Source organism: Ctenopharyngodon idella, chromosome 3 (genome assembly GCF_019924925.1).
Source record: "Ctenopharyngodon idella isolate HZGC_01 chromosome 3, HZGC01, whole genome shotgun sequence".
Taxonomy (NCBI): domain Eukaryota; kingdom Metazoa; phylum Chordata; class Actinopteri; order Cypriniformes; family Xenocyprididae; genus Ctenopharyngodon; species Ctenopharyngodon idella.
In genome coordinates, this window is record NC_067222.1 from 45,431,710 (window position 1) to 45,502,867 (window position 71,158).

Sequence of the window (71,158 nt, forward strand, 5' to 3'; positions counted from 1 at the left end):
GAGGTATTGCTTCTGTTCCTCTTTTGTAAGGGTGTACTCACACTAGGCGATCTGAACCGTGCCCGAGCACGTTTGACCCCCAAAGTCTGGTTCGTTTGACTTGTGTGATCGCCCCGTACCGTGGCCGGGCACAGTTTGCTTAACCGTCCATGGCCCGCTTGGAAGAGGTGGGCCAGAGCACGGTTCAGTTGGGCTCAGGCGCGGTACGCATTTAGTTTGCGCGCTAACCACGCCGGAGCACGGGACAGCTACTACTACGTTATCATTGCGACACCAAACATCTTCTATTCTACTTGGAAAGTACACTTTTCAATTAATTTAAATAAAACGAGTATATTTATCACAAACAATCCACGCATATGCGCATTCTGAATTAACGGATTTTCTGAATTTAAGAAGTAGTGAGAGAAGTAGTAATGTCTGATTTGTTAAAGACTCATCAGATCTTTTCAATGAATTTCTTGATTCGTTTACAAAACCAGTTTGAATGACTTATCCAGTTCTTGAGTTCAACTCACTAGCTCAATGACCTGGTCAAAGCAGTTAACAGCTCTTTGGAGGGGAAGAGTATCAGTGAAAAACGGCTTATAATTCAGTCCATTTCTCACACAAAACTGCGGCTTCTGAAAACTCTGAAACATTATTTTTCAGTGGCAGCAAAGGCAATTTTCATGGCATCAAAGCAGATTCAAATAAAAGTAAATAAAAATGAACTAAATTAAGACTTGAAAGATGATACAAGCATAAATAATGTCTTACTCAACAGATAGCACTTTAACAAAGCCTTTACTTTTATTGTAACTGCATTACTGTAAATTAAGCTCTCGCTTTAAGAAATGTGAGGGAGGAGTTGAAATTACGTTTTATTTTTTAGTCAACATCACACCACAAATGCTGTCAATACAGCTTATCTTTATTGAACCTGGAACATTCCTCAAAGAAACTATTCCAGAAGTTAATGTTTTTGCCAGAAGTGGCAAAGCAATCAAGATGTACGCTGTGTTGTCTTTTAATGAGATTTACGAATATATCCAAGGGAAATTTTGGGGTGAAATCCCATGGAGCTACTGTAGAAGATTGATCTCCTGACTAGTCAGAATGCCACGCCACTGTAACTCTTGCATCCATAACATTATATCTAATTCACTACTCACAAACCACAGACCTGAACACTGACTTATGTGTAGACCCATCCAAGCTCTACTGCCGAATTGGAGACGGATCAGTCTCTGTCTCGCAGGGAAAGCACTCAGAGCTTCTCCAAAGAGTCTGGAATGGCTGTTGACACTCCCAGTCTTTAATGTAGGATCAAGAAAAGCTTTAACTCATTACTCTTTTCAACCCACCCCTCCATTCTTGTCTTAACTGCTTTCAAATGTTTAATATTGCTGCCTTCAGAGGTAATTTGTTCCACTAAGATGCACAAGGAGTTACAATGATCATATATGCCACTGAAATGGACAGGGTACAATTTCATACTCACAATAGACACGTATCATGAAGATGTAGAAAATGATCATTGTTTCTTCATAACATCAAACAATCATCATGATCAAGACTGCATGAAATAACTGCTGATGAGTGGTGTGAGTGGAACTGAACAAAAACCTGTAACAGTATCACAAATTTGTTTTTAATTCTGCATAATTAACACTAAGACTTTTAGAATAATCAGTTGTTTGAAATGACTCCGAATGACTCATAAGTAAGCAAAGCTGTTCATGAAAGACAGAACCACCCAAGGTAATTAAACAAAGATGTTTTTGCTATTAAATTGAGTTTTTTTTTTTTTCTTTTCCTTTCTTTCCACAAATGGTAAATAAGCCATATAAGCATGTACTGATGGACCTCTTTAATGATTTCTAACACAAGTATTTTTCATCCGAGTTAAAAGCGGTTTCTTTCTCTGGCATGTCTGGACAAACCTTCTCAAAAAAAATTCTACGTTCACTGGAATAAACCTGGAATGAATGCAAGACAGATAAAATTAGTAAGAATTAATTGTGTACAAAAACGGTGCTTAAAAAAAAGGAACAAATTACAGTTAACACAAAGTATTTATCATTTACCTACTACTAAATATGAATTACCAAGTTTGAAGTGAATTGCAAAGATGGATGATTTTAGAGAAGTTATTTTCATTAAAAAGCACAATAGCATATGAACGCGATTCCCACATTTTAACTAAAGATATCCATGATTTTTGCACTCATGAATATCTAGATTTTCTCAATTTTATAGACGTTGGCAAAAAGCAATTTCTAGATTACAAAATTTTAAAGCTGAACTAGAAAAAAAATAAAAAAAATAAAGTATATTTCACTACAGAAATTAATTTTCCAGACCTGTAAATCACAATTATAAAATAGCCCAGTATTTTTAGGCTTTCCGTGAATGTTGAAACCCCATTTTAAGCAAACAGGCTTGTATCCAACATACAAGCAATATTTTTGCTGTTGCCCTTAACTACAGGATCTAACAAAATCCAACATGTTGATCTTTCCTTGTCCTCTGCTTACCCAACAACAAACCTATGCAAGCAAACCCCTTAACATCACTACTGGAAACTCTCTGGCGGCAGGTTAGACTAACTCCAAGAGTACAATTATCACAGCAAAATGCTTTCTCTCTGCCTTGATGAAAGACCGGGAGCCCCCTTGAGCGACTCGACGTCTTGTTTATTTACCCTCAAAATTACACCCCTCTCTTCCTGTGTCATGTTCTTTGGTTCCAATTTGTTTTGTTATGCTTCCACTAAAACTGAACAACTATGCGTGTGGTCGCAATAATTTTAACAGGCTGACACTCTCTCCACACACACACACTCGCACGCACTCGCACACATTCCGCCCTGTGCCCTCTCACCTCCGTGACACCTTCAACCGCACCACTTGCAGGACAGAGAGGGGAAGGGGGGGGGACTTCAAAGTGGCCGGAGGGGGGTGCTTCTTTTTCCTGCCACTTGTCATCATCTAAGGGTCTTTGCTGCCTCCCTTATTACTTTAATCAATTCCAACTGCTTCAAGAGGCTTTGATGGGGGAGCGGAGTGGAGCATGCTGGAAGCACCTGCCGCTGAGCAGAGCACAGGTGGCCTACAGAGCCATGGGGTGAGACTCAAGACCTCTTTACCAGGAGGCAGTAACAACAGCGCTGTTACCCAGCAGGCCCTCCAACCGGCCAGTCTTCACAGAGCACTGCTGGCTGCACATGGTTAAACCACTAAACAATATGAATGCTTAACGAGAACAGGATCACAAGTAAAATAACTCATTAACAATTACAACAGGTTTTTTTTATTTATTTATTTTTTTTTTATTAAATTAGTCATACATTTAATACATGCACACAGTCTAAATAAGATTGCTACATTTGGAAATATGCAAAGTGAAGTCCAGGATGTTCGTGTTCAGCAGAACTAGGTTACGTTGCCATCTGCTGGCTCCATGGGAAAACTAAAAGTCAAGAAGCTGCAAAGGAAATTTTACATTGAGAGAAATTGATAGTTTTGATATGCATCAAAACACACACAAAATGATACAGTCTGACAGATAAGTATATTTTAAGATTTATTACAAGCACAGGAAACTGCCAAAAAACTGAGTATAGAACTGTAACTTTTTTCAAAATCCAATTTTTAGAAGATCAGTCTAACGCACTGCAAAACAAGTTCTTACCAGTGTTAATTTCGTTGACGAATAATTTGTCATAATTTTCGTCAACATTTTTTCACGGACGAAAACGAGACGATGACTAAATAAAAAGGCGTTTTGAATGACTAAAACTATGACTAAAATCTACTCTAATTTTCGTCATCGAATAAAAACGAAACGAAAATGAAAGAGAGGGACGATTTGGGAAGATATCCAGTCTTGTGTGGAAGATGCGCACATTTGAAGTGTAATGTGCTGATCTAACCGCGGGAAAAGCGGCGCTGTTGCGCGCTCTACAGGCTCGTCCAGCAGCACTTCAGACTGCTTCGCAATTAATGAACAGCGCACATTTATGCCAAGCGACTGCTTATAAGCTAATGTTAATGAATTATGACAATGTTTACTACACGATGTTTATATGGTAGTATGTTTTAGACGGTTGTAAGAAAGCATATTTTATCACCCTCATGAGCAGCCTGCTACAGTGCAGACTGCAGACATTTCAGAATAAGAGTCACGGTGTATTTCGGGATGGTTTATAATTATTTTTTCCTGGTCATTATTGTTATTTTGTTTACACAATAAACTGTATTTAATTTAATTTCTGTTTAATTCAATGTAAACTACTGTATCTTCTGTCACAGGAAGGAAAGACTAAGAACGCATTTGACACATTATTCAATATATTTTACAAATATAAGGGTTATTATAGTTAACTAAACCTAAAACCAAAGAAATCTTCATTACTTGAAATAAACGTTAACTGAAATAAAAAAATAAATGTAAACTTATTTTATTTAATCTAGTTTAAACTTTAGCTTAACCTGAGGTATTAAAATAACAGAAATAAAAACATAAAGACATTTAAAAGCAAAAACTAAAAGACAAACAAAAAAAAAAAAAAAAAAAAAATACAACTTTTAACTAAAATTACAATGAAAGCAGAAAAACTAAAAATCAAATCTAATAAAAATTAAACGAAAACTATAATAGTACCTCAATGACAAGTGTGTCAATCCCTGAAAAGTACTGAATTTTGCTCTTTCGTGTCTTTTTGCACCTTCCCTATTCAACTTACGGAAAAAATGTAACTGGCGCTGCGTTCGTTCCGTAAGTTGAATAGGGAAGGCGTAGGACATACAGCGTAACTTTTTGGAGAATACAGAAATGCGGTTTTGGCGGAAGCACTTAGAAGGCGAACATTTGTTTATATAAAGCATATACATTTAATTTTTTTTCGAAAATGACCGATCGTTTCGCTAGATAAGACCCTTATTCCTCGTCTGGTATCGTGTAAAGCCCTTTGAAGCTGCACTGAAACTGTAATGTTGACCTTCAACCGTTTAGAGACCATTGAAGTCCATTATAAGGAGAATAATCCTGGAATGTTTACGTCAAAAACCTTCATTTCTTTTCGACTGAAGAAAGACATGAACATCTTGGATGACATGGGGGTGAGTAAATTATCAGGAAAAGTTTATTTAAAAGTGGACTAATCCTTTAACACTGGTTCTTACTCAGTATTTTTGTCTTGTTTTCCAGTACAAATATAAATCAAGATACATTTACTAGAGAAGCAAAATTACTTAAGATATTAAGTCTTGTTTTCTAAAAAGAAAAAGAAAAAAAAAAAGAAAAAAAAGAAGAAGGATTTTTTTGCTTAAAGAGAAAAAAAAAATTGCCAATGGAGTAAGAAAAATAATCTTGTTCAATTTTTCTGACCACATTGGCAGATATTTCTGCTTGTTTTAAGCATGTTAAGAAAGAGTGTCTTGTGTTAAGAAAACAAGACAAAAAAAAAAAATAAAAAAAATGTGCAGGGTTTGTTTTGTGATAGTTGTTCGTGAGTGCCTTGTTTGTTCAATAATTCAATACTAATTTATAAATAATGTATTAACTGCTAAAAAATTATTTAGAAAGTCAATCTGAGTTAATGCTAAATTATATGTGCTGGTGGTCCACATTAATTCTTAGCAGAAAGCCAAATAGCACGACCGTAGTTTATAGTCAAAAATAAAAATAATACAAACAAAAAAAGAAAAAAACAACAGACATCTTAAACAAGTAAAAACAGACAAAACTCACCAGTTGTGGCAGAATCTTTTCAAAGTGCTCAATATCAATGGTGTCACAGTCCTCACTGTTGGCCTGTTTAACAGCTCTGCGTGTCGCCTCTGTAGCATACAGATAATCGGCATAAAAATACTGAAATAAAAACTATACTACACAGTACCGTACTATTAAGTACACAATGCCTGTGCAGGTAAAGTTTGCCTTACCTTCAACAAATACTTTCAGCATCTCCGCCACGAGTATGACAGCATCACTGCTGACTGTAGAAGAAAAACTTAATAACTGAACGCTGTACAACCGCCTGATCTGAGCAGCACACCATTTTTTCCTGAGTAACTATAATGTTTCTGTCTTTATCCTACTCCTTACACATATGCAAAGCTGCCTGTCTGGGGCAACACTGTAAAGGTGGTTGACCATATAGAACACTTTAAATGCACCAAAAACCAGTTCAGGAAAAGTGAAATGGAAAGGGAACCAGCAGCAAGTGACCTTAGTGCTTTTGCTGTTCAAATGTAAGGGAAGATTGGATGAATCCATTATACCAAAAACGACTAGTACCAGAAAGATAATAATTAAAAAAAAAAAAAAAAAACTGTACTCTGAACACTACCATAGAGTCAATTTATATAAAAACCTGATTCCATCACAGAATAAAGTAAAAAAAGGTAATTGCGACTTTATACCTCACAATCCTGAGGGGGAAAAGTCAGAATGACAAGTTATAATAAACTCACAATTCTGTCTTGCAGATAAGTTATTTATGTATCTGATGTGAGAGAATCAATTAGATAAATGGTGTACTGAATGGAAAAAAAAAAAAAAAAAAAAAAAGTATTATTTTTTATTTTTTACCTCAGAGCAAAATTTACCACCAGAATTTTAGCTGGGAATACAAAAGGTTTTGTTTTGTTTCATTTTCTTAATATGCAAGTAGAAACTGTACTCCTGGCCACACAGAAAATGAAGCACAAAATTATGATGCGTTTTGACATTATGGCAGGTATTATTAGCCCAATCAAAAGACTGGCTGAATACAAAGCTGCAAATCCTCTCACCTTTTGTTCTGTCCTCCTTAAAAGAGCGTGTCAAAAGTTTGGCAACAGTTTCCTAAAACAGAGAGATGTTAGCCATTATAGGAATCAATGCAACGCCGTGGCATCATGAAAAACCCTAATTATCTAAATACGTTCGACTTGCTATCGTATTATGAGCTGTATGTTAAAAACCCGAAGACGTAAACAATTAAACGTGTTGAAATATACCTTTTTAAACGCGATTTCATTTCCCGCGTTCGCCATTCTTTCACGCTGTCGTCATAAAGGCTTCAGTAACTTCACTGGTGGAATCGGCTTCTTCGTTTGCTGAATGGCATATTGGACAGGGGGCTGCTGCCCTCTAGCGCACTAAAAAAGAACGAAATCACGGTCTATGGCTTTCAAACGTTTATGGAGAAATTGATATTTGATAGAAAATTTCGCATCCTGTCTTTTCTGAAAAAAGTATACATATATTTTAGAGCTTTTTGGTTTAAATATTAGCTTATTTAAAATCAAATGTAGGCCTATTCAACTTTGCAGCATTTGTAATCGTGACGGTTATTTTCACTATATAGATGTTATTCTACGGTGGCCCAGAAGTGCAAAACGAAAATGTAAAAAACAAATATAAGTTAACAAACCACAACACAACGGAAACAAGCCACAATTTCGTATTTTTTATGTATATATGTATGTATGTGTTTATGCATTTATTTACTTATTTATTATTTACTATTGTTTGTTGTTGTTTGTTTGTTTGTTTGTTTTGTTTTTGTTTTTTCTTCCATGAATCAGTATGGTCACTTTACTTCTGTCTGTGGGTTTTGCAAATATTTAAAAGTCCCCATGAAATCAAAATTGAAGTTTTTTGGCTATATGTTAGCCAAGGTTTACCACATATCACCCTGTAGCCCAAGACTGGTTGCCCAATGAAGCTAAGCAGGGTTGAGCCTGGTCAGTGCCTGGATCTGGATGGTAAACTTCCTGGGAATAAATAAATTGCTGCTGGAAGAGGTGTTAGTGAGGCCAGCAGGGGGTGCTCACCCTGTGGTCTGTGTAGGTCATAATGCCCCAGTATAGTGACAGGAGGTCCTGACTCTCTGTGGTCATTAAAAATCCCAGGATGTCCTTCAAAAAAGAGTAAAAGGAGACTTCATCTCCTCTCCACCAATAAGCTGGTGTATGTTGGGCGTTCTGGCACAATATGGCGGCCGTCACATCATCCAGGTGGATGCTGCACATTGGTGGTGGTTGAGGAGATTCCCCCCTTCCATATGTAAAGCACTTTGAGTGCCAAGAAATGTGCAATATAAATGTTACAAATTATTATTTTTATTATTATTATTAGGTTTTCTATAAGCTAGTGTGCTCCAAAACAAAGATACAGTATAAACATTCAAAACTTACAGTCTCTCACCTCCACCAATATGGATCAATGATTTTGATGATATCACTCTGCACTTCAGCTTTTCATCAGATTTTCTGTCCAATCAAATGCTCTCTAGAATCTAAAATCCCGCTGCTTTATTATTATAAATTGTTGCTGAAGCTGTGGCTAAAAATCGGCCACTTGTTCACACTATTTTCTACATCATGAATGGCACATAGTGCACTATATAGGGGATAGGGAACGATTTAGTATAAATATGCTTTCCATTGGGGCAAATGAAGTCAGGTTTCATGTTACTATCACGCGAACTGCTGCAGCGCACACACAGTATGCTCTGGACCAGAGACACGAGAGTACATGTGCGAGTCAGCGCAGACCAGAAAACATTAGATTTGGACCCATTTCATAGGCCTACTTGTAAAATAAGAATATAAGATGTGAGAATGTTAAACATGATTAAAGGGATAGTTCACCCAAAAATGAAAATGATCCCATGATTTACTCATGGGATATGACTTCTATATGACTTTCTTCTTTCAGAAGAACACAATCGTAGTTATACTAAAATATATCCTGGCTCTTCCAAGCTTTATAATGGGAGTGAATGGTACCTTAAATTTTTAAGCCCAAAAAAGCACATCCATCCATCATAGAAGTAATCCACACAGCTCCAGTGGGTTAATAAATGCCTTCTGAAGCAAAGCAATGCATTTTTGTAAGACAAATATCCATATAACTTTATAAACTAGAATCACTAGCTATTTTTCTTACAAAAAAAAAAAATGCTTCACTTCAGAAGGCCTTTATTAATCGTATGGATTACTTTTATGATGGATGGATGTGCTTTTTTGGGCTTCAAAATATTAGTTACAATTCACTCCCATTATAAAGCCTAGAAGAGCCAGGATATTTTTAAATATATCTCAGATTGTGTTTGTCTGAAAGAAGAAAGACATATACACCTAGGATGACTTGAGGGTGAGTAAATTATGGCATAATTTTTTGGCATTATTTTTTTAATAATAGTAACCTAAACAAAATGCTCCCACTGGAAGATTTTAATTGAAAGTCCAAGGTAAGATTAACATTCCCATTTCAAGTAATTTTAATGTTCACAGATTCAGAGGAAATGGCCATACAAATAAAGAACTTTTTCACAGAAGCTGTCATGTCTAGTTTTGGTTTAAAAATACTGAAAAGCCAAGCCTTTTTTTTGTATTTTGCTTATGTTTGGAAAGTTAATAAACTGCACATGGGTTCTATCAACTTGCCATCAGTGGACTCCATTACAGAAGCACTCAGTATTATATATATTATAAATACAGCTCTAAATTGTTATTATTGTTCCCATTAATTATCACATACAAACTCTAATTAAATCTCACTCTGTTGTAAAAGCTGAAAATAACCCTAAAGTCTAAAAAAAAATATATATATATCTTAACAAAAAGACACTAAGAACTGGATAAATTTATTCAACATCTCAGGCATACATAAAAAGCGATCCTTCACATTATAGGGCATTTTATCAACATTAAATCGAACAGGATTTTAATGTAATAATGAAAGTACAAAATGGTACAATTTACATTGAAATACAGAAACATTTAGTCCACACATTTCTTTCAGTAAAATGGTAGGATGAGGTTTAGTGCAAATCACTCCAGCGAATGGTGGTGTCCTTATATTCCACTTCTAGTTCACACACACGTTTGGCTGAAAGGATTGGTCTTGAGGAGTATTTAACTGACATGCTTCATTTAACTGGACAAACAGACAAAAAAAAAAAAAGAAAAAAAGTTGTAACTGGGTTCATGGTTAGTAATTTCACAAATAATTACAATTAAATTGACAGTTCTGCTGCTAGGTTGCTGCCTGATTGACTGATCGCACCAAAAGAATAAACACAAACAGTCCCAAACCCCTCACTTATAACTTTTACAGCTCATGTGATTGGCTCAAACAAAAATCTGTGCTCATGCACATGTGCCCATGAGCAATGATGGCAGCATACAGGCATGTACCAGCCGGGCAACTGTCATTGAGATGAATGAATGTTATTGAATGAATGTTATTGTATTGGGATGCTGGCATGCTGGTGTCCTTACAAGGCCTTCTTAGCTAGCTTAAGGTTTCCCTTTGTCAACCAGGTTAATCAGAAAGACCTTTTTTGGCTGGTGAAGGATATGGCTATGCTTGTCCACAACACCAAACCAGCATCTAAGCAGTTGGCCTCCTTATATTATAGGCCTCCTTGCAACAAACAGTATTTTGACTCACTTTTGGTGTAACAACTTTGTTGATCCATATCTGAAAACCTCCAAGATAGCGTGGCCCATCTGCTTGTGCTGCTTCAGCTTCTTTTGAAGACGAATATCTCACAAAGCCCACACCCTTTGGCCATCCTGACGACCTGTCAATCGTGATCTGTTCATTGAGAAAAGTCTACAAATTACAAGAGCAGCAAATGCTTTTGAACATTACAGTAAATCAAGAGAAGGGTGGCAAAGTATGCTACACACTCTAAAAATGTTGGGTATAAAATAACCCAATTTTGTGCTATTTTGGTAACCCAACACTGGGTCAAAAATGGACAAGCCCAGTGCTAGGTGTCACAGTGTGGCTGTAATGAAGCACACAATGCAGGAGATTTGATGAAAGTAACTGAATTTAATAATATTTCAATGGAGAATATAGGAGAACACAACCATAAAACATAGATGATATTGGACACAGAACTATGGAAACTCAGGGCTTAAACACAAGGGGAGGGCAATCAAAGTGAACAAAATCAGGTGTAAACACTAAAAACCAAGGAAACTAACTATGAACTCAGACAGGCAAAACAGGAACAGAACACAGTCAAATAAAACCAAAACTGAACATACACGTTATACTAGGATGTTTTGACCCAGCTGGTTGGTTTGAATGTTTGACCCAACATACTGAGCATTTTTTTTTTTAACTCAACTAGAAAACTCAGCTAGTTTTAAATATTTGCTGAAGAAAATGTCACAAATAATTTGGTCTGGTTTTGCTAAAGCAACAAGAACCATTCTACTGATTGTCTGTAATTATAAATGAGACCGTAACGTACAGGCAGACTCAGAAACCAGAGAGAGGCAGCTCTAAATGCAGGGTGACTTTAATGATATACACCAATCAGGCATAACATTATGACCACCTTCCTAATATTGTGTTGGTCCCCCTTTTGCCGCCAAAACAGCCCTGACCCGTCGAGACATGGACTCCACTAGACCCCTGAAGGTGTGCTGTGGTATCTGGCACCAAGATGTTAGCAGCAGATCCTTTAAGTCCTGTAAGTTGCGAGGTGGGGCCTCCATGCATCGGACTTGTTTGTTCAGCACATCCCACAGATTGGATTGATATCTGGGGAAGTTGGAGGCCAAGTCAACACCTCAAACTCATTGTTGTGCTCTTCTAACCATTCCTGAACCATTTTTGCTTTGTGGCAGGGCGCATTATCCTGCTGAAAGAGGCCACAGCCACCAGGGAACACCGTTTCATGAAAGGGTGTACATGCAACAATGCTAAAGTAGGTGGTACGTGTCAAAGCAACATCCTCATGGATGGCAGGACCCAAGGGTTCCCAGCAGAACATTGCCCAAAGCATCACACTGCCTCTGCCGGCTTGCCTTCTTCCCATAGTGCATCCTGGTGCCATGTGTTCCCCAGGTAAGCGACGCACACGCACCCGGCCATCCACGTGATGTAAAAGAAAATGTGATTCATCAGACCAGGCCACCTTCTTCCATTGCTCCGTGGTCCAGTTCTGATGCTCAAGTGCCCACTGTTGGTGCTTTCGGCAGTGGACAGGGGTCAACATGGGCACCCTGACTGGTCTGCGGCTATGCAGCCCCATACGCAACAAACTGTGATGCACTGTGTATTCTGACACCTTTCTATCAGAACCAGCATTAACTTCTTGAGCAATCTGAGCTACAGTAGCTCGTCTGTTGAATCGGACCACACGGGCCAGCCTTCGCTCCCCACGTGCATCATTGAGCCTTGGCCGCCCATGACCCTGTCGCCGGTTCACCACTGTTCCTTCCTTGAACTGCTTTTAATAGATACTGACCACTGCAGACCAGGAACACCCGACAAGAGCTGCAGTTTTGAAGATGCACAATTTGGCCCTTGTCAAACTCGCACAAATTCTTACACTTGCCCATTTTTCCTGCTTCTAACACATCAACTTTGAGGACAAAATGTTCACTTGCTGCCTAATATATCCCACCCACTAACAAGTGCCATGATGAAAAGAGATAATCAGTGTTATTCACTTCACCTGTTAGTGGTCATAATGTTATGCCTGATTGGTTTACATAATGATGGTAACTGGTGTTGCCAACTATTTTCAATGGAAATTAGCTAAAGCATGCTCAGAAAGTCTCTAAATGTCGCTAGATGACATAATGCGACATCTGTCGGTGCTTTGCATCTGTTTTCTCTCCTAATCCATGCTCACATACTTATTTTAATACAATATATAGCTGAATGTCCAATAAAGCTGTTCTCATTTACATATTTTCTGTCAGACAACATGATATAGTTACTGACTACATGTTAACCAGCAGTATGAAAAGTTGCTAGATTTGTCACCAGTCACTTTTTTGAAAAAAAAAAGAGAAAAGTTGCTAATATAGCGACAGTCACAAAAACTGGCAACACTTGATAGTAACAAAGTAACACAACAGTAACAACAGAGACAAAACTGACAGTAACTACACATGACAGAACAACAACCAACAATAAACAGAAGAAGCACATATACACAGAAGCCTAATAACTATTATTATAACACAGCTGGACACGACACACTGCTGGGAACGATAAAGACTAATCAGCACAAAAAACTACAAGGGACTACAAACATGGCAACTGAAATCAGGGACACACTACAACATCAAAATACTGAATTTACTTTTAAGCTGGACAATGACACCATTTTCTTCTAAAGCTGCTATACAGCCAAAATGATGTTCCTTCTATGACTGTGAAGCTGCTTTTGAAATAATCTATATAAATAAATGTGACTTGACTAGAAGTTGATTTAGAGTCTGGAGGGCTGTATTTGGCTATTTAACTTATCTGCCCTGTTAAAAGTGCCAAATTATAAGTACTTACATCACATTCTGTAATTGTCCCAAATGTTTGAAAGAAGCTGTGAAGCTCACTATTGGTCACATATGGATTCAGATCTGTAACAACAATCCCATGGTCCTATGAAGAAAGGTAGACAAGATGACATCAATCTATCTGTAAAATGATTGACAGGCAGACAGAGCCTTGAAGTTGTCTTGTACAAATAGAACAAAGAAACGAACCACAATCACATTTGTTTTGCAGCCGACAGAGGCTACAGATAGGTGTGAAATTTTAGGACAGCTAAATCAATGATATACAGCGATATTATCTGAGTGCAATGCACTCTCAAGCTTTGGAAGTTGTTGATGCATTTAGGATTTTTCTGTTATGATATTTTGTGAACTATTTATGCCTAGTTTACTACTGTTGAGTTAATTTTATAATTAACAGACATTCAGATAAGAATTTATTTCAAATTAATGAATTATATTGATATAATTGAGTGTCACACTACATTTTAATGTGGTAAATGTCCTCATAAAGGTAAAAATGGCTCTGAAAATCAATTTAATTTTAACAGTGGTCAGCTTACCCATTCTCCAGAGCTTAGAAATTCCTTATTTTCCTCTGAGAGGCGGATGTATAAACGTTGTGTGGATTCCATTGTTAAACTCTATGTCTGTACAGAATGAGTAGAAACCCAGAATTAACCAATTAATTTAATAATGAAGAAATACAGATGTAAAAATAATGGTAAAAGGCTAAATTATAAGAGGAAAAGAAACTCACACTGCACATATACCCTCCTCAGATGCTTGAATGGCTGTTGATATGTTGGGAGCAAAGTACCAAAGTAGCTCCTTTATAAGGTGGACGTCAGACAAGTTTAAGAAACTCCTCCCACAGAATGCAGTACTTCACAGCATTCTAAGCTCTGGCCAGCAATTCTTCAGAATTCCCCCACTGCATAGCTTTACTAAATATTACCGCATACTGTACATTACAATGTCCTTAAGTATGCCCTCAAGTGTAATGACCTTAGTATATTTCATTTTCATGGAGACTGCTAACAAAAATAATGAGTAATGTTCAGTCAGCTTTTATCACAAAATTGATTCATAACAAATGAAACTAGCACAACTACAGTCTTAAAAATAAAGGTTATTTAATGGCATTGATGGTTCCATAAAGATCATAGTAATAAATAATAATAATAATAATAAAACATAAAAAAAACAAAAAAAACAATGGTTCTTGTAATAACTGTTCACTGAAAGGTACTTTGGGGAACCAAAAATAGTTCTTCTATGGCATTGCTGCAAAAAAATAAAAAATAAAAAAATATGTGTGTGTATAGAAAAATTGTATGCAAACAAAAATACTTCATCATGGAATGCCACATTTGACACAAGTATTTCAGAGAGTTGTTATAAACAAGAAGAGTAATTAAAAAATAATTGTCATTTACAGATATGTTGCAATTATTGATAGACCTTAAACCTCCAAAAGACAGCAGATAGAAAAACTGAAGTCTCATCAACATGTCGCAAGAAACAAATAAATAACTGACTGCGTATTCATAGCCTGTTCCTCTTTGAAACAGTTCTCTAAATATTTAAAATTATCATTAGACCACATTTTCAGCCACACAAAAATATAGATGCCCTTGCAGTGGCATGAAGAACAAACATTTCCATAAGCAAAAATGAACCTTGTGCATTTCAAAATATTTATATATGATTACATGACAGTGGCACTACCAAATATCAGTGTCATTTGACTCCAGAATACAGTGGTAATCTGATTTCCATCTTCTACATAAGATGCACCGGTTTTTCAGGTTTTATGTTTTTTGTGGGGGGTTACCACAATGTATTCTTCCAAAGTCATCTTCTGTGGAATCCAGCCTTCCTGGATAATACAAGTAATCAAGAAGTGACATGGTCAAGGAAACACTCAGCCCTTGTTCACAAGAAGGAAATCAACCACGAGACGATGTTGAAAGCTGTGGAATTTAACTTCATCTGTCAAACATTCTGAATGAACAAGGAAAGTACAAATGAGAATTCTGATTTAAAGGAAAGACTAAAAGCTCACCTCACTGCTGAGCACTCTCCTCATTGAGGGCCTGTATTTTAGCTATGAGGAACTTCTTATCTTCACCCTCCTAAGAAGCCAGATGAGAAGTTAGGAAGAAATCATAAGGCTGTGAAAACCTTTAGTGATTTGAGCCCTAACCCCTAACCTTAAGTATAAAACGATCCGACATTTGTATTAGAGACATAAATGAAACCTCAAAACACCTCATGTGGTTTGTTGAGGAAAGGGGGTGCGTGTGCTACAGCTTTTCTAGATTTAGAATCAAACTAAACACTTTCTTGGTCTTGTTGGAGCCAAGAATCTTAAGACCAGAATCAGCAACCACATAGCAACATCCTGACAACACCCCAGAATCAAGGCAAGCACCACTCACATTTTCTGCAGAAATATAAAAGTTAAAGTGTTATCTTGTTGAATCAACCCTCATTACTGAATAATTCATTTTCTGGGTAAAACAATGTTCCCCTCCAGAAGTATAAAAAGTCAACTGATTTAAAGCGTACCCCCTTGTGATTAAAAGAGAACACTTAATTCTACTGAACTTAAAAATATATTTTTAAAAAAACGTACTTGTAGATAATGATAATGAAATAACATGCCACTTAAATATACTTAACACGCTCAAGTACACTTGTAAAAAGTGCACTTTGTAATACTGTCAAATTAAAAGCTTTACGTCAAAGTACGTTTTAAATCATTATGTTTTTATAATATTTTGTCATGCTTTAAAGAAGTATTCTTATGTACTAAAGCACATGTAAAGTACTTTTAAAAATAATTTTAACTGTACTGTAAATGTAATATATTGCAACTTCATCATTACAAATGTGTAATTACAAATATATGTAAATACATGACATACAATAAATGACATTAAAGTATATTTTAGTTTACCATAAATGCTTCAACAGTACACTTTAACCATATTTCAAAGACAATAGAAGTATTATGAAATTGCATATAAAGATGTCCTATTAGTGGGTCAAAAAAGTAATCTAAAGTTCAGCTAATTGCATTTAATATAAACTTAATTGCAATTAACATGCAGTTAAGTGCCCAAAAACATTACATTCAGTTTGCACTTAAAAGGTTAGTTCACCCAAAAATGAAAACGATCCCATAATTTACTCATGGAACTATACTCACGGACGACCGTTATACCGGAAGCTAGTGATTACAGTTTATAAATGTGGATATTTTTCTTACAAAAATGCATCATTTGCTTCAAAAGGCCTTTATAACCCCCTGGACCCATGTGAATTACTTTTATGATGGATGGATGCACTTTTTTGGGCTTCAAAGTCTAGGGTACCATTCACTCCCATCATAAAGCTTGGAAGAGCCAGGATATTTTTTAATATAACTCTGATTTTGTTTGGCTGAAAGAAGAAAGTCATATACACCTAGGATGGCTTGAGGGTGAGTAAATTATGGGATCATTTTCATTTTTGGGTGAACTAACTTTTTAAGTATATTCGTTTGAAGTATATTATTTCCATAAAATACTCTTAAGCATGCTAAAGTGTACTTTTCCACAAGGGTCATAATACTCACATGGTCTATCTGTTCTTGTAACTTTCCAATTATCATCTTTTGGCCATCCAAAACTTGCATGTGTATGTATATGATGGTTCTGGAAAGAGATGGAGATGACAGTTTAAAAATTTACCCAAATCTGATCCCTACTGCATCCAGGACATCCATGCACAAGGAATACTCACAGGAACAAGCCTACAATAAGGAAGAGGAAAAAAGGGTTGTCCACCAAGTTATCATAAGCCCAGCTGAGCCAGTGCATACTGGGGTTCGACTTCCCCAGATTTTTGATCCATTGCTTGCCTAAGTAGAGCATGTTGCTGTTCCTGAAGGGCCCACAATGTGATGAGGGCTTGATCCTAAGAAAACAGAGGAAGTGAACAAAACACACTGGCACTGTATTGTCTCTTTATTATTGAAATAATGCTTTGTGTTCAGGACATAGAGCATGAATTATGCAAGTGAGTGTGTGCATATGTGGCAGTGGCTATGGAGGGCCATGTGGACAAAACCTGCTGACAAAACCCACTGAAATATTCTTCAAATATCTTTTGTGTTCCACAGAAAAAAAATACAAATATTTTATAACAATATGAGAGCAAGTAAATGATGACAGAATTTTTACTGTTGAGAGAACTTTCCTTTTAAAATCATCAAATGGACTACCAACTTGTGGACATATCGACTTATATTTTGATAGACCTCCTTGGGGTGTACAGAGAAAGATCTGAGGTGTGTATTGATGCTTAATTTGATTTTTCCAGATTCTGTCCTTTCCAGATTTAGAAATGTCCTGAAGAGTGTGAATGTAATATTCTGAAAAGACAAACCTCCACATTGTATATACGACACATGTAAGGGCCCCAATGAAGGAGGGGAAAAACAGGAGGCTGATGAAAAGAAGGCTCATCTGAGTGGCCCTCCAGTGTTTCCTGGGTGCTTGGAAGTTCTTCGTCAAACTTGTCTGGAAAGGGGTTAACACATATACCCTTGATTGACAGTCAATCCTAATACAGTGGTTCCTAAACTTTTTAGAGTGGAGTACCCCTGAGGCATTTAACATCATTCTGTGTACGCGCTCTCCTTTTCCACAATATTTGCCCCCTTAAATTGATTTCCCAGTGCATTTTTACCTTCATAAATAGGTACCTTTATAAAATAAATAGTTTTAAATAACAATTAAAAAATGTTAAATAGAGAAATATGCAATGATGGTGAAAATGAAGTGATACTTTTAAATATAAAACGAAAACCGGCAGTAGGTGGCGGTAAGTCACTGTCTTAATGAATGTGTCATCGAGTCATTCATTTATTCAGTTACGGAAAAAATATTAGGCTAATTTACTAATTTACTAATTCTTTCCCTCAATTTACTAAAACGTGTGCACGATTTACTATTTCGTTCTCTCGATTTACTAAAACTCACGTACCCCCCAGGGGTATGCGTACCCCAGTTTGGGAACCACTGTCCTAATAATATCAATAAAACACCTCTTATATATTATTACACAGTTAAAGTTCTTTTCTACATTGCAGTTCAACCAAAATATGACACTTCTGACATCATGCCATTTCAACCCTGTATTTTTTTTTTTTTTTCCCTAGACCCTCTATTGTTTTCTTCCATGAAACATCAGAGCTGCTCTTTTTCAGTTGGATGGTGAAAGGATCAAGAAAGGTACACTCTCAAAAAAAAAAAAAAAAATCAACCCCTAAATATTAGTATATTAGTACCTTAGAGTAGCCAAAAACAAACTCCTCTCACTGAGGACAATCTATATTCCAGGGTATTTGAATTTAGGAGCAGACATCCTGTCATCCTGGCCTGAGAAATGGAGACTCCACTCAGAGGTAGTGTTGATTTGGCAGAGGTACGACAGAGCAGAAGTGGAACTGTTCACCTCAGCAAAGTTGACCTACTGTCTCCTCTGGTTCGCCCTCATACCACCAGCTCTGTTAGGGCTGGATGCCATAGTACAGATGTGGTCAAGGATGCATCTATACGCATTGCCCCCAATTACTCTGCTCCCAGGAGCTCCAGCGAGGGTTCGCCAGAACAGAGTTCATCTGTTGCTATTGGCTCTGTTTTGGCTGGCCTGAGTCTGGTTTTCAGACCTAGTATTTCTCCTGGAAAGCTCTTTGTGGGAGATTCTGACCAGGTAGGACCTTCTCTCCCAGGCGTGGGGCTCAATTTTCCACCCCCGGTCTGAGATTTGGAAGTTGTGGGTTTGGCCCCTGAAGGTTATCAACTCATAGAGAGGCTCACTTGTTGCGTCCAGTTCTGGTTCTTAGGATTTACGTTGACCGCTCAAGCCAGTGGTGTAAATCTAATCAACTTTTCATCTACAGAGGTTCTGAAGCCAACAAGCACCGTTTATCACACTTGATCAGGGATGCCATTTCTATGGATTTTAAGCCGCATGGCTTGGCTTCGCCTCTGGGCATTAGAGGCAACTCCACTCGGAGTGTGGCTTCTTCAAAGGCACTAGCAAGAGAAACATCTTTGCAGGATGTTTGTGCTGCAGCAAGCTGGTCCTCTCTCCGCACACATTTATTAGGTTTTACAGATTGGACATGGATTCAATCCCAGGTTCTCAAGTCCTTTTGGGTTTTCAAGTCCTTCCTGTACGTATGCATGCTTCACAACCTTGTTGGTCAGGCTTTTTTTAGTATGGCATCGTGGGTATTAACATTCCTATAGCATCAATGTCATGACGCAGCATTGAGTCCCCTTGAAAGGGAACATTTCAGGTTAAGTATGTAACCCGGTTCCCTAAGAAGAGATTGAGATGCTGTGTTGCTGTCAGGGTTCTCTGTTTGTCCTGTCTGTCTTGCCATCGCTCAATGTATCTTTGTGTTGTGCTTGAGCACATGGCTCTGTCAGTGATTGTGTTGGCCATGCGCTCCTCTCATCCCGCCTCGTTCCCAATTAACATGCCCTCTTGTTGAGTCCTCGTTAGTCTGAGTGTTGTCACCTGTTCCTCATGTTCTCACCTCCCTCTTTCCCTCATGTTTTGCCAGTTCGTTAAACAGTGCTACTGTGCATTAGACTTTGTGCAACTGTGTTCCTCTGTGTTATCTATTACTTTTCTTGTTGTAGCTATATGTCTGTAGGTATTTATTGAAGAAGTTACTTGTTTATCTATCTTGTTCATTCTAGTCTTGTCCTGTCCAGCCTTTTGTCTTAGAGTTACTTGCTATTGTTTTGAGTTTTGAGTTTTTACTTTATTTCTTAATTTACTTTAGTAGTTGGTTTTCCTTTTATCTTCCTTTAGTAATTAGTCTTTGTTTATTATTTTACTAGTTCTCTTGTTTATTCCTAGCTTTAGTTTTCTGTTTTCTCTTTATTTAGCTCACTACTTTAGTAGTAGTTCTAGTCTTTGCTTAGCATTGGTTTCCGCTGTCTAGTCCTGCAGGCTGAGGTTCCCTGGCCGCTCACTGTATCTACCAAGCAGCAAGACCGGTTCTGTGCCTGATTGTGCCCAGTGTGTCTATCCTCTTGAGTTGTGAGATCCTGCCCAGTCCACACTCTCTCTCTCTCTGTCTGCCTGTCTTTGCACCTCCAACCTCCCTATTGTTTGGACTGTTATCACCACCTCAATATCTTGTCTGAAGTCATTTGTCCTGTCAATAAATCTGTTGACATACATTCTGTGATTGAGTCCTCTTTTACAGATCCGTGACAGAATGAACTGGCCACAACTGGACTCAGCAGAATGAGTATCAGAGTCCTGCCACCTGCTAACATTCGGGAGACACAGGCCCGGCATCAAAGTCTGACTGCTCTTTGCCCAGTTTTTTTTTTTTTTGTTGAGCTAGATTATAATGACGATGCTCTCAAGGACATCTTTAACGCCTGCTTAGATGACCCCCTGCCTGCATGGGAGATGATGCTCTCAGGATTCTGGATTTCTGGGATTTCTCCAGGTACCTTGGCCATCGTAGTCAGTGGGGAATGCCAAGTTGACCAGAATCTGCCTGCAGTGATCGCCCCGCCCTTCCTCGCCCGTTGCATTCACAATCCTCTTCTGACTTCTATCAAGAAACTAAGGTCCAGAAAGAAGAGGGCAGTCCAGTCCATCACATCTACCCCAGAGTCAGCTAAGACTGCCCTTGTTACCCCAGAGCCAGTCAAGACAACCGCTGTCTTCTCCTAGGCAATCAAGTCAGTTCCATTCACTTCTGAGTCTAGTAAATCAGATTCTGTCATCTTATAACAGTCGTAAGCCTGAATCTGTCTTTGTGCCTCCAGCCTCCCTGCTGCTTGGACTCTTACCACAACCTCTCCCTCAATATCTTGTCTGAAGTCATTTGTCCTGTCAATAAACCTGTTCTGTTCATTCTGTTATTGAGTCCTCTTTTACAGATCCGTGACAGTTGCATTGCCATACTTCATGCATGCCTGAGCGTCTTCAGATGATTTGAATCTGATAACATTTATTTCAGGCACCTATATATGGTCTTGATGACATGCTTAGGCTATGTGACCTGAACCCATCTTTGGCCAGATACCATCTCAATCATAAGCATTCCCATAGCATCAGTGTCATGACGGAACATCTCATTTCCTTCTCAAGGAACCAGGTTACATACACTATATTGCCAAAAGTATTGGGACACCCCTCCAAATCATTGAATTCAGGTGTTCCAATCACTTCCATGGCCACAGATGTATAAAATTAAGCACCTAGGCATGCAGACTGCTTCTACAAACATGAATTCAAGTGTGGTACCGTGATAGGTTGCCACCTATGCAATAAGTCCATTTGTGAAATTTCCTCATTACTAAATATTCCACGGTCAACTGTTAGTGGTATCATAACAAAGTGGAAGCAATTGGGAACAACAGTAACTCAGCCACGAAGTGGTAGGCCATTTAAAATCACAAAGCGGGGTCAGCGCATGCTGAGGCGCACAGTGTGCAAAAGTCGCCAACTTTCTGCAGAGTCAATAGTTACAGACCTCCAAACTTTGTGTGGCCTTCAGATTAGCTCAAGAACAGTGCGTAGAGAGCTTCATGGAATGGGTTTCCATGGCCGAGCAGCTGCATCCAAGCCTTACATCACCAAGTGCAATGCTAAGTGTCGGATGCAGTGGTGTAAAGCACACCACCACTGGACTCTAGAGCAGTGGAGACGTGTTCTCTGGAGTGATGAATCACGCTTCTCTGTCTGGCAATCCGAAGTGTAAAGTTTGGTGGAGGGGGGATTATGGTGTGGGGCTGTTTTTCAGGGCTTGGACTTGGCCCCTTAGTTCCAGAGAAAGGAACTCTTAATGCTTCAACATACCAAGACTTTTTGGATAATTTCATGCTCCCAACTTTGTGAGAACAGTTTGGGGATGGCCCCTTCTTTTTCCAACATGATTGCGCACCAGTGCACAAAGCAAGGTCCATAAAGACATGGATGAGCGAGTTTGGTGTGGAGGAACTTGACTGGCCTGCACAGAGTCCTGACCTCAACCCGATAGAACACCTTTGGGATGAATTAGAGCGGAGACTGCGAGCCAGGCCTTCTCACCAACATCACTGCCTGACCTCACAAATGTGCTTCTAGAAGAATGGTAAAAAATTCCCATAAACACACTCCTAAACCTTATGGAAAGCCTTCCCAGAAGAGTTGAAGCTGTAAAAGCTGCAAAGGGTCGGCCAACTCCATATTAAACCCTACGGATTAAGAATGGGATGTCCTTAAAGTTCATGTGCACATAAAGGCAGGCGTCCCAAAACTTTTGGCAATATAGTGTACATAATGAGACAATTGATGGCATCATTTCTTGCATGTTCTGTGACTGATCACGACATGACAAGATTGAAAAATGGGACTGAATATCAGTGAATAGCTTAATTTTGGGGTTGTGTCTCACAGAAAGCTATTGTACTGTATCTATGTATCAGTCAAATAAGCAACATTTATTGTTTGTTTTTTTTTTTGTTGTTGTTTTTTTTTTTTTTGAATTTTTTTGAGCTAGCATAAATTCAAATCCACTCTCCGAAGCACAGCAAATCAGCCTATTATTTCCTTTTGTGTTTCACTGAAGAACAACATGAGGGTAAGTAAATGATGACAGAATTCAATTTTGGGAGAACTACATCTCATCATTTTAAGTAAAGTCATTAAACACAATCTTGTATCTTCCATGAACTGTCAACCCAATGAAGCCTAAAAATTACAAAGAAGATCTTGACCTTTTTGAAGTAGAACAAGATAAACAGTTTCCCAATTTGCACTGCAGGCAACAGTGGTGAAAACAGCACACCAAACCTATAAAGAGAACACAGAAAAGACTGTTAGTGAGAAGCTATATCAGACCAAAATGTAATGTTTCTTTATGAGAAGGTGACAGTACCACACAAGTGTTTGACCATAGATGAGCTCCAGAACATCTCGTGCAATGTCAAACTCTAGTTTCCTTCTTCGAAATGTGATGTTACTAATACACAGCCTGAAGGGGCAGAAAGAGTCAACAAACCCAGCTTGACATCACTGGCATTATATGGGATCACGAGAACTTACCCCCACAGAAACTCTGCAAAGATGATGTACAGCAACGCAACTATTAGATCCATTAAAACCAAACGATAAAGCTCCTGTCCAACAAGTGTCTCCCAGCACTGCAAGTAAACACAAATAATAAAAAAAAAAAATCCTGCTTTATTTCTTATTCAACTAATAAGCCAATAGATAGAAGAAATTTATTTTAGAAGATTACTGTTTTTTATTAAAAGTTCTAAATGATCATTCTCATAAACCCTACAAACAAATCAACAAATTAATTGTGAGGATTGGCTGCTTGATTAATATTGTGTTGAATAATTTTGTCGAAATAATAATAGCATAGTGTTACTGGATTTAAAAAGATGTCTTCAAGTTTCATGACTTTGGTCACCTGTTTATTTTGGCCTGCCAGACTGTCACCGATTTTCTTGAGCCAATAGTAACACAATACACTAAAAATGCAACCCTTCAACAACAGGTTCCTGTGAAAGAAGAAACCGAAAGAACACTCAGATATTTGATTCTATTAATAACAACCTGTTTTGAACTGTCATGAACTAAACAGTTTAGTTAATAACATATATTTAAATGACAAATAAGCATGTCCAAAATAATGAAAAGGAGATTTTTTTTTTTTTTGGAAATCTAGTTTCAAATGAAAGATTATTGTACATGTAATCAAATATGACATTTTAACAACATTTTTTAAGGAAATAAGTATTTCTTACACATACCATGAATATCATTAAGTTTGGGTTTTTACCATTTGAAATGTAAGAAACAACAAGCTAAAAAACAACTGCTCTGCTCTGCTCTGCTCTGCTAAAATTCTGTATAAGATTCAATCTTATATAGTAAATGATGCGACTTAATGGCTTGGTTGGATGACTTTCTTGCTAATTAAACAAACAAACAAGTTTTGACTTCTTAAGATAAGAGTTATGCCAAGACAGTGCATTAAAAGTCACACTAGAGTGAGCAGCAAATATAAAGTGATTTAAAGGCAAATGAAGCATGCTAAAGTTGCTTCCTGCTGCGCTGAATGGAAACAGATCTTAGCTCATGGCAGAATTAGACAGGAAGTGAATAAATAGTAAGTGAAAGAATGGTAAGCAAAAAAATATATATATTGTAAATGATGGCTTCCCTGACCTTGCAATGGACACGTAAATGTGAACGCTTGGGGAGTCATAATATTCTCCCTTGGATAACATGTCGAAGAAACCAGGAAGAAGATGACTGATACAAGACACGACCAAAGGCAGGGTCAGCAACTGGAGAGGGTCATTCTGAACAGATTTGATAAAGACATGCACATACAATATATCAAATAAAGTATTCACAAACAGTATGCCAGATCATATATCAGGCCCATTCTAAGCAAATGCCATTTCAGACTGAAAATGTTATTTTTAATTTTAGTTCTAAATGTCACAGAATAACAGGTTTCAGAAAAATTCTGTGTGAGCATTTCAATGAAATTTTCAATTATAACCCATAAAAATGTAACGTGGTAAATAGGGACAAATCTGCACATTTTCATTTACAGTTTAAAGAGACTCATTTTGTGATTTACTTTGCATTACACACTAAACAGAAAACTTCAGTTAATCAGTTCACATTAATTAAGTGCAGTATCCTGTTAACTACAGATGTACAGGTGCTGGTCATATAATTAGAATATCATCAAAAAGTTGATTTATTTCACTAATTCCATTCAAAAAGTGAAACTTGTATATCATATTCATTCATTACACACAGACTGATATATTTCAAATGTTTATTTCTTTTAATTTTGATGATTATAACTGACAACTAAGGAAAATCCCAAATTCAGTATCTCAGAAAATTAGAATATTGTGAAAAGGTTCAATATTGAAGACACCTGGTGCCACACTCTAATCAGCTAATTAACTCAAAACACCTGCAAAGGCCTTTAAATGGTCTCTCAGTCTAGTTCTGTAGGCTACACAATCATGGGGAAGACTGCTGACTTGACAGTTGTCCAAAAGACGACCATTGACACCTTGCACAAGGAGGGCAAGACACAAAAGGTCATTGCAAAAGAGGCTGGCTGTTCACAGAGCTCTGTGTCCAAGCACATTAATAGAGAGGCAAAGGGAAGGAAAAGATGTGGTAGAAAAAAGTGTGCAAGCAATAGGGATAACCGCACCCTGGAGAGGATTGTGAAACAAAACCCATTCAAAAATGTTGGGGAGATTCACAAAGAGTGGAGTGCAGCTGGAGTCAGTGCTTCAAGAACCACTACGCACAGACATATGCAAGACATGGGTTTCAGCTGTCGCATTCCTTGTGTCAAGCCACTCTTGAACAACAGACAGCGTCAGAAGCGTCTCGCCTGGGCTAAAGACAAAAAGGACTGGACTGCTGCTGAGTGGTCCAAAGTTATGTTCTCTGATGAAAGTAAATTTTGCATTTCCTTTGGAAATCAGGGTCCCAGAGTCTGGAGGAAAAGAGCAGAGGCACACAATCCACGTTGCTTGAGGTCCAGTGTAAAGTTTCCACAGTCAGTGATGGTTTGGGGTGCCATGTCATCTGCTGGTGTTGGTCCACTGTGTTTTCTGAGGTCCAAGGTCAACGCAGCCGTATACCAGGAAGTTTTAGAGCACTTCATGCTTCCTGCTGCCGACCAACTTTATATAGATGCAGATTTCATTTTCCAACAGGACTTGGCACCTGCACACAGTGCCAAAGCTACCAGTACCTGGTTTAAGGACCATGGTATCCCTGTTCTTAATTGGCCAGCAAACTCGCCTGACCTTAACCCCATAGAAAATCTGTGGGGTATTGTGAAGAGGAAAATGCGATATGCCAGACCCAACAATGCAGAAGAGCTGAAGGCCACTATCAGAGCAACCTGGGCTCTTATAACACCTGAGCAGTGCCACAGACTGATCGACTCCATGCCATGCCGCATTGCTGCAGTAATTCAGGCAAAAGGAGCCCAACTAAGTATTGAGTGCTGTACATGCTCATACTTTTCATGTTCATACTTTTCAGTTGGCCAAGATTTCTAAAAATCCTTTCTTTGTATTGGTCTTAAGTAATATTCTAATTTTCTGAGATACTGAATTTGGGATTTTCCTTAGTTGTCAGTTATAATCATCAAAATTAAAATAAACATTTGAAATATATCAATCTGTGTGTAATGAATGAATATAATATACAAGTTTCACTTTTTGAATGGAATTAGTGAAATAAATCAACTTTTTGATGATATTCTAATTATATGACCAGCACCTGTATGTTTCTTGATAATGAGCACAGAATTTCAAATCTGCAAGGGCTAAACTAAACAACTAAACTAACAAATAAAAATTATCTTCAAGACATGCAGTCCAGAGGATATCTGATGAAAACCATGAGTCAACCAGAGAATACCGTTGAAGGACCCATAAAGCTGTTTGAGTAATGAGACAGCAAAAATAATGTGTGTGAACTTAACAGGATGTGACTGGTATTTTCCACTATTATTTGTGTGATTTCTTAAGCGTTAAGTGTTCTTTTGCCTTCCTGTTGTCTGTTTGACACTATGACCAGACCCTTACCATATGTCCACTGGGCTCAATTATAGGCTGAATGTAGTAAACAGCTATCATGGAGGCAGCAATGGAAATTAGGCAAATGGACCATACTAGTAAGTGTACACCCAACCAGCCCAACGTTGAACTCAAGTTCCTCTTCTGTTTTCTGCAGCTGAGCTCTGACAGCATCTCCTACAACACAAAAATTCAGCAGAGTGACTCATATAATAACAAACAACAAATTACTATGGACTGTTAAAGCTAAGGTGTGTAAAGTATGCACCACCAGTGTCTCCAAACTGAATTTTCCGTTTGCCACTGGTTGGACAAACAGGTTGTCCTGCTTCAGACTTTACAGCAGTTGTTTTGCTGATGTTGCCAAGTCAGATTTTTTTTTTTAAACGGTGTTGAAAGTGCTACAATGTTCACACTTTTCAGAAAGTCAACAAGCAAGTGGCTTGTGCAGTGGGCTTGGAGGAAGTATTTCACAACAAACAAATGGCGATAACATTGTTCCGTTATTAATGAATAACTACACATGAACAAATGAGTAACACAATATTAACATTCCAGTAGCTACTAATTACTAACAAGAAACTCTGATTAACAAATAAATATGTAATAGCACTCTGTTCAATGCATAGTTCAGAATTAGCTAATCAATAACTACTATTTTTTCATACCTCCCAGAGAACTACTATAAGAAACTATATACAGTTTCATAATTCTAAAGTGAATATCATGGTAACCCATTATTATTATTATTATTATTATTATTATTTCAAATGAATGCCAAAAGACTGGCCACAGGAGCAAGGTCCCAAAAACTGCATTTAAAAAGCCATTTCTTAAAACTTCCGTTTCCTATTTGTTAATTAATGTTACATGTTTCTCACTCTGTGACACATTAGTATTATAAGAATCTAGAAGGTTCTTCTCTCATACATGCAATCCAATGTCTTATGCTAATATCTTGCTAGAGAACAAAGACTCGTAAAAAAGTTCCCTCCGAGGGAACAACTCCTTATTGGCTCAGACACCTCAAGATGGTGTGACATCTTCACTTTAAAATCACTGATCACAAGATCACAGACTCTCTTTTCCTGTACTGAGAAATGCTGATGTGAAGATGATGCTAAGAAGCTAGAAGCTTCTAAGGAACCCCAAGCTTGTGCCAGGCTTCGGTCTAGACCTTCCATTCACCAAAGATCCTCTGAATCCAACTGGTTCTCTTTCATCAAGACAATATCAGCAAAGATCAACTGGAGCCTCCACAAATTGCATCAGGACAGTTTTAATTCAAATTTGCGAGTCATGCAAGTATCAAACTTATTCTCATTATTTGATACATTGAGTATTCTTACCCCTTTTAAAGAAGGGCCTATTAAAACTAAACTGATGGTTTGCTCAAGGCTGTTGATCTGCTGAATTTCAAACAGTGCTGTAACTTCTTGTTTTCTTGTATTCTGCTTCGGCTCTCTCTTTCTCTTGGTAAACTATGCATGTATGTGTGTGGATGTTAGAGTAGTTAAGTGTTTAGTCTAGTTAATAAAGTCTTGTTCATGTCACACATAAAGTTGTCTGAGTTTCACGCTCATATACTGGAGTCCCTATTCATGCAGATCCTGACTACAGGCTCTGAGTAGTACTGTACATAAGATTGTTATTTCCCATAACCTGGAAATTAGCATTTCCTAGAATTAATAAACAGTTAACACTGAGTGTTCATTGGCCAAACAGGTTAATTGATTGTAATATTAATTTTATTACATTAAGTTGATCCAAATATTTATAATTAATTATAACTAGTTATGATTAATTATCTTGTTTATTTTGAGCTAATTTGCTACAGATTAAATGTTCAAATAGTATTCAAAATGTTAATTTGTTTTAGTTATTGATTAGTTGAAACTGTGTATAATTTTTTACCAGTTCTCTAGCTATTGATTAGCTAATAGCAATGAGCTAATAGTGCTATTACTTACTAATTCATTAATCAGTTTCTTGATAGTAATTAGTTGTTACTAGGATGTTAATGTTGTGTTACCATTTGTTCCTGCGCAGTTATTCTATAATGAAGGAACAGTATTTTAAAGTGTGGCACATATCACTAAAACCCATATAAGGTTGTTGCTGGTTTTTATAACATTTGACGTGGTTTCTGGGTGGTTGACCAGCCAGTGGGTGCCCGGCTGGAGATATCAAAGGAGAGGGAGCTTTAAAAGGGGAAGAATCTACAAACTGAAGACATAGGGAGACATTAAGCCTAATCCTAAAAGCTTGGGTACACTTAATTTTCCACATGTTCCTCTGTATATTGTACAGTTGATCACAGAAAGCATTCAGAGTACACTTCATTGAAAGTGAGCACCATCAAAGTCCCTTTAAGGCAAGTCATTTCACTCAGCGGCCATCTTTGAAATGCCTCTCGGCCAGCTATTTCAATCATGCAAGTGCAGCTCCTATCTCTTTGAATGAGGAAACACCAAATTCTCCAAAGCTGTTCACCAAGCTTATGATTAAATTAAATTTTTGAAATCATCAGTGAAATCTAAAAAAACGTCTCATAAATTTTGCTTCTAAATGCTCAAATCATGACGTAAAGCTTATATTTAAGCTAGACCAGCCAATGTGCGTGTGCAGTCATAAGCGTGTGTCTTAGAACACTGACTGTTTCTATAGCAACTGGAGCATCTAACCGCAGATGCAGTGATGTGATGAATTTACCAATCACTGTTTGGCTCTTTTATTTAGAAGGCAGAATTTATTCCGCCATACTACATATTGCACTTTCTCTCATTCATAGTAATATGAGTGCACCATCTTTGTATAGCTAAAGTCTTTGACGTGGTGCTTTTGAGTGATCAAATCACTTGCTATTGCACTTACAAATCTTACGCTGTTATCTGCACAGAAAAAAAAAAAAAAAAAAATCGAGCTGCAGGCGTATGTCAGCGGACTGTGCTGATGATGAAAAGCATGTCATGTGAACAGTCTGAGCGGAATGCAGAAAAGGAATGTATACTTTCAACTTAACCCTAACTGTCCCGCCCCCTTTTGGAGATGGAACTCACCCTTTTTTGAATTTCTCTACCCTTATTTAACATTCTCATCCCCTTTTTGGAGATCTCATTAACCTCATGTTAGTTTCATATGCTATTAAAGCCTTTAACATTTGCACGATTGACCTCAACAACACTCTCAGAAATAAAAAGCAAAAATCATAACTTTAGGTGTACAAAAGCTTGTCGCTGTACTCTTAAAGGCATAGGCACAGATTTATGTTTATGTCAGTGGGTGCCCACCCTCCATAACCTAATTTGGAAGTAAATTACTTAAATTGCAATTTATCATTGTGCAAAAAATAAAGCACAAGCTTGTGTGTCAGGTTGTTGTGTTGAAACGTTAAATATGCCTTGTGAATTACTGTAATGCATGTTGTTTCACAAAGAAGGGGAGCAGGATCCAATTGCACCATAAATCTTTTGGTCCCACTTTATATTAGGTGGCCTTAACCACTATGTGCTTACATCAAAAAATAAGTACAGTGTACTTATTGTGTTCATATTGTATTGCAAAACACTTTTGCTACTATTGAGGTGGGATATGGGTAAGGTTAGGGACAGGTTTGGTGGTATGGGTAGGTTTAAGGGTGGGTTAAAGTTTAAGGGATGGGTCAACAGTGTACTTATAAATGTAATTACAGATATATACACAATAAGTGCGTTGTAACAAATTATTAATTTAAAAGTAATTACATAGTAGTTAAGGCCACCTAATATAAAAAGGGACAATCTTTTATTAACAAACATAACCAGAGTAAATCCAAGCACAAGGAGATGAAGACAAAAAGTAAATAGAGTAAATCTAGAAACAGGGAAAGGCAGGCAAAAGACAGAACTGACAACAATGCAAGTGATACATCCACAATGGATAACAACAGACACTGAACAAGGGAAAACTAGGGTATAAGAACACAGAATAACAAGAGGCTAACAACAGGTGAGGGTTATCGATCACTATGAAGACTAACAAGGATTACCACAAAAAAACAAAAAAAACAAACAAAAAGGCAGCAAAGTACAGGAACAAAACACAGGAAGTGAATCAACACGAACAATAGGAAAAAAAATACACTTCAAAATAAGAGTCCTTAAACCTAAAACAGTCAGGAATCGTAATAATTATGACCCACCAGGACCCGATGAGAGATACACCAATCGGAGAGGTTCCCAATTTTTTTAATTGGTTAAAATTAATGGTGAATATCTTTCAGTGGGTGATCAAGCATCAGCCTAAAGGTACAACTTTGTACCTTATTCACCCTTTAGAACTTTAAAGGGTTAGTTCACCCAAAAATGATAATTCGTCACCATGTACTCACCCTCACACGAGAATGAACCTCATTGGTTCTAGCGGAAGCTCAAACGTGCTCCGTAACACACTAGAACGAACCTCACTGATTCTTATGGAAGCTCAAACGTACTGCGTAACACACGAGAATGAAAATGTGCTGCGTAACAAACGAGAATGAACCTCACTGGTTCTTGTGGAAGCTCAAACGTGCTGCGTAACACACGAGAATGAAAACGTGCTGCGTAACACACAAGAATGAACTTCACTGGTTCTTGCAGAAGCTTAAACATGCTGTGTAACACAAGAATGAACCTCATTAGTTCTAGCGGAAGCTCAAAGTGCTGCGTAACATGAGAATGAACCTCATTGGTTCTTGCGGAAGCTCAAACGTGCTGCATAACACACGAGAATGAAAACGTGCTGCGTAACACACGAGAACTAACCTCACTGGTTCTTGCAGAAGCTGAAACGTGCTGCATAACACACGAGAACAAATCTCATTGGTTCGTGCGGAAAGGTCAAACGTGCTGCATAACACACGAGAATGAAAACGTGCTGCGTAACACACGAGAACAAACCTCATTGGTTTTTGTGTAAGCTCAAATGTGCTGCGTAAGAACCAATGAGGTTCATGAGAACATGAGAATGAAAACGTGCTGTGTAACACACAAGAATGAACCTCATTGGTTCTTGCAGAAGCTCAAACGTGCTGCGTAACACACGAGAATGAAAACGTGTTGCGTAACACACGAGAACGAACCTCATTGGTTCTTGCAGAAGCTCAAACGTGCTGCGTAACACACGAGAATAGAATGAAAACGTGTTGTGTAACACACGAGAACAAACCTCATTGGTTCTTGCAGAACTCAAACGTGCTGCGTAACATACCAGAATGAAAAAGTGCTGCGTAACACACGAGAACGAACCCCATTGGTTCTTGTGGAAGTTTAAACGTGCTGCGTAACATACAAAAATGAAAACGTGCTGTGTAACACACGAGAATGAACCTCATTGGTGTTTGTGGAAGCTCAAATGTGCTGCGTAAAACATGAGAATGAACCTCACTGGCTCTTGCGGAAAACTCAAACATGCTGCGTAACACACGAGAATGAACCTCATTGGTTCTTGTGGAAGCTCAAACGTGCTGCGTAACACGAGAATGAACCTCATTGGTTCTTGCGGAAGCTCAAACGTGCTGCGTAACATAAGAATGAACCTCATTGGTTCTTGTGGAAGCTCAAACGTGCTGCGTAACATGAGAATGAACCTCATTGGTTCTTGCGTAAGCTCAAACGTGCTGCGTAACATGAGAAAGAACCTCATTGGTTCTTGCAGAAGCTCAAACGTGCTGCGTAACATGAGAATGAACCTCATTGGTTCTTGTGGAAGCTCAAACGTGCTGCGTAACATGAGAATGAACCTCATTGGTTCTTGCGTAAGCTCAAACGTGTTGCGTAACACACGAGAATGAACCTCCTTGGTTCTTGCGGAAGCTCAAACGTGTTGCGTAACACACGAGAACGAACCTCATTGGTTCTTGCGGAAGTTCAACTCATATGGATTAATCTCTTTATGAACTTTTTGAATTGTCAAAGTGGTAGTTGCATAACTGTCAATGGAGGGACAGAAATATTTCAGATTCCATTAAAAAGATCTTCATTTGTGTTCCGAAAGAGAACGAAAGTCTTACGGGTGTGGAACGACATGAGGGTTAGTAAATGATGACAGATTTTTCATTTTTGTGGGAACTAACTCTTTAAGGGAACATATTACAACTCTAAGGAACTAATATGCAACTTTTAGGAGTAGATAAGGTACAAAGTTGTCCCTTTAAGAGTACTGCCCCAGTGACAAACTGTTGAACCCCTAAAGGTACGATTTTTGCATTTCTGACAGTGCAGAATAGAACATTTTATCTGACTTTACTGTTCATACATGTCTTCAAATATACCAACATATTAGTGTATTACATACTGTACTGCAATTATTAGTGCTGTGGAGCATAAAGTAGTTAAGTCATATTTCCACAAACCTTCAGCTGAGTGCAGATGTTCGCTGACTGCAGTTTAACAGACCTTTTCCTGCAGACTTTAAAATCCCAAGAGCAGAAAACCTTCAAAGCTAGGTTACCAGTAGTCTTGAATGTGCAGAAACTCTTTCCGAATGATTTAGATATGCTGAAAGGAAAAAGAAAATCTGATTCAATCATGGGGTAAGCTAAAGATGTGAAAATGAATTGAAACAATGTGTACGGAAAATTGACAAACCTGTAAACAAGCATTACACATGTGACAAACATGCCTGTTCCAATCGAAAAAATATATGCTAGGGGTATATTGTAATTGTGAGGACACGTTTTAGCGTGGCAATTCCCACTTGTGGAGTTGGTATAGTGGCCATAAAACATCACAGAGTCTGTGAGAATTCCCTGTTGAGGAACAAAAAACAACAGCATTGAGTAAAGAGTAAGTAATATAAAGCAGGGAATTTACTTAAATGCACAGGGAAAGAAAAGATTTCCCTTCCCCCTTCCCAGTTAATCAGCTATACCATAGAGGATTCAAAAAACCAGCAAGCACTTGCTTTTTAAAATATACATCCTTACTGTGCCAGTAAGCATCCATAGGTAAGTGTAATTATCTTTTGAAGGTGGAGGTGGATTTGAGATTTGTGGTAGGAGCAGGAAAATGCCGTTGATAAGAAAGAAGAGGATGTTGTAGTGCAACATTCTTCTGAGGAAGATGAAATAGGACAGGACCCCGGTGCCAAAACGAGCACTGATGTTTTTAAGCACTTTCTGCCAGAGTTGGAGTCCTAACCAGCCACCACACAAAACCTATGCATCAAAAAAGAATAACAAAGCTCAAACGTGTTACTGAATAACAATAGGCTTGACAAGGCACAGGTATGGGTAATAAATTGCTATAGTAACAAACAAGGGTAACTATAGAAACAGAGTAAAACAGGAACTAAATACGGGAAGTGAACTCAGGGAACAACGGAAATAGAAAATACTTTAAATTAAAAGTCCTAGAACACACGAAACACAGAGGAAATCATGACAGGCATTCTATCCACCTTATTTTTTATCCACCATTTGTATATTGAATATGTCTGGCTTCCGAAGTCATTTGCTTCCAGTTATTTTTAACTGTACAAAACAGTCCAGTGCTGTCATTATTTTTTTGTTTTTGCACACAAAAAGTATTCTCGTCACTTTATAACATTAAGGTTGAACCACTGTAGTCACCTTGACTATTTTAACGATGTTTTTACTACTTTTCTGGACATTGAATTTGGTCATTTCATTGCTGTCAATGAAGGATAAAAAACATCTCGGATTTCATCAAAATATCTTAATTTGTGTTTCGAAGATGAACGAAGGTCTTATGGGTGTGGAACGACATGAAGGTAAGTAATTAATGACAGAAATTTCATTTTTGGGTGAACTAACCCTTTAAAGTACCATTATTTGTTAACTCTGCGTCATCCATCTCCTTGCAAAGCCTATACGTGATACGTGTGTCCCAAATTTTGTTAACAGTGTCGCTGTAAACTCTTGTGAAATAAATGATGTTAAACAACTTCTTTTACTTAATTTACAAATATTTTTACTTTTACTTTACTTTTACTGATTGATATATATATATATATATATATATATATAGAAGTCAATTTATGCACTATTTATGAAAATTGCCAGGTGTAAAAAAAATAAATAAATATGTGTTAATGTTAATCTGAACGTTACTGTGCAAAAAGACAATCACCTTCAGGAAACAAGCTTTAAACTGATGGCAGCGGAGGGCTCTGTTTGCAGAAATAGGCTTGTCAGCCTTCAAACAGAAGAACAAAGTTCTAAAAGGACACATTTAGATTAGATTACACAAAGACATGTACAAAGAAATGAACCATTTTAACATGAAGAACAAATGAATTACTCAAGATGCACTAATGGTATAAAAGTCAGTACTATAATGAATTCTGTACCTGATCTCATGCTTCTCAGAGAAACTAAGAGGCATTTCACGCAACAGATGTACACATTCATCAGCAGACAAATCTTGTAGTTTATTTAGCAGCTCCTCCTTTTGGGTCACTAGGACCAGGACACAGAAAAAAAGTCAATGTCATTTTCCTGAGGTCCTTTTTTAATGTGAATAAGGTTTTCACCTAAACAATTGCACCATTTTCCTCTCTCTTTCTTGTTGATATGCCTTTAAGTCTTTTATGTAAATAAGTGTGAAATTAAATTAGAGAAGTTTAGAATGACACATCTTTGCAGTTTAGTTTCAGTAAACGTTTTCACAGGGGAGGAAGTTATGAAAGTTACAGTGTTTCGCACTACATCAAATGATTTTAAATTTGATCCCTCATGATATGGGCCCTGTTTGATTGAAATGATTGGCATTTTGAGTGTTTTACTGCTGCGAACCGTCAACAGCGCAGTTCTTGGCCTCTCTAAAGACATCCTGGTTTGCAGCGCAGGGAGTGGTGGAGACAGTGTTAGGGGGTCGTCGTCTTCGCGCTTTGGTGGATCGGCTCTGGTACTGGGAGACTACAGCTGTCTGATTCCATCCTGAGAAAAGGCATGGGAAGAAAAAAAAATGATCATAAATGTGACTGTACACTTGACAGTGGAAACAGAGTTAATAAACACATTGCTATAAAGTGGAGAAGATTATGCTGTTTTGTACCTTAACGTACAGTAGCTCTATTACAAGTAACTACAAGTAGATTCATGTATAAATGGCATTGCATTTGATAAGAAAATAAAAAGTGGCATTTATTTTAAAGAAAGACAGCACAAGCACAAAAGGAAGAGTTAATGTGATTCTCTGTGTTACTCTATTAGGACACTTGAGTGAACTTAGGGAGAACTGACTTCATACAAGTGTGAAATTGTGCTTGCAGATAATATAATATAAATTAAATAAAAGGCTACTTAGGTGTAGCTACTTTAAGACTTTTGAAAACACTTTTTAAAAGTGCACTTTGTAATAGTGCAAAATTAAAAGTTTTACTTTAAAGTAGGCTACATTTTAAATCATTATGCTTTAATACTCTTTTATCATGCTTTAAAGAAGTATACATATTTTGATGTGTTGACTAACTACTGTACAGCACATGTAAAGTATGTAAGGAATTATTGATGATGGGCCGTTGAATTATTATCAAAATAATGTACATCTGAGGTGGTAATGCGGCCATGACGAGAGGCAGAGTAAGTTTATCTGCTTCAAGAACAGCAATGTTATTACTTGTCATGTCATGTCAGTTGCTTAACTCTTTTACTGATAAAATCAGAGCAGCACTGACAACACATTTCTGTGAGAGTGTGTATGTACTGTATGTGTGTGCATTTGAGAGGGAGAGAGAGCGGGAGAAAGAGAGTATGTGCATTCATAATAAAACGCAAATTTGTGGCAAAAAAAACATCGAAATAATTTGTTGTTTTTATCCTATTGTTTACTATATTTATTTGCTTGGTCAATGTTGTCTTGGGTTTTGGGTCTTTTGCTGTTGTAGGCTGTAAGCTCTTTTGAAATAACTGAAATAATTTGGTGAAGTGATATGAAACTGTAATGAGGTCAAGACCTGCCTGAAACTACTTTAGCCGTGCGTTTCCCTGAAAATAATTGCACAACTTAGAACGTTTGTCACCTGGATAAAGCTTGGAAGAGCCAGGATATTTTTTTAATATAACTCAGATTGTGTTTGACTGAAAGAAGATAGTCATATACACCTAGGATGGATTGAGGGTGAGTAAATTATGGGATAATTTTCATTTTTGGGTGAACATAAGTGGGTCAAAAAAACAGACTTAGTTGCAACAAATAGCATTTAACCCTTGTGCTGTGTTAAAAAAAACCCTCTAATTGTAAGGTGTACAAATCCATGGGAAACAGTATCGAAACATTCTCTCACTGATAGAGCGACTAGGCATGGAGGACAGAACCCTCTGCGTTGAAGAGGACCAGCTATTCCTCTGCAGTAAATTTCTGTGTCTGGGCTCATGGTAATGCTGTGCCTCTAGGTCTTCATCATCCCCATGTGTCAGATCAACTATAAGACAAACAAGTAAGTTATTACTTTCCTCCAGTCTTTTATTCATGAGATTTACACCAGGCTATCTGTATGCCATGTACCCACATCTCACTGCTCTGTATGATCTCCCAACAGCTTCCAGCTCAAACAGGTCATCATCTTCATCTCCATCGGGAATCGTATCCATGATCAGGGATGCAGCCATCCAGACTGTCTCTGTGTGCATCAGAAGATAAACGGTTGTGATGGGTCATAATCAAGATTGAACTTCCTTATTATAGTGCAATATTTGCCAGGGATTTATTTCCCAAAGCATTTCTTACTTAAATAAACCACATGAACCATAAAAACAAAAAGTGTGTAATTAAAATGTCAAAATCAACATCAAATACACAAGATGTAACATAATAAAAGCTCCTTTGTATATTTTAAATAATTGTCCGTTCCTTATGTTAGACTACCCTTAAAAAAAGAAGTGCACTTCATTGTATTGAATGCGCACTTACAGTGTACTTAAAACTTAAAAGTGTTTTTAAAAACTGTACTTGCAGATAATATAATATTAAAGCCCCCCTGTGGTGAAAATCAAGTTTTTAATGTTGTTTATATGTATATCTCATGTTTTTAACATGCTTAAAGACAAACCATGAGCAAAGTCATAAGTCAACACCATTGCTGAGTATTTTCTCTTTAAAACTGCAGTAAGACAGTCTCAAAAACGCAGTTTAAAATCGATGGTGTTTCTGACGTCACAAACTACCTTGTAACCAATCATGTCAACGTGCCAGCAGGCTTTAGCATATCATTAACTGACCGCAAAGGGAGTCTCCTAAGGATAGCCTACCTATTGTTAGAAAGCAGCTGTCTGACTCGTGAATGTGAACATGGTTTGTGTAACATTAGCAACACATTATTAGCTGTTTATCATATTAATTACCGTTATGTGTCCGCCGTTGTCAAAAGCGATACCATTGTGCAGCGTTTACCTCAGTAAGTTGACGGTGTAGATTTCCTCTGAGCTCGTGCGAGTGAGCGGAGGCGGGGCTAATTATCAAATTCATAGATCCGTGTATATTAAATGAGGCAAGTGCGTAGAGTTACATTCAAGCTATTTTAAGGCATTAAGAATTTTTTTCACAGAAAAAAAACGTTTAAATATGTAATTTTGGTTATCAAAGATGAGTTTTAAGGGATAAAATTATTGACTACAGGGAGACTTTAAAAAATAAAAGGCCACTTAAGTGTACAAGTACACTTGACTGTTTCTTAACACTGTAATAATGTCGATTAAAAGTTTTACTTTAAAATACATTTTAAATCATTATTTTTTTAAGAATCTTTTGTCATGCTTTAAAGAAGTGCACTTATTTTGATGCATTGACTAACACACTAAAGCACATGTAAAGCACTTGATTACATACTATGTACTAAATTGCAGCTTCCTCATTACAAATGACATATATATATATATATATATATATATATATATATATATATATATATATATATATATATTTTAGTTTCCCATAAATACTTGTCAGAACACTCAGCAGTAAACTTTAACCATATTTCAAAGATAACACAAGCATTATATCACATATAAAGATGTATACTACTTAAGTGGGCCAAAAAGCACTCTTAAGTTCAAATAATTACATTTAGTATACATTTAAACTACAATACATTTTCATTTAATTGAAATTAACATGCAATTAGTTGTCTGAAAACATTACATGTTCAAACTGAAGTATATTCTTTTAAAGTATACTATTTCCGTAATACATGTCCTCTTTTTGCTCTAGAGCTAATTTTAGTTTTAGTCTATCAAACTACTTCAGCTGCTCATTCAACAATACTCCTCTTAAACAGAAAAGGCAGATGTTTGACAGCTGTCCTGAGTAAAGTACCAACAATTATGATACTCACCTTAACAGCTGCTGCTGTATGGAGTTTCAAATACTGTCTAAAGAAAACACGCTCTACAAAGTTTGCATATGTATAAAAAAAAAATGAGCAGCTCATAGTTTAACAATGCTCATAAAAGGAGAGCAGAAACGCTTCAGTTGACAGACTGCATACAAATGACAAACCACAAACACCATGCAAGGAGGAAGAAACAAGAGTGGGCTTTTTTTTTTTTTTTGGCACTATTCTCACAAGCAATTATTACTTATCTCACAACAGATCATCAGAAATACGCTTTTTAAAAGTATGTTAGAACAATACAAAAAAATTCACTAAGTATCCTTTTCACTACAGAAAATAAATGTTTCATCTATATAAAGTTATCATTCACATAACTGCCATTCATAATGCTATTTGCATATTTTCTCATTCAGTTTTAATACATTTGTCTCTCATTTAATTCAACTTATCTTAATGGTCAATCAATGAATCTATATAGATTCTGTAGATATAGATTAAACTGGTTTGCAATTTCTGAAACAGATAATAAGCATCAGAAGAAGACAGGCACATTACATTACAATATAGTGTGTGATACTGTAAACCGTTGTAGAGACTGCCAACTTACTGTAACTCACCCTTCATATGTAAAGATCAACTAGAGTATAGATTCAGTCATATGGTACAGTGAGAACATTTACTGTATCAAAAGCAAACTCTGATCTAGCACAAACCTTAGGGTTGTATCTTATCTTCATTACGTGAACTTAATTGCGTGAGTTAAGAAAGTGTATTTTCTAATGTGGCAACTGTAGCCTGTATTACTGTAACATCTGCAACAAGGCTGATTTAAAGGCCCGGGTATACTTCACTTTCCGCGCCCAGACGCGTCTCGCGCGCAGTTGTGTCTGCGCATCTTTCAAAGTATTCTCATGCCCTGTCCAAATACCCACACTTGCAGGCTTTGCACTCGACCGCTTGCCTACTTACATGACATATTTCCTATATTTGGCTCAAGTGTTCAAATGGGCGTGAAGACTGCAAGTGTGTGTAGAATCTTTTTATTACCTGATGGGACACACTTAGGCTATAGTCTTGCAAAAAATGCAAGCGTTTACATCTTTTTTTAATTATTATTTTCAATACTTTGCATTTTAAAATACACTTCTAAATGTCTGTTCAGTGGTCGCTATGTAACTAACAGAAGACACAATTTTAAAATTGTGATAAAAAGCAGTTGCAAATGATGTACAAAATACACATAGCCTACTCTTTGCATCAATAAAATGTGCAACATTTTATATACTACTACTAAATTATATGTAATATATAATTAATTTAACTTACAGTCGAATGTTTTCCTTGACATCTCACATTCGGGGCATGTGAGTTCCCGAGCATAATGTCGAACATAATACCGCTCTGAAGCAGTATTCGAGATAGTGTGGGTTTAGTGTGCATTAAGTGCACTGCATTTTTAAGACATGGGACAGTCTTGCGCACTTACTTTCTGTCGCGTGCACATGCTCTCAAGTGGCCAAGACCACAAGTGTGGGTATTTGGACAGGGCATCAACTGCATATGTACGAGAATGACCGAGTTTGACACATGCGCAGTACAATTTTTTCCTATACTCTACCAGACATTGTGTCATCAACGGGACATGTCCGCAGCCCTCTGGATGACGAAAATTAAGTCATGCGGACAGTGCATGAACGCGAATGGCCAAAGTATACTTTGGGCTTAAAACATGTATCTTTCTGTCAGGGGTTGCTTTGTAGACATATCCAAAATAAATATGCGTGACATTAATAATAACATTGCGAGCAGCGGCCAGTTGCATAAACATAGCCGCTAAGTTAAGGCTGTGACTAGTATGACCAACTAGCATTTGATTAGGGCTAAATAGTCTTACTTTTAGGATTCAAATTAGACAGCCTAAGCAGTTTATACAACCAGCCACAAGACTGTACAAACCATCAACGTAACATTAACACATAAGAACTGAGGAGGACTGAAGGCTTAAATACACAGAGGAAGGTAATCAACAGAACAGAGAACAGGTGTGAACAAACTAGAAACTATCTATGACAATGAATGAATGACTAGGGCTACGTTCCACTCCAAATATTTATGCCCTTCACTCACTAACTTCCCTCCGTCTTGTGGACTCGGATGTGCATGAGTACCATGTTTTACCTTGCCTAACAAGTGTCTCATAGTAGCTGCCAAGTGGATGCAGAGTAGCACTATAACAACTTTCAACACACAAATGTATCTAATATGACAAAACAGCGTTGCTTTACCACACATACGCTTGACCGGAAGAAGCAGAAGCAGTCATCTGCGGCATAATAAAAGCTCCACTGCTCTCAAGCCGTGCGTTGCACTCGTCTCTCATTAGCAATCGCTCCAGTGGCCTCGTTTCTCTCTGATGGTTTTCAGCCACACCCTGCTTCACTACAGTAATTTTAATACATTAGCTCATCCATGAATATGATTTCCCACCCCGATTCTTTGCCACCAGCTGTAGACGTGAAGACCTCACCTCCCATGATTCCGCGAAACCAAGGTGTCATTAAGCTATGCCTTTGTTTTGAATAAGCGAACTCTAGCAGCGAAAAATTACATATTGTGCCTTTAAATGGAACGCACTAAGCCCTTGATCACTTGGAATTCACTACGGAGCTGATTTATTATTTAAAACTCTTTTTTACTTATGATTTTTTTTTATGCATCATTCTATATGCATATACGTGGTTGGAGAAAAAATATAAACATCATATAGGTATATGAGAATAAAATTACACAAAAAAAAATCAAAACTTTGACTGTGAACACAGTAAGGTAGCTACAAGTATTATACAATTAAATCTCAACATAATAGATTATACACTATTATGTGATTAATTCTCAAAATAATGAATATATCATACACTACACTTAAGTACAATCTGCTGTGATGCAACAATCAAGTTGTATTGTGGGCTGCTTGAAGTGTACATCAGAGTAGACTCACTCCCTCAGTCAAAATCGAGGGGATGATGAAGGTCTGTCCATATAAACTTCCCTCGCCCACTTGACAAAGTGGAACTCACTACAAAATGGTGCCAGGGATTCCCCCAAGGGGAAGTGCCAATTTTGACAGGGTGTTCTTCAAAATGTCTTCTTTTCTGTTCCACTGGAGAAAATGAAAAAGAAATAGAAATGGGTTTGGAAGATATGAGGGTAAGTAAATGATAAATTATTCATTTTTGTGTGAACTCTTCCTTGTAAAAGTAAAGATTAATAGCTCCACCTAGAGGGCTATATTCATTAGTACTTATTAATTCAATACAGTGTTTTGAAAGCTAAGAACAATTAAAAGACAACAAACAAACAAATAAAAACTCTTTTTGTGTTTAAAGTTAACATAGTAAAGTATGATGTGTCTGTGTGAATGTGTCACAACCATAGGTCACAACAGATTGAGGCCACGTGGTCAAACTTCAAACAATACTTCTTCAGTTAGATCACGAGCTGTGTAAACTGAAGGGCATCCTTGTTTGCAGAGTGATGAAACATCAGGCCTACACCCTAACCAACAACAGAACACTGGAAAACTCTTACACTCATAAATATTTAAGCATGTTCTGTTCATGCCATATGTCAAATAGCTGCTGACTACTGAACCCCACAGGATTATTTAAGATAGATAGATAGATAGATAGATAGATAGATAGATAGAATAGACAGATAGATAGATAGATAGACAGATAGACAGATAGATAGACAGATAGATAGACAGATAGATAGATAGATAGATAGATAGATAGATAGCTTGTTTGACATGCAGCACGTCTCTAAAATGGGGGCGGTTTTAATACTATAATAACTGACTGCATGTGGGAAAGTTCGTATTGACGTGACGTGTACTTCCTTGAAGGGCGGTGCACTACTTACAGGAAACAAGTGTGAAAGTAAATAGCATATTATCAAGCTGGACAATTTGTCGAATCTGTCATCAATAAAGACAGGCTAGAGTCGCACAAAAGCGGTCATGGAGTCGAGTGCTTACGGTGCATCGCTGGCCGGTGGAGCCTTTGATCTCGGGAGCTTTATAAAACAACCTCAGACTATCGTCCGGCTGTTCAGTTGGGTGAGACCAAAGTCATCGTTAGCTAATCGAGCTAGTGCTCCTACTAGATAAAAGTTTATGATATTTCTTCTGCCCTGAAAACTGTGATGTAGTTGAGCAAAGTTTATCGCAAAAAAAAATGTTGCTGTCATAAGTTGCAAAACACAGACCATATGGCAGTAGTTAAGGAGTTTGTTGTGGTTTGCATCATGTGACTTGTCAACACGGGTAAAATCGGTCATGTCAAAGTTAGCGCATCCGTCTTTTTAAGAATTACTTTCATGAAGCTAGTTTCTTTCTTTCTTTCTTTGTGTATTTAAGAGTAAGGAATTTCTCTTAGTTACTTGTGATGGATTCGCATTAAATACTGTATAGACTTCACGACAATTCTGTATAAACAATTGTGGATTTAACATCAAATTTCAATGTTAAAATGTATGTTTTTAACCTTCTCTCTTTACACACTTCAGTCAGTTTAAGAATAATGCGATTTTATTTATTTGAAAGTTAAAAGAGACGTTTCATGTCTATCCTTGTTTTTTAAATTTACTTTTAAGTAACTTACCGAACACTGATCACAACTACTGTACATTACACCTTATAGTGGCCCCGAATATTATCAAGACATTTTAGCCACACTTTAAAGTGCATGAATGTCTTATCATTTTAAATTTAATGTTTTTAAAGTTGCCATGAAATCAGGATTGACAATTCTTACTTTTTATGCCTAGGATATTTTTTTAGTGTTTATTATACAGTGAATAATTTATCTGTACACGTTTTTTTTTTTTTTTTTTCATTTTCATTTTCATTTACATGTCCTCAAGCTTTGATCAAAATAACTTCCCCTCCCTTCTCTGAAGATTTGTTTACTGGCGCTAGGGCAGGGCAAAGTGTCACTCACATGACATTACACCAATAGCAAACCACAACAATCCAATCAATTCCTGATGGACAAAAGCCCCTTACATTTGTTCTTATTCGAGAAGCCATTTCACTCGTATATGTCACAATAGGGAAGAAAAGACTATCACAGCTTCTGTTTCATGGCAACTTTGAGAAAGATAGTACAAGAACACTTTTTATGCAAAATATTTACATTTTTTAATGTTAAATCTTTAGGCAGATAGATTTAAAACACAGATGTAGATTCCCAAATGCTGCCATTACTGGCCTGCTTCTGTTTGTACTGTATGGTTACATAGTGTTTTTTACTGTTTGTTTGGTTACTGCTTTTTTTTTTAAATAACCAAAGTAAACATCTTGTGAGAGCGTCACACCTCCCGTTCAACATGGCAGTGTTGTTCTCAGTGAACTTCTGTTTTAATATACGCAGTGCTCTCAATATCAGTTTCTCTGGTGTGCATGATTTGATGTGTTATTGAAGAGGTTCTTTCAGTGCCTCTAATTCTGCCTCTTTTTCTTTCCATCACAGCTCTTCTCCATTGTGGTGTTTGCTACCATCCTTTCTGAAGGCTACATCAATGAGCCGAATGTGCAGGACACTAAATGCATGTTCGATCAGACTGAAAGTGCTTGCAACTATGGAGTTGGTATTGGGATTTTAGCCTTCCTGGCCTGTGTTGTCTTTATTGTGCTGGATGCCTTTTTCCACCAGATCAGCAATGCCAAAGAGAGGAAATACATTGTCTTGGCTGATCTTGTTTTCTCTGGTACGAAGTATTACAGGTTTTTTTTAAGATCTGTCTTAAGTGCCACATAATTGCTTCGATCTAAAACCAAGTGAGCTTGAAAGCCTAGTTCACCCTGCCAGCAACTTGCAGCAATAAATTCATTTATTTTTATTGCAAAAGCCGGCGTTCACGACTGTTGCCAACTAGATGTGGACTACACATCGAAGTTGTGTTAGGTTTAACTTTATGCAGGTGCGTGCAACTTGATGAAGACAACAGAGCTCAAGTAATCCCATGTATACCCATATAGCCCTGTGTCAGGTACAGATAGATGGTGTAGCGGCACACTTTTGTCCTCCAGATTAATAACAGCATTACTATTTTAATGTCAACACCGAATGATGAGGAACAAAATCAGTTGTGACGTTTATAAGCGGTACTAGTGCAACCACAATTAGGAAGACCAACTAGCAACTAACCAGTACTGCAACTGGCGACATGCTGCGGCAAAGTTGCTGGCAGTGTGACAGGCAGCATCAAATGTCAACAAACTTCTCAATTGACTGATTTGGAACGCTCTACAAACTCCTCATTACTCAAATCAATCATGCCTAACAAGAAGCACACACATACATGACTCACAATTGAGTTTCTATGATGTTAGCAGGTTGCTAAGCTAACAACATGATACTCCAGTGAAAATACAAAGCTCTCAGAAATATTGGGTAAAAAAGTCAAAATAGACAAAAAGTGTCCTTATTTTTATCAATAGTTTTCAGTATTAAGTGAAATACTGCTATATTTATAATTATGTAATTTGACATCTTGGATTTTTTTTTTTTCACTGAGCTCATCGCAGCGCATTCTGGGACTGCCTTCTCAGTGAAGAATACTTGGTATACTTGGATACTTGGTTTGAATATGCTGTCTTCATTTCTGGAGCACACATATGATGACTTAATGCTCACTATGGTTTGAAACAGGGCCATATTTTCTGTTCCTCATGTACGCTTTTTCTTAAAGGGATAGTTACCCAAAAATTTAAATTCATCCATCATTTACTTACCCTCCTGTGGTACCAAACACATAAGAATTTTGTGTGTCGTCTAAATACAAGTTAAGATATTTTTTTAAAGAAACCTGAGAGGTTTCCTAACTAAAACCAACCAAAATTTTGAAGATCCACAAAGATCATAAAGGTGTTATAAAACTAATCCATATGAATCAAGTGGTTTAATCCAAGTCTTGTGAAGAGATATGATCACTTTATATGACGAACCGGTTTATTTTAGGGGTTTGTTTGTTTGTTAGGTGTCATGTCGTTCCAAACCTTTCAAGACTTTGTCTTCAAAACACAAATTAAGATATTTTTAATGAAACCTGGGCGGTTTCTGTCCCTCCATTGAAAGTCCAAACCAATCAAAACTTTGAAGGTCATAAACTCAGTGCTTTGAAATCGCCCATCACTAGATATTGTTGAATAAAGTCGTTATTTTGTTTTTGTTTTTTGGCGCACAAAAAGTATTCTTGTCGCTTTATAATATTAAGGTTGAACCACTGTAGTCACATGAACTGTTTTAAATATGTCTTTAGTAACTTTCTGGGCAACTGAAAGTGTTAGTTATCTTGCTGTCAATGGAGGCCTCACTGAGCCATTGGATTTGATCAAAAATATCTTAACTTGTGTTCCAAAGATGAACGAAGGTCTTACGGGTGTGGAACAACATGAGGGTGAGTAATTAATGACAGAATTTTAATTTTTGGGTACACTAACCCTTTAAGCTTCTCTCTCCGGTTTCTCATCAGGTGTGTGGACGTTCTTGTGGTTTGTGTGTTTCTGCCTCCTAGCCCAGAAGTGGTCTAAATCTACAGTCACAGCCGTCCCAGCTGATGCTGCTCGAGCTGTGGTGGCCTTTTCATTCTTCTCCATTGCCACCTGGGTGAGCACATTTATTAAGCCTAGAACTTTATTAAAGGGCACTTATTGTGCCCCTTTGTACAAGATGTAATATAAGTCTCTGGTGTCCCCAGAATGTGTCTGTGAAGTTTCAGCTCAAAATACCCCACAGATTATTTATTATACCATGTTGCAAATGCCCATTTTTTTTTTTGGAGCCATACTTCATTGAGAAGCTGCGCATAAAAAAAGAATCGCAGCCTTTGCGATTTCATAAAGAATCGCAGAATCACGATTAAGCAATAATCAGAATCGCGTTCAGGTTCAATGTTATTTTTCCTATCTTGCGATAAATCGTGCAGCCCTATGTGACACTGCAGTTCTTCATCATCATGAAAGTTTATTATCTGCATGTGTTTTAAAGCTATATCAGTCTAAACTTCTGATATATGGTTTTGATAAGCTGGCTGTCAGACGGCGCATCCTGTGAGTATTAAACTAAGTTCTCTTTCACGTCTTATTGCGCTTAAACTGTCAAATACACACAAGGTTATGTCAAAAACACACAAAGTTCAGATAAACACAGTTGGTTATGTCTGTGAACGTAAACAGCAAGTAAAGAAATTGCATGTGTATATTAGGTCTGTGTATTAAAGTGACGGCAGCTTAATATACTGTACCTACTGCTATATATGCTGTTAATATGAATCAAACAACAACATTAAAACAGAAAATCACTCACTGCTCTTGATTGAATAACTTTAGTAGCTTTAAATGCTGTTAAATGCTCTGGTGGGGAAATAAACATAGCGGACTGTGTACAGCTCACTCAGCAGTCGTGGGCAGAGCCTGTGCAATGTGACGTTACATTGCATAGAAACTGCAAACGGCTTATTCTGAGACACTGCTTATGATTTATGGGGATTTATTGCCTGATGGCCTCCTTGTACATTTAATAAACTTCATCCTTCTTATCCTTCTTTCTCAAGGCAATGCTTACTGTGTTCGCATATCGACGATACCGCCAAGGGATGGTCGATGTTGGCCTAGGCTACAACGATCCAGTCAGCGACCACACTTCCCCGTACCCCTCCGCCTATGCTGGCGCTCCAGAGGGTTACCAGCAGTCCCCATTCACCCCCAGTTCTTCAGGAGAGGGCGGGTATCAGCCTCCAGCGTACTGAAGGCATTTTAAACACGTCTGAAAGGCTCACCTGTGTGGACCGATTCATACGCTCCACTTCATTTTTCCTTTTCCATAAGAGTTTAAATTGTGACCTGGGATTGACACTTGGTGTGCTTCTGCAAGTGTGTATTTTCATGTTTGAAAAAGTTATTTATTTTTTATTTTGTTTGGATGCAAATACTAAACGTAACTCTAAGTGCAAACATTAGAGTTTTTCTCCCACAAATTCGATTCTGACAAACACCAGCTGCCATTTTTACATTGATGAAACAGAAGTTTCTCTAGTCCATGTCCTAAATACACAATCACATAATGTGAGAGAATCTTTACCATAACTACAGAACTAAATTGCATTGGTTTCTTTAAAGGTTGGTTTGTTTCCATACCATATCATCTTTAGAGAAGAAATCTAAACAACAGAAAGTGAACAGACTCTATGTGCCAAATACATTACCACAATGAAGTAATTCCTTAAAAACACAGCATTGCCATATATCACATTTGTTGAAAAGTATGCACTTAATCTACTGCCAAATGGCTTTATTAACTGAGGATGTTGAGGCTGTTAGTCTTACTGAGGCTGGAATAGATAACTGATGAATAGTTAGATTGATGTTGTGAGGCAGGAAACTACTGTAAACATGTGCTTTAATTTTATTTGTGACAGACAATAGGCTTTGTGTGGATAAGCCTTATTTTTGTAAACTTTAAGCACCTGAGTTTTGAAGTGTTAAACAATCATAAAGTGTAATATTGTTGATTCTAGCAGTTTACCTTTAAAATGTGTTCTTAATGACAGGCCAAATTCACTGCAAGATTTCTACCTCTTCTATTGAAATTGTGCCTTATTTTGAAAATAATATCTAGGAATTGAAATTCAGTGACTGTTTTAGACCACTTTTCTTCATTTTCTTCATTTTCCTAAAATTAACAAAGGAAAAACTAGAATAACAAATAATTTAAGTTGGCCACTAAATTGAACTTTTTTGGATATAGTTGTGTTTTGCTTAAGGTAGAGAAATTTCTTTTATTTCCACAGTTCTGTTATCGCACATAATTGTTTTGTCTTTCTGTTGATTTACTTGGCAACTGATATTGCAACAGCAGTTATTGCAACATTCTCTTTTTTTTGTTTTTTTGTTTTTTTGTAAGGAAATGCTGCGTAATAAACAGTTGATTCTTCACATGTTAACAAATATCAAAGACTTGAGTTGTGTCTCAAATGACGCACTAAACACTATGCACTTATACACAATGCGTTATTCACTATGTACTTATGCACTATGTACTAGGGGTGTAACGATACCCTCATGTCACGATTTGATACGTACACGATACTGAACTCACAATACGATATTATTGATACTCCAAGACATATGGTAAAAGGATAACAAAAAATGTACTGTTGATTAAAATGCTAAATTTGGCATTACAATGGGGGTGGAAATGAATAAGCTTGGACTTGGTGCTGGTAACCCAATGCCCAGGATAAAAATATTCATGATTCTGAAGCTGAAACATTTATTTTAGATGAATATGTTTGCACTGTGTCACTGACTGGATATATTAAAAATAATGTAGGCCACATTTACTGGTAACATAAGACATTTGGCATTATCAGGACCTGCAAATATTCCCCCATTACATTATTATACATTATATTCAACATTATATATAATAGTTTAATGTAGTACTGACACTACAACTCTGTAAACTTTTCATTTTGGGTGAGCTATACACAACACATATTGTCACTGTGCACAATACGATATTGTTGCATTTTTGTATTGCGATTAATATTGTGACACGATATATTGTTACACCCCTACTATGTACTCAACTGTGTAGTGTATGAATTGTGTAAGGTTGTTTTGTCGTTCATCTGAGTCTGATAGCCCCTCCCCCTCCGCTACATAATTAAAGCTGTGACGGTTGAGTGCATGAATGAAGTGTCCCAACATTCCACACTTTGTTTTTTCGGTTAATTAAGTGCATCATCCTTGTATTTAAAGTGGGCTTTCTTCTGTTTGGAATGTTCAGTGTGAAATCACAATAGAATGAGTGTGGCATAAGTAGGCTATGTGCATTGGGACATACATTTGTTGTCTCCCATTTGAAATCTAATGATTAGGGGCCTCTGTAATCATTTACTCACCCTCATTACAAACTGTGTATGACTTTCTTTATTCCGTAAAACCCAAAACAAGATATTTTGAAAAATTTCTCTGTTTTTTTTTTTTTGTTTTTTTTTTTTGTCTCTACAATAAAAGTCAGTGGGGTACAAGAAAGAAAGTCATAAAGGTTATAAATAGCATGAAGACGTGATGACAGAAATATTTATTTTTGTACTATTCCTATGAATCAGTGGCACTGATAAATGACAAACAAAAACACGATTCAAAGTTTAAGATTCAATGCACTGAATAGTCTAACCGATGTTGAATGCACAGCCTGGTGTGCAACCTAGATTCTTTAGCCATTCTATAGCCACATTTCCTAATTTAGGTTTGTAAATTTTTTATTTTTTTGTGTGTGTGTATTGTGGCCTATAGGCAGTGTTTGGGGTAACACATTACAAGTAACTTGAGTTATGTAATCAGATTACTTTTTCAAGTAACTAGTATAGTAACACATTACTTTTCCAGTTTACAACAAAATATCTGTTACTTTTTCTTAAATAAGTAACGCAAGTTACTTTTTCACATTTATTGATTGACAGCTCTCCTGTCCCATTGTTGAGAAATAAAGTGCAGAGATGTGTGTGCTGTGTGAACATGATAGTTATTGTAGTTCTAAATGTGAACATGCATTTACACTTGCACAAAAACATTCAGTATTCCTCATAATCAATAAAAACAGTGAAATACAATCTCAGAATTTTACGCAAACCTGTAATAATTAACTATATTAAATTAAGCAAATATACTTCATGTATTTAATCTTACTTTATTAACCAATGTCTGTGCTGCTGACCTTCAATGACCTAATTCAACCATACTAATAAGCAAAAATTACTTTATATTAGATTTAGAAATAAGAGTGTTGAACTTCCTTCTCCTGTATCCTATTCTTTAATCCAGAATGGCAGCAGCTTTATGCTTATTCATTTCACTTTTCAGCTTTATGCTTATTCATTTCACTTTTGGCGTGAAAGGGCATTAACATTTGCCAAAAATAGAACTTTTTTATTGTTACTAAAAAACAAACAAGCAAGCCCAGGCCACGTGAGAAAAAGTAATGCAAAAGTAATGTAACGCGTTACTTTTCACAAAAAGTAACTAAGTAATGCAATTAGTTACTTTTAAAAGTAACTTTCCCCATCACTGACTTATAATACAGCTGGGCTAGCCTACTTTTGAGTTTTTATCATTAAATAGGTAACTTTTAAACTGGTGCTGATAAAGCTGGAAGAATAATTTCCATTATATGGTCTTTTTATTATTTTGAATCAACTATAGGCCTGTAGTGCTGACTTAATAGCTGTACTGACAGATTCTGCAGAATATTGTGTACAATGTACTGCAAGTCTGTAAAATTACTGTTAAAAAATTGTAACTTGTGCATTAACAATTTTTGTGTTAAGCCTAAAGCTTTGCATCAAAGTCTAAATATAGAATTAATTATTTAAATGCTAATATTCATATATCAGAAAGGTCTCAATTTCAAATTACTCTATTATATCCAAGGTTAGCATGTTCAAGTTAGCCCTTAACGCCGTGAGTTACATTATTGTGGGATCAAAAGGCATATTTCTCCACTAACTTCATAACAATAAATTCATGTAAATAATACTGTAGTGTCTTGTAAAATCAAACATGTATAATTAGAGTACATGATTGACTGAGTATTTGATGCAAAAACTTGAGAAAATGAGATCCAGGCAATCCAGAAATGATTATGTCAGAGATCAAATTTGAATAAGGAATAACAAATGTATTAATTAAAAATTATAGAGACTAACTAATTAAGTAATTAATAGTTAATAATAAAATCTAGAGTATTGTATCTAATAGATGAAGATGAAGATCAGAATATAGAGAATGAAAGAACAAAATTAAGACATTTGCAGAATGAAGACGTAAGAGGTAAGAGAAGAAGCAGAAGACGCAAAAGGGATGCGAGAAGGAAAAAGAGCAAAGAAAAAGCTAGACTATCAAAGACCCAGTCCGTTTTATACCATAAGCACAGGAAAACTTACATCCCACTCAAACTCATGTTTTGGTCTAATAAGAAAAGGTCAAACAGATTTATCCTTTATATCATAGTTGGTGTAACGGCTAGGTCAGAGTGGCTGGTCAAATGTCAAAGATAGATAAAAATAGATACAAAAGGTGTTGTTTTGACACCCTTAATGGAATTTTGCAGATCTTGCGTTATCACATGTCTGCAGAAATAGAAACGGACATATTTTGATACAAAGGTACATCAAGTTCAAGCGAGCAACTAATTCTGAAAACATCGCTTCTGCAGCACTTGGCAGGCATCCAATATCTAGCCACAAACGTGTCCTCATGACCTGTCACATTGGAACACTTTGAAGAACAATTGAATATAGCACACATATGTACTCTTAAAGAATAACCATAAATGAGTACATGAAAGAGTAAATACTTGAAAATATGATGAGGATTAATATATGGAGTAGGAGTACATGAATATATGAAATCAAAAGTAATATTGATAAATCATAAGCCATAAATGATTAACCTGAAATATGAATAAAATGCATGAATATGAGTATTGACCATTTTGGATCCACCAGTATTTAATACTTTTTATTACATTCCTGGCACCTTTTGATTAGTACTTGTTTTTATTTTACTGGCTGCATAATTTGAACGTGTGAAACGTGTTGTTTAAAAAATGCTGTAAATAAAAAAAGTATCATATTTTTTTAAACATGTATGCGTAAAATGTACGCAAGTATGAGCGGAAAGAACTGGTTCGCTGCTCAGTGGTTCAAGCGCGCCCCCGATTGCGGAAGCGGATGGGACGCGCAGCGCTGCTGAATGGATCCGTGAGAAACGAGAGTTCAGAAGTCACGGTTTGAATTGATCATCAAGAGAGCGCGTATTTATTTAATCCTTGTCTTCCACCCGACAGTAAGTAGAGTCCGCTTTAAAAAATACTTTCAGCTTTAGAGGTAGACAGTACTGTACTGTGTTTATGCAGAAGCTCATTTTAAATCTATACATATCACTGTAATATGGGCCAAGCAAACACGACTTTGTGAAATAAAATGTAAATTAATTAAAACAAAGAAATACCCTCACTAAAAATGTCGTTTAATAGCCATTCTTTCGTAGGCTATGTTTTTATAGATGAATATGTGAGATAGTAGTAAATGTTGGGCAATAGATGGACTGTGTAATATACTGTATAACTACTCTCAGCGCATTTAGAGCAAACATTTGACCGAACAGGTAGGTAAATATAATTGTATAATGTGTTGTATATCTTTGGGTAACAAATGTCAGATTGAAGATCCAGGAAGAAGCGCTTTCTGATTGGTCCAGCAGTGTATGTTTACATCACGTGATTAAAGATTTTGCTAGTTAGTTCAACAGCTCTTATGAATTTCTTAACTACTTAATTACCTGGTAGTTAATTTGTATTAATAAATCCATTAATAAATAACTCATAATGGTACAAATCCTAGTCTAGCTTTCATTCTGTAACTGATAAAACTGTATTTATTTGTGGTGTATACGACGTCACTGCTGAATAATCCAGGGAATGAACTGTTTTAGTTGGAAAGAAACAACAAAGAATGAAATAATACATTAAAAAATTACATTTTGCTGAATGTCTGGACTCTCCGTTACATACACGTCTTCTTTTCAGTTTTGGCACCCAGCCATACCACAAAGAAACACTTAATAATACATGTAAAGCAATGTATTTAAAAGTATTTAGATTTATTAAAATTAAAACATTAAATGTGACAAATTGAACACACGTCATCTGATGCAGTGTTCATTGGCTGGGTTTACACACTTGCTCTTTAAATAAATGGATTGCTATTTGTGGACAAAGACCAACATGAGAGTCATAGTAGTGGTTTAGTCATCAAACAAAGGGAAACTAAATGCAATACAAATACATATTTTGCAATTTTGCTGAACCCTTATCTTTGTGAGCAGATAATGCAAGATTCAGTCATTGTCAAAGGTTTACAAATGCCCTAAACTGCTTAGTGTGTTTTGACCTTGCCAAGTATTGAACAAGAATTTATGATATTCCTGAGTTACTAATATTTGTAATTTTAACTATACTGTGAGCCACAAAGTTGCAAATAGAAGGATTTTTTTTACTAAATGAGTATGAAATCATTTAGTTTTAGCATATGATGGGACATGTGATGTTATACCATTTGTTTGACAATTATGCAGACAAAATGATATATAAAAAAAAAAACCTGCAGTAGGAAATTTACAGCATTTCCTTTGTCCATGTGCATTAAGATAAGCTGTTTTTAGACTTTCAGTTGTGTTAAATATTAACATTTCAGATAAACAAATTGTTAACAAACTAAATTCTTCAGGTATAGTCCTTTGTGGTCTGTATAATCGGGGTGATGTACATTACAAACTTGAAAATAAGGCAAGGGCTGCTGCTTAAAGTTATTTTAAAGTGAGAATTGTATCAAACCGTTTAAATTGGCTAACTGGTTTTATAGTTGTGATATCCAGCTGTACCTGTTTTCACCCTATTTGCCTACTGTTCATTCAGCAAGCCACTCCTTACCTCCACGTCAACATTGTCAATTCCTAGACAAAGTGTTGCCGTGGCTTCAGTGTATCCTGTCATAGTTTGGCAAGCTGGTAAGTGTCTGGTGCTTTGGGTTAAAAAAATGTAGGCTATAAAAAATAGGGCTGTTTTAACACTTTCATGTATTTTAATTTAGTTTTTTATTGATGTAATCAATGAATCAGATGAGAATCTACTTGATAATATTTGTTGTTTACGAACTTAAGAAGAGGAGTCATGCAGTAGAGATTGAAATAGCCATCTGTAAATTTCTGTAGAATAAAGTGGCTAAGGACCAACAGTTAAAGGAAGCAATAGAGAAGAAACAAGGTTGCTAAATGGGTTTGTCACCAATGGGGGAAAAAGGGATTAAAAAACTAAAATTGTTGTGTCTTTTTTTTAGGGGGGCATAAATGGGGGGCACTTTCCATGTTAATAAGGATTGAAAGCTAGTAATTTGTAAGTTGATATCCCTGAATAGTCAATACTGTGATTTTATCAAATCATAACTCGCTGCTTAACTACTATAGTACAATTGATGCATCATTAAGGAAATCAACTAGCTAGTCACGACTGTTTCCCAAAACCGTATTGTCGCAAATTTGTCGTTCAACCATGTTGGTTAATGATGAGTAATAACTTCTTTTAATGAATCCGTTTGAGATTGAATTAATGGCAGATTTTTTTTTTTTTTTTTTTGCTATAAATTACAGACATGGCATCTGAGGACAAATTCTTTCTTCTTTTTTTTCCCTCAGTTATTTTACTTTATTTCCAGGTTCAATCATAGGCTCCTTCTTACATACCAGAGCACGTACGCACATTAGAAGAGCTCTTGTTCCAACCACACTGTTTGTGAATGTTAAGCTGCATTTCCACCGAAGTTACCCGGAACAATTTGTCCCAGGAACTTTTTTCCCAGGAACTTTCCGCATGACTTTCTAGTTCCCGCTGGATTTCGTCCTCCGCATATAAGCTTAATAAAGCCTGAACCTCATCGTCAGTCCGTCGGTTGACATTTTTAAACTCTTTTGTTGATTCGAATAGCAAACAACTCTTACTGCACACACCGCAACAGACTTTAAAAAAAAAAAATGATGGTTGAGATAAAATGCTGCGTGGAGTCAACAAATCAAAATGCTGCGTGAACTCAACCAATCAAAATGGTCGGTGCGTAAGTCCCACCCCCGAAAGTTCCGGAACGTTGAAAAAGTACCACCTAGTGAGCAGGTACTTTCAGAGGGGGAATTTTTTACCCAGAACTTCATTTAGACCCTGGTTCCTGTGGTCGAAACAGACCGAGTACCACCCCAAAGTTCCTAGTTCCTGGGTAAAGTTCCTGCGGTGGAGACGCGACTTTAGTTGGAACTGTGGTTTCGGGAAACACGACTCGTTGAATTATGCTGATAACGACAGAACTAGCAACCATGGTTGGCTAATGGCTGATTCACAGGGGGCGTTGACGCTTGACGGAGAGCGTGTCTGAAGCTTGGTGCTGACGCGACTGTCATAGTGACAACAGCCAATCACATTACTTGCAGCTTACTTACATGCTATGCTATGCTAGCTGTCATTCAATGATAAACACAAGTACATGGACACAATACACACCAGATTCCCCAACCACCTCTGCACCCTCCTTCCAGGCTTGCTCCCTCCGGTATGAGACCCTGTACAAATAGAAAGACTGATCGTAAAGAATCGGGTGATAATCCACCGCAATGATAAGCTTTTCCTTCATTTTGATTCCTCTATTTTCCGGTGTTACATGAACAGAACTTGCTAGCGTCTGCGCTAGAGTATTTGCATAAGGCGATCTGATTGGCTGACGCCTGCGTTGGCACTTGAAACTTTGAACATTTTTCAACTTCTGCCACAAACAGCACCAGTGACGTGACGCCACAGAACCCACAATTGCGTTCGGCAACGCATGATATCACCCATTCAAAGTAAATCAGAAGAGTTAACAGTTCTTTTTGGAAACGCACCCCATCCTGAGAGTTTGGCCCAATGGTGTAAGTTTGGGCATGGCTACTGGTTTGTCTGATCAATAGTAGATTGTTGGAGTGTTCCATTTGAGTGTACTGTTTGAAAAACATTTTTGCAAAATTCTTTTTGTGCTACAGTCAGACAACGAATACAGTCAGTCACAGGCTATCCACACTACAATCCAGAAGGGGGTGTGCGCAGTAATGCAATACTGTTTGCTAACCGTCACAACAGGAAAAAGAGCAGAAGCAGAGAAGATGCACTAGGGCTCCACGATTAATCACAATTAACCTGAAATCGTGCTTAAACTGATGTGGCTTATTGCGATTATGAAATCACAAAGGCTGTGATTATTTTTTTATGCACACCTTGTCAGTGAAGCACAGCTCTGTGATCAGTAGTAAATGCTGCTCCATCTGAAAGCACAGCAAGTTTAAAGGATTACTTCACTTTAAAATGAAAATTGAGAATTCGTAAGTTGAGTACAGAAGCCGTAGGACATAGTGTAAGCGTTTTAAACTGCGAGAGGCATTACCCTTTCTTTCCAAGTTGAATATGGAAGGTGGATATTGTATACGGAAGGTAGTAGACAGCAAAGCATTTCATGATAGGATCACCTAAAATGCCTCCTAATACGAGGTGGAAACAGGGCTTATCGCTCGCTCAATTTCCAGGATTGTATGTAATTTATGGGCATCGGGGAGCCACTATCAATATGCAGGAGACTCCTGGAACTTCTGGGAGAGGTGGGATGTCTGTAAAAGTGTCATGTTGAACTAACTATACTCTCTGTTCCCTGTTTAGGTGTGGTTGCCGTCCCTCCCTAATGCCTGTTTCTCCAGGCTATGCACGTCTTAACCATAATGAGCCTATGAACTCTCTGCGCATCTCTGTTGGAGGGCTCCCGATGCTGGCTTCCATGACCAACACCATAGACTCCCGCTTCCGCATCAAATGGAAAGCCATTGTGGTGGTAGCATCAGCACTAACCCTCGTCCTCCTCATCTACATGCAGCTTTTGCCCTTCCACCCCCAACCTAGTGGCAGATATGGCTTGAGGTTAAACCATCATGAGATGAGAGCAGAGGACCGCTACAATGACACATACCCCCTCAGTCCACCAGAGCGCACGGCCCAGGGCACGCGCTACCGTATAGGGGTCATCGCTGACCTGGACACAAACTCTCTCAGTGACAAGAAGCTGACTTGGTTCAGCTACATGCTAAAGGGTCACCTCCTGGTGTCGGAGAGTGGAGATACAGTGGCGGTCGAATGGGATCAGGAAAGGGTGGTCTTGGAAAGCCACCTGGCAGAGAAGGGTCGGGGCATGGAGCTCTCTGAATTAGTGGTGTTTAATGGCAAACTGTACAGTGTGGATGATCGTACAGGAGTAGTGTATAACATAGAAGGACTTAAGGCAGTGCCCTGGGTTATACTGCCAGATGGGGATGGCTCTGTTTCAAAAGGTTAGTGTTTCTATAGTGCCCCTTTTCCACCAAAATTGTGCTGTTATTGGTAACTCTCTCAGCTCCATCCACAGTTTTCACAGACTTGAGAGCCTTGAGAACTGCCTCCAAAAAAACATTGTGCATTGCTGTCTTTGTTTGACCAGTCTTCTAGTTTTAAGGATATATTTTAATAATTAAAAGTTCCTAATTTTGTTTTGGAGGTCTCCTACAATAGGTTTACATGCAGTCGAGGTTAAAACAACAACAACAACAACAACAACAACAACAACAAAAACACTTTTCTCATAATATACATTGCAGCATCACCTCTTTTCTCACAGTGTCTAAACCAGGGGTGTCCAGTCCTGCTCCTGGAAGGCCACTGTCCTGCAGAGTTTAGCTCCAACCCTAATTAAACACACCTGAACCAACTAATCAAGGCCTTACTATAGGCTAGAAACTTCCAGGCAGGTGTGTTGAGGCAAGTTTGAGCTAAACTCTGCAGGACAGTGGCCCTCCAGGACTGAGTTTGGACACCCCTGGTCTAAACGGTTCGATCAAGGATTCAGTCTCTCTACACCCCTCCTTTCCGTGAGCCCACTCTGCTCTGATTTGTCAGATGTTCCAGTCTGTTGTGATTGGTCTGGGCTGCTCTGATTGGTCAGCAACCAAATGGCCATTACCATATCTGAATTTCAGCTCTTCCTCAGCACAGTGATGCGAGCAGTAATGATGGCATTGGTTTTACCATATCAATTTGAGCCTGAGTCCTTATCATTTGGAAGTGCATCAAAGTGGATTTACTTTTGCAGTGCAGAAAACAGCATCTTCTTGACATGTCGACAACATAAAACAAACTTTTCCGGGCCTCAGCTACAACTACAGTGTTTGAGGATGGGTCAAAATAGACGTTGTTTGCAGGCAGCCAGTAAAGACCTTACTTACTTTATGGTGTCACTTTGATCTTTGAAACTTTGCAGAACTTTGACATTCACAAACATATATTACACACTGCATGAAAGGTAATATCCATAAAAAGCATAATAGGGGCATTTAAATATGAACTGGCTTTAATGTAATAGTCAGAAACTATTGAAATATATGTAAAATAATGAATCAAATTCAAAATTTACAATCAAATTTCAGTTTACATGATATCAGATTTCAGTTGTGGTTCCTTCTTTGGCGTTCTCTTGCATAGGTTTTAAGGCAGAGTGGCTTGCAGTGAAGGATGAGCATCTATATGTGGGGGGTTTGGGAAAGGAGTGGACCACCACCAATGGAGAAGTGCTGAATGACAATCCTGAGTGGGTGAAAGTGGTGGGATTCCATGGAGATGTACAGCACCACAACTGGGTTCCCAAGTACAACTCTCTCCGCAGCGCTGCAGGCATTAGTCCGCCCGGTAAGCGGCACCCATTCACTCACATGCAGTGTGTATTTGTCGTGAGCAGTAAATATTTTTTTGCTTGGTGAACCTAGAATAATCTTTTCTTAAGCCATTTTGGGGAATAAGCTTGTTCTAATTTCTACCTTTGAGAGGAATCTTGTTCGGGGCCATCTATAATTCCTTACACTCCACTGACAATAAAGTCGGATGTAGACGTTCAGTGCATGCACACCTAGTGAACCTTTGTTTTCGATCTTTATATAGCCCTTTATACAACACATATTGCTTCAAAGAAGCTTTATAGTGATAAATTGACCACACGGACAAAAATCATGCTGCACAGAGTTAGAAAGTTTTTATTGTACATCAGGCTTTAGTATCTCAAAAGATAAAGGAAAATTGAATCGCATATGTTGTGCCCCCCTTATTGTTCAGGAAAATAGGCTTCATTTTCTTAATTTTTTTCTTCTAACTGTAGGGTAAAGTATGACTTTTATGACGCATCTCATTCACTAGTACTCAGTCTCTTAAAGTAAATGATTAATTACCAATCCCTGTTCATTTCCTCTCTATATGGTCATCTCAGGCTACCTCATACATGAGTCTGCAGCTTGGAGTGACACATTGCAACGCTGGTTCTTTCTGCCGCGACGTGCTAGCAGCGAGCGGTACGATGAGACGGCAGATGAGCGGCGGGGCACCAATCTAATGCTCAGCTGCTCCCCAAACTTCCAGGACATTAAAGTGAGAAATGTTGGGCCCCTGAATCCTACACATGGCTTTTCGTCTTTCAAGTTTGTCCCCAACACAGACGACCAGATTATTGTTGCCCTGAAGTCTGAGGAGGATGCTGGGAAAATTGCCACTTACATTGTAGCATTCACCCTAGACGGCCGAATCTTGCTTCCAGAAACTAAGATTGGGGATGTTAAGTATGAAGGACTTGAATTCATTTAGTGTCAAAGGGATTGTCTGGAGGTAAATACGTGCCAAGGACTGGTAAATACCTTTGTCTAGATGATGTACATCTAGATGTGGACATTGAGGTGTCTTTAGGTTGAAATAGTTGAATGATGTTCAAATAATGCCAACTGGCTATTGGCAGACATTGCCTAAAACGTTGTTGTGGTTGTAGAGACTGAAAGGAATTAGGACATGTTGACTCTTTAATTGTTTTAAGAGACTTATCAGAGCTTTCATCAAGAGTTTTCTATTTCTTTGTTTTTTCACTTTCTTTTTTTAACAGAGACCTTTAGTGGCCAGTACTGTACTTACCGTGTAATGAATGTAACAGAATGAAGTGAAGTGATAGACTATAGCATATGCATAAAATAGTTTACTCTACACTCATTACTACACACAGTTGCCATGTGGTCTTGTGAATGTCTTTTTTTTTTTTTTTAATCATGCGTTTTTGTTTTTTACTTTCTTGATCAATGTCTACTCAGCTACTAAAAGATCAGCTACTTTTAAAAAGAAATCTAAAAAAAAAAAAAAAAACCTCACAAAATGATGAATGTTATTTTTCATTGATGCACCAGAGCTATTTATTTGTTGTTGCTGTTTTTGTCCTGAAAACAACAGATTGAAGGTTTTTAAGAAAGCTATTAGTGCATCTGAATTTCTTTTATCAAATTGTTTGAATCAGTCTGTTTATATGGTTTTACTGTAGGGATTTTGTTAAAAAAAAAAAATAATAAAATGAAAAATAATCACATTTGATTTGAACGCACATGAAATGCTGCACAAACACAGTGTGGTTCTAGACAAAGTTCAGACATTTATTCATTCATAATTGTTTTACCGAAATGGCAAAATTGCATATTTGAAGTTTTCATATACCCCTTTTGCACCTACATGGTTTCGGTGCGGATTCCCGGCCTCAAACCGTTCCGCATTTCCACTGAAGAAAAGAGGGTTCCGGGCTGGAAAGATTTAACTCTGGCCCTAAAAACTTGCTAGTCTCAAACAGAGCCAGGGCCGTAGAAATGCTGTCGCTGTCTATGACAGTCTCATTGAGCACTGAATAACATTGCAACTACATTGCTCTTTATATCTAAATATAGAAAAGTGTGCGTGCTAGAAAGACCCATCTCCAAAAAGGATACTGTGAACAGCAGAACAAAAGTGCTGCGCAGCCTGCACAAACACTGTGCACTGTACGATTTTAGACTGGTTATAGTCAGGTAAACAACACCTAGCAGGATTATGTCACCGTTCATTCCTCAGGTCTGTGGAAACATGGCCGTTTCACGATAGGCTCCAGTTCACCAGGCCGATAAAAAGCACTCAGAGCATTTTTTTTTTCTTAAGCATTTTTTTTTTTTCACTCGTTTCACTGACAGAGGTATGCCTGTGGTTAGCTTATGTGATTCAGATGCCAGCAGCCATATCACCCTGCAGCCCAATACTGGTTGCCCACTGAAGCTAAGCAGGGTTGAGCCTGCCTGGATGGAGACCTCCTGGGAAAACTAGGTTGCTGTTGGAAGAGGTGTTAGTGAGGCCAGCAGGGGGTGCTGCTCACCCTGTAGTCTGTGTGGGTCCTAACGCTCCAGTGTAATGACAGGGACACTATACTATAACAAGCACCATCCTTCATGTCAAACTGAGGTCCCTAATCTCTGTGGTCATTAAAAATCCCATGGCACTTCTCGTAAAGAGTAAGGGTATAATCCTGGTGTCCTGGCCAAATTTCCTCCATTGGCCCTTATCATATCCTTCTAATAATCCCCATCCATTGAATTGGCTGTATCACTCTCTCTCTCTCATCTCGTTGTACTGTGGCTGCCGTCACATCATCCAAGTGAATGCTGCACACTGGTGGTGGTTGAGGAGAGACCCCTGATATGATGGTAAAGCTTTTTTGGGGGGTGTACAGTAGTACATACGAAAGCCCTATATAAATGCCTCATCCATTCATTCATTCACTCCACTGCTTCACACAACCTTGAATGATCTGCCTGTGAGAAGGGACCAGAGAAGAGTAGCAGTTTCTGAGAGAGCATATTTTAGTTTTCAGAAAGCAATGTGCCAAATAGAATACTGTACAAATGAATAGTAAACAACTTTGTTTTTTTGTTTTTTTGTTTCGAATCAGTGGTTCATATTGCCAAAGTCAAGTGATTTCCGTAAACAAGGCTTTGTTTACATGATCCGAACCACTGATTCAAAACAAAAGATTCAACATTTACTAATACATTATTAAAATCTTGTTAACATTAGTTAATGCACTTTGAACTAACATGAACAAACAATGAACAATGGTATTTTCATTAACTGACGTTAACAACGATTAGTAAATACAGTAACAAATGTATTGTTAGTTCATGTTAGTTAATACATTAACTAATGTTTAACTAATGAACCTTATTGTAAAGTGTTACCAAAATATATTAATTTGTGTTCTAAAGATGAACGTGTCACGGTCACTATCTGTCTCACCGTCCCTGAACTCCATTTCCCAGCATCCCTCCTGATCCACACCTGCACCCAGTCAGCTCATCATCTCCTCGTTTCACGGATTCCCTGCACCTGCACATCATCGTTAGCACTTCCTATAAATACTTACTTCTCCTGCACTCCCTTGTCTGGTCTACGTCAATGTCTACCTTACCATGTTGTTTTGCCTGACCCACTTACCTGCTGAATACTTACCTGTTGTTCCTGTGATACGTCCTAGTTCTCCACTGCTGCTGTTCTCCACCGTCTCCAAGCTCCTCAGCTCCCTCTGGATCATTCAGAGGCGACTCTCTCCCTCGTCCCGAGTCCAGAGGCGACTCCGTCCTTCGTCCCGAGTCCAGAGGCGACTCCGTCCTTCGTCCCGAGTCCAGAGGCGACTCCGTCCTTCGTCCCGAGTCCAGAGGCGACTCCGTCCAGAGGCGACTCCGTCCAGAGGCGACTCCATCCCGAGTCCAGAGGCGACTCCGTCCTTCGTCCCGAGTCCAGAGGCGACTCCGTCCAGAGGCGACTCCGTCCCGAGTCCAGAGGCGACTCCGTCCTTCGTCCCGAGTCCAGAGGCGACTCCGTCCTTCGTCCCCAGTCCAGAGGCGACTCCGTCCTTCGTCCCCAGTCCAGAGGCGACTCCGTCCTTCGTCCCGAGTCCAGAGGCGACTCCGTCCTTCGTCCCGAGTCCAGAGGCGACTCCGTCCTTCGTCCCGAGTCCAGAGGCGACTCCGTCCTTCGTCCCGAGTCCAGAGGCGACTCCGTCCTTCGTCCCGAGTCCAGAGGCGACTCCGTCCTTCGTCCCGAGTCCAGAGGCGACTCCCTCCATCGTCCCAAGTCCCGAGATGGATCTCACCCCTGAACTCGCTCTAGCCCATGAGCCCGCTCCAGTTTTTGTATTTGCTCCTTTCTTAGAGGACATCATAGTGCCTGTCTTGGCACTTACATTTGTGTGTGTTTGGGCCACCCACACAATGACTCAAGCCCCTGACCATCGTCCAGTGATGGCTCCAGCCACTGACCAGCGTCCAGTGATGGCTCCAGTCCCCGAGTCTGCTCCATACTCTGCTCCTGTCCCCGAGTCAGCTCCGGGCTCCGCTCCAGACTCCGCTCCAGTCCCCGAGTCAACTACAGACTCCGCTCCATCCTGCGAGCCTGCTCCAGACCCCGCTCCAGCCCAGAGACCCATAGCTCCTCCCAAGAATTTTTTGGGGGGGCGCCATATACCCGTGGCCATAGTGGCCGAGGCCACGGAGACCGCACCGCCATGGCGCCCTGAACCTCCTGAACCGCCATGGCGCCCTGAACCTCCTGAACCGCCATGGCCCCCTGAGCTGCCCGAGCCACCATGGCCCCCGAGATGCCTGAACTGCCATGGTCCCTGAGTTCCCAGCTCCGTCCTGGAGGCTACATAACTATCTGCAATGTCACCGTCACTCTCCTGCCCAGTCTCCAGGACGCCCACCCTCCCTCCCCGGTTGTTCCATCTACGGCGCGAGGACGTGCCTATTGGGAGGGGGAAGTAATGTCACGGTCACTATCCATCTCACCGTCCCTGAACTCCATTTCCCAGCATTCCTCCTGATCCACACCTGCACCCAGTCAGCTCATCATCTCCTTGTTTCACGGATTCCCTGCACCTGCACATCATCGTTAGCACTTCCTATAAAAACTTACTTCTCCTGCACTCCCTTGTCTGGTCTACGTCAATGTCTACCTTACCATATTGTTTTGCCTGACCCACTTACCTGCTGAATACTTACCTGTTGTTCCTGTGATACGTCCTAGTTCTCCACTGCTGCTGTTCTCCAAACCTGCTGTTATTTGTACCACATACCTGAGTCCCTTGTCTATGTGCTGACAGAACGAAGGTCTTAGGGGTGTAGAACGACATGAGGGTGAGTAATTAATGACAGAATTTAATTTTTGGGTGAACTAACCCTTTAAGGTTATAGTTTCCATGACATAGTTCATTATAAATCTTTTCATTATACTGGAGCTGCCAGTTTGCTAAGTTTTATATAATTATAAAACGGCAAGCACAAACCTTGCAAAAGCAACAGCCTTTCCAGCACACTCTGAACTCGTTTTTATTTACTCCTTCAAGTGAACTATATTAGTGGGCTAATGTAGGGTATAGTGAATGAGGGTATAGGGGGCGATTTCAAATACAGCTTTGGAGTCTTTGTGCAGCACTGGGGTGCTCCAGGACCAGAATTGGGAACCACTAACTTAAGTGGTATTAAGAAATATAATTAAAGTAGCATAGTTATTTATTACTGTGATATTTACAAAGTCACTTAAGTATCTTTTAGAGTGCCGGATTTCCCCGACAAGGAAAGACCATCCAAGAACAGAGGGGAAAATCAAGATGCAAGGTCAGGGCCATGAGGCAGGTCAGTATCGAGAGATCAATCCGAAGCAGGAAATTAGAACCAAAGGTCTTGAGAGAGGAGGAAGAGCTGAGAGGCGTACAGACACTAAAAGTCACTTACACTGATCAGCCAACATTAAAACCACATGCCTAATTTCATGTATGGCCAAAACATCTCTTATGCATCGAGGCATGGACACAAGATCTCTGAATGTGTCCAATGGTATCTGGCACCAAAACATTAGCAGCCAATCTTTTAAGTCCTGCAAGTTATGAGGTGAGGCTCCAAGGTCTTCCAGGTTTGTGGGATTGCACACATAGACCAGCTACTAGTCATGTGACTATCACTGAAAACTGAGACCCACATCATTTGATTAATGGATCTACAGAAATTCATTCATTTAACAAGTGTTTTTTCTCAACATTGCAGCATTGCATATCTAATCAATAAAAAAAAATAATAATAAATAAATATATATATATATATATATAATATATATATATATATATATATATATATATCCTCTGTAGCTGTCACGATCACTGTCTGTTCCTGTCAGTTCCTGGACTCCACTTCCCATAATCCTCCCTTCCAATCACATGCACCAATTGCCACACACACCTGCAGATCATTACCTGGACTATTTAAGACACACACACACACACACACCCTTGGCGAAGTCTTGATTTGCCCCGGTGATCAACTCTGAGCGTTTTCTTGTGGACTGTTTACCGTTACCGTTGGATTGTTTATTCTCTGTGACCCTTGCTGCCTGCCCTGATCTTTGCCTGTTCCCTGATTCTGTTTGTCTGCCGCCTGCCTCGACCATTGCCTGTCCTTGTTTATGTTCCTGCCTTTGCCCCTGTCTACCTGTGTAAATACTGTTCTTAATAAAGCTTGCAAATGGATCCCCGCTCTGCCGACCCATCGTTACAGTAGCAAGTGTTTATTATTATTATTATTGTTATTATTTATTATTGCTGTTGTTGTTGTTGTTGTTGTTTTTATTTAGTGATTTAATTACTTAGTAGCTTTTCATTACACTCACAAACTGCAGTTCCATCACCAGTCTGGGAAACCCTAAAGTAATGTAATATTTAATGCACTTCATGCTGTTGAATGGAAAAATATTTTCTTCCTCTTTTTATTTTTATATCAATGTGGTACAAGTTTATCCTAATCAAATCAGTGTGATAAACAAGTAAGATCAAAAGTAATCATAAAGTAGTCAGATTATATTACTTTTTTTAATTACATTAAATGTGTAATGGATTACGTTACTAACTACAATTTTTGTCATGTAATCTCAAATCAGTAACTGACTACTATTTGTAAGTAACCTAATTTGTAGGCCACCTTGAACTCTGTCATGCTCCTCAAACCATTCCTGAACAATATTTGCAGTGTGCCGTGGTGCATTATCCTGCTGAAAGAGGCCACTGCCATCTGGGAACACTTTGAGTAGTTGGTATGTATCAACATTCACATTAATGCCAGGACTCAAGGTTTCCCACATTGCTCTGAATCATAACGGTGCCTCCGCTGGCATGCTTCTAGCCACTTTCACATAAGCATGTGGACACGATAACTGGCGCAGTCTGCTTTACTAGTATTTTTTTTTTCTCCGTTCGTTCTGCTTGAGCTTAAATACTTATGTTCAGTATATTTTTGTATACACACATTGTTTAATGTTTTCAACTAAAAGAAAATCTCAAGATGTAATATAAGCTTGTTGTTCATATTGCCTAATCATTCTTCAGAAAAGGTGACAAAAACGCAATGATTAAAAAAATGTCTTTCTCGTTGAACTTCATTTAAATAAATGAGTATTAAAATGTTAGTTTTTTATGAGCCCAAATATTCGAGTACAATATTTTTGTAAAAAGTCCATCCCTAATTTTAACAGAAGCTCTGTAAAGGCTAATTCATATCTAACTGACAGACGCAGAACAACGGTGATAGTCACCTGATTACAGCACGTCACTTATCATTCTAATTCCAATTCAACATGTTCATTCGGTGAAAACAAGCTCCCGACAAAACCAGTACAGTGTGAATTGGTCTTTATGTGATCAGGCCAGCATCAATGAGCCTTGGGCGCTCATGACCCTGAGGCCAGTTCACCAGTTGTCCTTTCTTGCACCTCTGTTGGTACTGTAGATACTAACCACTACATATACTAAAAAAACGGTAAAAAAGCTAAACAAATTTACAAAGTAAAATACCGTTTTCAAATGAAACTGTAATATACCTTAAAAACATGCATATTACATTCTGTGTAATATTTGTCATTTTTGTGAAAGTAGCCTATAGGTTACTTTCTTGAAAATGACAAATAATATTACCCAGTTATATTTTAGAATGTACCAGGAACACTCCACAAGACTTGTCATTTTGGAGATGCTCTGACCTAATTGTCTAGCCATCACTATTTGGCCCTTGTCAAAGTCACTCAGATTTTTTTGCTTACCCATTTTTTCATGCTTCCAACATATGAAATTCAATATCCCACCCCTTGACAGGTGCCACTGCAATAATATAATCAATGTTACATCACTGCTCATTGCTGCATTTTAGACTGTCTGGATATGAGCCACGGTAGAGGAGTTTCTATAATACAGAGAGTTACGGTAGTCTAAGAGAGATGGTAAACTGATGATCTGACAACTGAGTTTACTTGCTGATCAAGTTTCAAATCACAGTCAAGCAGTGCTCAACCACCTTTGCTAGAGCGAACAGGCTTTCTAACAGAATTAGCTTGGCAGCAAAGAGCTAGGGATGTCCTTCTTGTCCATGATCAGAGGCGCTGATGGCTGGGGAACTGTCTTCATAGTTGTGACAGGGAGAACAGACGGCTAACCGGGGAACAAATTAAATGAACTTATGACTTACTTTCTATATTGTGTAAATTTTGTTGGACTGGTCTCACTCGCACTGCATGACCAGAACATGCTGACACGTAGTTTTTGTTTAAATTCACATGTAACGAAACTTGAAAATGTAGCCTTTTCAGGAAATGAAACTTATGGTAGCCCTCAAATGTGATTACACAGCGTCTGATCCAAGTTTCACAATAGTTGACCTGATTTGGTCGTTATTTAAAGGAAAGGCAAGATGTTTTTAACTCGTTCAGTTGAGAATTGTGTTCATGTCTCTGCTGTTCGCAATATATTTCCAGCAAGAGAAGAATCATGTATCTTCTATGGCCTCTACTGTTTCTTCATGTTTCAGCACGTCGGACCCTGTTTGGTTAGTAAAAAAAACAAAAATACTTCTTTTTAAAATACATTGTTTGTAGTATTTGTATTTAGGGGATTTTCATGAGTTTTATAAAAATTAATACATTGTTACAAACTTAAAAAAATATATATATTTGTGAACATTGCACTGTATTTTTATGTTAAATGTAATCTACAGCATTAGTCTTAAACAATCTTTTGGAATTTTACAACCAAATATGTCTCCCTATTACAACAACAAATGCACTTAGCTAAGGTTAAACAACACATTTTCTGAGAATTTTTTTTTTTTTCAGTAATATCTCTTAACCTTTTAATCTTTTGCTGCTGGATGAAGATTACAGATCAAAGCAGCCAACACAGGAGGGCAGAGTAAGACTTGTCGGAGATCTGCCTTCATCTGGTCGTGTGGAGATCTATCATGATGGACAGTGGGGTACAGTTTGTGATGACGGATGGGACCTGGCCGAAGCACAAGTGGTGTGTCGTCAGATGGGTTTCCCTGGAGCGATATCAGTTACGCCTGGAGGACAATATGGTGAAGGTATAAGGTCCTCAGTGCAACGTTTGGGAGTGAATTTGATTGCTGCCCACTGTGATGATAATAATTGTGTTAATTTTTTAGGTTCTGGTCCAATCTGGCTGGATGACATGAACTGTAAAGGCTCGGAGAGCTCATTGTCTGATTGTAACTTCAAAGGCTGGGGTGTTACTGACTGCTCACATAAAGAGGATACAGGAGTGGTCTGTGAGAATGGTAAGAAATTCAACAACCAGAAATATTTGCAATATTTCTTTTATTTCTATTGTTTCAATCTGTTTTATTACACTTTCTTTGCAGGTACAAACATAACCAGCAATCGTCAGTTCTCTGTGGATAACAGTCTGGGTTTGTCTGATGATCTTGGTCTTCTGTTTGACAGTGGAGATGGTTGTGATTTCAGCATTAATGTACGAGACCTCAGTGAAGAGGCAGAGTTGACGTTTTGTGTGCATCGTTTGATCCTCATGATTTATCCAGAACTAAATATAACAAATGAGTCCAGAAACCTCACAGTAGATGTCAGACAGACGTGCCATCCTCATGTCCCTACTTTTCTCAGGTACCTTTCTTAAGCCCACTTCGTAGCTCAATCCAATTGTCTCAATTCATAGAGAATGTTGCTTTGAATAGTGCATATCGTAATCCTACTGAATATATTAGTGGTAATAGACACTTAGACTATCTCATCTGTTTTTCTCAGGTATTTGTACACACGTCAAATTGATGTTTCCATCACATCAGCTCAATGTCTCCATCAGCTGGCATTTATCTTTGGAGTGAAGAAGCTTATGGAGGATGTTGGCAGAGTCTTCACTTTACTCTTACCTGAAGACAACACCTTCCAGACACAGGTATCCATGTACGAGTATGGCGTCCGCACAGGTGACCTTGTTCTGCAGGAGAATGTCCTTCAGTATCTTTCCTGGAACTGCGAGTTCCTCATAAGCTCTCCAGTGTGGAGCACCATCTCCTTTCACATGATGGACGCTCTGCTGCAGCGCTCAGACCTGGTTGTGGAGGATGAAGCTTTACTTCTTGAAGCTCTGGAGAGATGGATCCAAGACAAAGGTGATGAAATTAGTTCAGAACAACAGGCCAGCCTCCTGAATCACATCCGCTTCCTCTTGATCCCAGTGGATAAACTGTATGAAATGCAGTTTTCCTCAAGTGTTCTCTATCAGAATCATGAGAAACTGTACCTAACTGGTCTGCTCAGAGGTTTTCAGTTCAATGCTCTTCCTTTCTCTAAGATCAGGAGTAAATTGGATAACATGAGTTATGATTATCTGCCCAGAATCTACACTGCTGATGAGTTTAGTGTATTTATCAATGACACAACCATCAATTACCCTTACTATCATTACAACTATGGCCAAAATAACAGAATTCAAACCTTCTCCACTCCTGCACACCCTAGTGCTCTTTACAAAGAGCAGAAGGTCCAGTGGCAAGCACAGGTTTTTCTTAGTGTTCAGGAATGCTCTAACTATGGTGTTTCATGTAATTCTTTTCCTGTTGCAAGGTTCCTCGCAAGTGGCAATCAGTACATTTACGCTAACACCATTCGCTTCAGCAACAGATTAATTCTCAGCTGTAAGAATCAAAACAATGTCTTCCATGTCCAAGACTTCAAAAACGACAAGGCAGTGATTCCAAATAACAGCAGTATGGGTCTGCCTAACCCCTGTCCTGATGACTACAGTTTTAGATTTGTGGTGCGTCCAGAGTATATCTGACTGCACAGAGTTACATTTGGCAATAGGTAGTTTACAGGCATTTCAGCTCAATTGAATCTATTAAATCAACCAAGTCTCTTTTTAAAATTCATGTTATTCATTCTTGAGTGATTTCTCTAAAATGTTTGTTGATTTAAACTTCTTTAAAATTCTTAATTTTGA

The 71,158-nt window shown here is 38.1% G+C and overlaps 5 protein-coding genes across 9 annotated transcripts in view; 3 read left to right on the forward strand and 2 right to left on the reverse strand.

The window, feature by feature from the left end:
- Positions 1–3,283: 3,283 nt before the first annotated feature.
- On the reverse strand, positions 3,284–7,271 carry cenpx (centromere protein X). The gene is made up of 5 exons (XM_051886059.1): positions 6,990–7,271; positions 6,783–6,834; positions 5,931–5,984; positions 5,737–5,825; positions 3,284–3,468 (listed from the first exon to the last, which is right to left on the reverse strand). The coding sequence occupies exons 1-5, from the start codon at positions 7,023–7,025 to the stop codon at positions 3,454–3,456; spliced, it is 246 nt and encodes an 81-aa protein (XP_051742019.1). The 5' UTR covers positions 7,026–7,271; the 3' UTR covers positions 3,284–3,453.
- A 2,335-nt stretch (positions 7,272–9,606) lies between these two features.
- Positions 9,607–41,683, reverse strand: LOC127508279 (transmembrane channel-like protein 6). Of its 5 annotated transcripts, none has more exons than XM_051886031.1 (24): positions 41,557–41,676; positions 37,451–37,561; positions 37,226–37,363; positions 35,733–35,876; positions 35,288–35,396; positions 35,068–35,155; positions 33,903–34,133; positions 33,565–33,725; positions 33,330–33,474; positions 26,966–27,133; positions 24,549–24,685; positions 23,788–23,878; positions 23,415–23,512; positions 23,248–23,343; positions 23,087–23,162; positions 17,730–17,863; positions 17,085–17,258; positions 16,918–16,996; positions 15,361–15,430; positions 14,053–15,174; positions 13,856–13,942; positions 13,303–13,398; positions 10,435–10,581; positions 9,607–9,918 (listed from the first exon to the last, which is right to left on the reverse strand). In XM_051886031.1, the coding sequence occupies exons 1-19, from the start codon at positions 41,561–41,563 to the stop codon at positions 15,362–15,364; spliced, it is 2,256 nt and encodes a 751-aa protein (XP_051741991.1). In that variant the 5' UTR covers positions 41,564–41,676; the 3' UTR covers positions 9,607–9,918; positions 10,435–10,581; positions 13,303–13,398; positions 13,856–13,942; positions 14,053–15,174; position 15,361. The 5 variants fall into 5 exon arrangements, with proteins under 5 accessions (XP_051741991.1, XP_051741990.1, XP_051741987.1 ...); XM_051886030.1 differs by having other exon boundaries at positions 14,053–15,268; XM_051886027.1 differs by lacking the exons at positions 9,607–9,918; positions 10,435–10,581; positions 13,303–13,398; ... (3 more) ...; positions 16,918–16,996; positions 17,085–17,258 and having other exon boundaries at positions 17,266–17,863; positions 41,557–41,683.
- Positions 41,684–43,145: 1,462 nt separating this feature from the next.
- Positions 43,146–49,287, forward strand: syngr2a (synaptogyrin 2a). The gene is made up of 4 exons (XM_051886055.1): positions 43,146–43,388; positions 44,803–45,040; positions 46,808–46,941; positions 47,888–49,287. The coding sequence occupies exons 1-4, from the start codon at positions 43,290–43,292 to the stop codon at positions 48,080–48,082; spliced, it is 666 nt and encodes a 221-aa protein (XP_051742015.1). The 5' UTR covers positions 43,146–43,289; the 3' UTR covers positions 48,083–49,287.
- Positions 49,288–53,020: 3,733 nt separating this feature from the next.
- On the forward strand, positions 53,021–61,378 carry cant1a (calcium activated nucleotidase 1a). Its single transcript, XM_051886052.1, has 4 exons — positions 53,021–53,186; positions 57,628–58,289; positions 59,473–59,676; positions 60,248–61,378. The coding sequence occupies exons 2-4, from the start codon at positions 57,650–57,652 to the stop codon at positions 60,616–60,618; spliced, it is 1,215 nt and encodes a 404-aa protein (XP_051742012.1). The 5' UTR covers positions 53,021–53,186; positions 57,628–57,649; the 3' UTR covers positions 60,619–61,378.
- A 7,141-nt stretch (positions 61,379–68,519) lies between these two features.
- LOC127508281 (galectin-3-binding protein A-like) overlaps positions 68,520–71,158 on the forward strand; it is a 2,672-nt gene continuing 33 nt past the window's right edge. Inside the window, exons 1-5 of the mRNA XM_051886045.1 lie at positions 68,520–68,726; positions 69,054–69,260; positions 69,342–69,473; positions 69,558–69,819; positions 69,961–71,158. The exon at positions 69,961–71,158 is cut by the window's right edge and continues 33 nt beyond it. Coding sequence (XP_051742005.1) covers positions 68,669–68,726; positions 69,054–69,260; positions 69,342–69,473; positions 69,558–69,819; positions 69,961–70,996 — 1,695 coding nt within the window. The 5' untranslated portion in view covers positions 68,520–68,668 and the 3' untranslated portion in view covers positions 70,997–71,158. The remainder of the gene's footprint in view (positions 68,727–69,053; positions 69,261–69,341; positions 69,474–69,557; positions 69,820–69,960) is intronic.

Excerpts from the sequence above, each read along its gene's own strand:
- LOC127508279 (XM_051886027.1), bottom strand. Across the intron at positions 35,156-35,287 it reads TCTGAGAAGCATGAGATCAG|AACTTTGTTCTTCTGTTTGA; the intron begins GTACAGAATTCA and ends GTGTCCTTTTAG. Across the intron at positions 24,686-26,965 it reads TTGAGCCCAGTGGACATATG|AATGACCCTCTCCAGTTGCT; the intron begins GTAAGGGTCTGG and ends AAATCTGTTCAG.
- syngr2a (XM_051886055.1), top strand. The coding sequence starts at position 43,290 with ATGGAGTCGAGTGCTTACGGTGCATCGCTGGCCGGTGGAGCCTTTGAT. Across the intron at positions 45,041-46,807 it reads GGCTGATCTTGTTTTCTCTG|GTGTGTGGACGTTCTTGTGG; the intron begins GTACGAAGTATT and ends GTTTCTCATCAG. Across the intron at positions 46,942-47,887 it reads TCTTCTCCATTGCCACCTGG|GCAATGCTTACTGTGTTCGC; the intron begins GTGAGCACATTT and ends TTCTTTCTCAAG.
- cant1a (XM_051886052.1), top strand. The coding sequence starts at position 57,650 with ATGCCTGTTTCTCCAGGCTATGCACGTCTTAACCATAATGAGCCTATG. Across the intron at positions 58,290-59,472 it reads GGATGGCTCTGTTTCAAAAG|GTTTTAAGGCAGAGTGGCTT; the intron begins GTTAGTGTTTCT and ends TCTCTTGCATAG. Across the intron at positions 59,677-60,247 it reads TGCAGGCATTAGTCCGCCCG|GCTACCTCATACATGAGTCT; the intron begins GTAAGCGGCACC and ends TGGTCATCTCAG.
- cenpx (XM_051886059.1), bottom strand. The coding sequence starts at position 7,025 with ATGGCGAACGCGGGAAATGAAATCGCGTTTAAAAAG. Across the intron at positions 5,985-6,782 it reads TAAGGAGGACAGAACAAAAG|TCAGCAGTGATGCTGTCATA; the intron begins GTGAGAGGATTT and ends TTTCTTCTACAG. Across the intron at positions 5,826-5,930 it reads GCTGAAAGTATTTGTTGAAG|AGGCGACACGCAGAGCTGTT; the intron begins GTAAGGCAAACT and ends TGTATGCTACAG.